The sequence below is a fragment of the Colias eurytheme genome, chromosome 6 (genome assembly GCF_061535395.1).
Source record: "Colias eurytheme isolate Ceu_HAF_F1 chromosome 6, ilColEury1 Martin Lab GWU primary, whole genome shotgun sequence".
Classification (NCBI taxonomy): Eukaryota; Metazoa; Arthropoda; class Insecta; order Lepidoptera; family Pieridae; genus Colias; species Colias eurytheme.
In genome coordinates, this window is record NC_142985.1 from 6,631,472 (window position 1) to 6,692,419 (window position 60,948).

General features: G+C 33.4%; 4 protein-coding genes, 1 long non-coding RNA gene and 1 other non-coding gene across 8 annotated transcripts; 3 read left to right on the plus strand and 3 right to left on the minus strand.

Annotated features, from left to right (window-relative positions):
* Nucleotides 1–6,639: 6,639 nt before the first annotated feature.
* LOC149907723 (uncharacterized) lies at nucleotides 6,640–7,600 on the minus strand. The gene is made up of 3 exons (XR_016456845.1): nucleotides 7,089–7,600; nucleotides 6,901–6,962; nucleotides 6,640–6,826 (listed from the first exon to the last, which is right to left on the minus strand). It is a non-coding gene; the product is annotated as an uncharacterized LOC149907723 (long non-coding RNA).
* An 11,217-nt stretch (nucleotides 7,601–18,817) lies between these two features.
* Nucleotides 18,818–18,899, plus strand: TRNAS-GCU (transfer RNA serine (anticodon GCU)). Its single transcript has one exon. It is a non-coding gene; the product is annotated as a tRNA-Ser (tRNA).
* Nucleotides 18,900–19,711: 812 nt separating this feature from the next.
* On the plus strand, nucleotides 19,712–26,983 carry LOC149907725 (uncharacterized). Its single transcript, XM_090102770.1, has 13 exons — nucleotides 19,712–19,868; nucleotides 20,853–21,099; nucleotides 21,199–21,376; nucleotides 21,517–21,677; nucleotides 21,788–22,086; nucleotides 22,167–22,423; nucleotides 22,851–23,049; nucleotides 23,131–23,400; nucleotides 24,193–24,387; nucleotides 24,474–24,629; nucleotides 24,956–25,184; nucleotides 25,602–25,789; nucleotides 26,186–26,983. The coding sequence occupies exons 2-13, from the start codon at nucleotides 20,864–20,866 to the stop codon at nucleotides 26,326–26,328; spliced, it is 2,511 nt and encodes an 836-aa protein (XP_089958896.1). The 5' UTR covers nucleotides 19,712–19,868; nucleotides 20,853–20,863; the 3' UTR covers nucleotides 26,329–26,983.
* A 543-nt stretch (nucleotides 26,984–27,526) lies between these two features.
* On the plus strand, nucleotides 27,527–60,640 carry Roc2 (Regulator of cullins 2). Its single transcript, XM_090102776.1, has 2 exons — nucleotides 27,527–27,780; nucleotides 60,394–60,640. The coding sequence occupies exons 1-2, from the start codon at nucleotides 27,627–27,629 to the stop codon at nucleotides 60,573–60,575; spliced, it is 336 nt and encodes a 111-aa protein (XP_089958902.1). The 5' UTR covers nucleotides 27,527–27,626; the 3' UTR covers nucleotides 60,576–60,640.
* On the minus strand, nucleotides 29,006–35,148 carry Tret1-2 (Trehalose transporter 1-2). 2 transcript variants are annotated; one of them, XM_090102772.1, is made up of 3 exons: nucleotides 35,084–35,148; nucleotides 30,592–30,711; nucleotides 29,006–30,503 (listed from the first exon to the last, which is right to left on the minus strand). In XM_090102772.1, the coding sequence occupies exons 2-3, from the start codon at nucleotides 30,676–30,678 to the stop codon at nucleotides 29,241–29,243; spliced, it is 1,350 nt and encodes a 449-aa protein (XP_089958898.1). In that variant the 5' UTR covers nucleotides 30,679–30,711; nucleotides 35,084–35,148; the 3' UTR covers nucleotides 29,006–29,240. The 2 variants fall into 2 exon arrangements, with proteins under 2 accessions (XP_089958898.1, XP_089958897.1); XM_090102771.1 differs by lacking the exon at nucleotides 35,084–35,148 and adding an exon at nucleotides 33,327–33,502.
* LOC149907728 (facilitated trehalose transporter Tret1-like) lies at nucleotides 37,240–44,982 on the minus strand. 2 transcript variants are annotated; one of them, XM_090102774.1, is made up of 4 exons: nucleotides 44,490–44,982; nucleotides 41,215–41,670; nucleotides 39,389–39,502; nucleotides 37,240–39,122 (listed from the first exon to the last, which is right to left on the minus strand). In XM_090102774.1, exons 1-4 carry the CDS (start codon nucleotides 44,562–44,564, stop codon nucleotides 37,869–37,871), a joined length of 1,899 nt encoding a protein of 632 aa, XP_089958900.1. In that variant the 5' UTR covers nucleotides 44,565–44,982; the 3' UTR covers nucleotides 37,240–37,868. The 2 variants fall into 2 exon arrangements, with proteins under 2 accessions (XP_089958900.1, XP_089958901.1); XM_090102775.1 differs by lacking the exon at nucleotides 44,490–44,982 and adding an exon at nucleotides 41,750–41,854.
* Nucleotides 60,641–60,948: the final 308 nt, after the last annotated feature.

Consider the following 60,948-nt stretch of genomic DNA (forward strand, 5'->3'; position numbering starts at 1 on the left):
CGTCGTAAATCTAGAGAATCAAGCCGATCGGTAAGTGCTTGTTTGCCAATAATTCTGACGGCTCTTCGTTGCACGCTATCAAGTGGCAGGAGCTGATATTGTGGTGCCCCGGCCCAGAGATGGGAGCAGTATTCCATATGAGGCCGTATTTGCGCTTTGTAAAGTAGTAATAGATGTTCAGGCCTGAAATACTGCTTCGCTCTATTTAGGACACCCAATTTTTTGGAAGCTAGTGTAGCTTTGCCTTCCAAATGATAGCGGAACTGAACATCATCAGAAATATTGACACCAAGAATTCCGATACTGGACTTGATACTAAGGGGGGTGCTCTCAAATAGGGGCGCCGTGAGAAATGGTGCTTTTTTAGCTGAAAAAAGACATACTTGTGTCTTGCCAGGGTTAAAACGGACAAGATTTTGTCGACCCCACTCTGAGACTTCTCCAAGGAGAGTCTCAATTTTGGACACAAGTATGTTACGGTACTCTTGGACGTGTACCAGAGACATATTAGTGCGGCCGGTATATATAGCATCACCAGTACTGTCATCTGCATAACAATGAATGTTACTAATTTGTAACATGTCATTGATATGCAGAAGGAACAGTGTGGGTGAGAGTACGCAGCCTTGGGGGACGCCAGCGTTCACAGGTAATAAGTCAGAGCTTGATCCATCGACCAAGACTCGAATACTGCGCGCTGTAAGAAAACTGGCAATCCACTTGCATAATTTCTCTGGAAGTCCATAGGCTGTAACTTTCGAGAGGAGCGCCTGATGCCACACCCGATCGAAGGCTTTTGCAACGTCCAGACCAACCGCTAAAGCTTCCCCCTTGCTCTCAACAGCACTTGCCCATCGGTGAGTTAGGAAGATTAGAAGATCACCAGCCGACCGTCCATGACGAAAACCATACTGTTGGTCACTGATCAGCTGGTTCTCTTCAAGATAACCCAATAGCTGGCTGTTAATGATGTTTTCCATCACTTTGGAGAGCAGGGAGGTAATAGCGATTGGTCTGTAGTTGGATGGATCCGATTGATCGCCTTTTTTAGGGATCGGGTGCACTGAGGCAGTCTTCCATGAGGCAGGTACAATGCCGGTGTTATAAGAGTACCGAAACAGCTCTGTAAGAACCGGTGCCAGTTCAGGAGCACATCTTTTCAGCACAATGGCGGGGACACCGTCGGGCCCACTCGACTTATGTGTATCAAGAGAGAAGAGAGCTTTTCGCACAGCATTCAGTCTGAAATGCACATTCGGCATGGAGCTCTTGCACCGCAAGATAGTAGGCGGTACATTTCCTCTGTCATCTAACGTTGAGTTGGATGCAAATAGAGCACCCAGAAGATCGGCTTTCTCTTTGGATGAGTGGGCTAAAGTATCATCCTCCCGGCGCAAAGGTGGAAACGAGGGCTTGCAGAAGTTTCCTTGGACAGCTTTGGCGAGTGACCAAAAAGCACGGCTCCCAGAAGGGTAGCGTAAAAGTTTCTCGCCTATGCTGCCAATAAATTCCGACTTTGCTGCTATAAATTTATTCACATTATAATGAAGCCACATTGTAATAATATCTATAAATCAAAATCATATCCATATTTTATGCATAATGGACTTGAATGTGGTGATACTATAAGTTAAGTTAATTGTGGAAAGAGATAGAATATGGAGTCGCATTATGATTTAACATTAATACTTATATTTTTATAATATGTTTTTTCAAGCGATTGCTGCTTCGTGCCTACCTAAGTTTATCGGACAGGCTTTTATACACGCTTTGTGTTTATACAAACGAAATTAATATCGTGGCACTCAGTTGCGCTAAATACTGCGTGTCACACGCAAATCACTTTTTCTTACTAACCTATTTCAGTCTTACTATAAAATTTCAAACATTCAAATCATGAACACAATGTATAGAATAATATGTTGTTACAAAGTGGATTTAAATTACATAACGATTACGTATAGTACGGTAGTAGGTTTATCCTCACAAATCCTATGTGTCACAATTTGTAGAGACCACGAATACCTTCAGTTTGCTTAGTTTTGTTTGAAGTATTAAACCTGCAGTATTCATTCATCTTAGCGTGATACACAAAGAAGCAGAACTAGGAATAAATTAAAGGATGGAAAATATAAATCAAGTCATAATCCCGCAGCCCAGACAATGCAGATCTATGTTCGTTACAAATTTAAAGAACTTTTAATCTGCATTTCTAATTTTTATCTTAGCTGTTATAGAGGTTGTAAATTTCAACTTAGCTATGCTAATAGCTTTATCTACATTTTACACTCATGCAGCTTACTAATCTTTTTTTTTTATAATACGTCTATAAACTTTTAACAGTGTCTATCCATAGTCCATACCTAAGGTCCATACCGACATTTCTTTCGTAGAAGGTTAAGATTTTTTGCTATACCTATATATTTTAATTTCAATGTTGCTATACTTAGGTATACTATTATGTCGTCTGAATATCGAATCACCAATAAAGCTTATTTTCAGTATTGTCCGCTATTTCTTCATAGCGGATGTATCCATCGTAGACTACGAGACGGCGCGGCGGGAGAAAGGGGTTCTCCCGTCTCGACCATGCTTCAGCATTATATTTTCCGCTAAATTCAACCGCCATGGCGCTCGACAATCTCTCATTTTAATTTGAATTTTCATTTCAGTAAATTATTTTGTGTTGTAAGTGTCCTCGCAGGCCGCAGCACTGCGCTCGTAGCATTGGAATAAATTACTAGAGACGGAGCGGAGGTGAAAGCGGGCAAACAAATGACTTGATAAAAGAAACATCTATTTGGTGGTTTCATCGTATTGATATTATAAATGCGAAACTGGGTTTGCTGGTTGCTTCTTTTATCGTGATTTAGATAAAGTATTTCATTTATTTCAGGGATAAGTTAAACAAACCTATTGGCACGTAAAGTATTATAATTATTAGATATGATTCCTGTCTTCGTACTGCAAGTCTGTAAGAGCGATGCTTTCGGCTGATTATATTTTGTTATGAATTACTGCTTTTCAATAGGATGTGATATAGGTAAAAAAATTCTTCCTTCTTTCATTGCCCGAGAAAAAAAATCAATTTGTTTATCAAATGTGCCAGTTATTTGATAAACAATCTTCGCCGTATGCATAAAATAAGTTCCTAGATGTATATATATTTTTTATGTAAAAATGATGTGTATATGTATTTTTTATGTAAAAATGGCTGGCTCATTATGGCGTCTGGCTGGAATACGTGTAAATTATGTGAAAACGAAGTGGAAAACAGTAAAACGTTGGCAACGATTCGTACCATTCAAGTATATTAATAGCACTTGTAAGGAAATCCCTGGAGAAAGTTTTAGAATTCTCAGTATTGTAGGAAGTACGTAAGTACTTTTAATTTGGTTGAAATAAACATTTTCACGCGAACCTTTGTGACGATAGATGCACGAATGTACGTTTGTATTTCACCTAAAAACGGCTATAATAGGTTATTTGTCATCCTATGCAAGTACAACGCAAATAATTTTTTATACAAAATACTTATACAAATGTATCTGATGATTAATCATAAGTCGTTATGTCAGGGAAATTATTTTCATTGTTTTAAGATAAGTAAGAAACTCCAAAATGACTACTTATTCGTTTTAAAATACGGAAACATGAAAACTGGAAAACATACGTATATTTATTACCTACTAGCAGTCCGCCCCGGCTTCGCCCGTGGTACATATTTACGTTTTCTCTACGTAAGAACCATCCTCGTACTTCAAGGAATATAATAAAAAAAGAATTAACGAAATCGGTTCAGCCGTTCTCAAGTTATGCGCTTACCAACACATTTTGGGATTCATTTTTATATTATAGAACTAGCGGTCCGCCCCGGCTTCGCCCGTGGTACATAATATTTACGTTTTCTCTACATAAGAACCATCCTCGTACTCCAAGGAATATAATAAAAAAAAATTATCGAAATCAGTTCAGCCGTTCTCGAGTTAAGCGCTTACCAACACATTTTGCGATTCATTTTTATATATAAGAAGATGTAACTTTATTCCCTTTCCGCTTTAATGAGAAAACATACAGTTACAAACCGTGAATAAATTATAGCAGATGTAAATAATGAATATGTCTTACATTAAAACTTTTCCCACTTGTAAACTCATTTGCAAGATGTTCACATTCATAATAATATTTCATCCAAGTTTTGAGCCAGACGTGGAAAATTGGAAAGTGCATCGCCTAACTTAATAATGTAGATTGTAGAGATACTCCGGCATAAAATCATGTAAACCCCGCATTTTATATTGACTTACGTAGATATTGCCTGTAATTCAGACTTTAGAGAGGAATTTGCATTCGTATCTACAATTGCGAAGTTTAAGTAAAAGGAGCAGCAGAAATAGCGAGCACAACGTGTAATTGGCAGAAGAGTAGTAGTTGGGGCGGAAATAAATCTACAACCGCCCGTGAGCTGTAATTAAGTTAAGCCATTCAATTAATTTACGTGTAAATCAATAAACACGACATGAAACTTTCGTATTCAAATTGAGAGAATGTTTCCTGTTCGTGCTGTATATTATAAAATTATGTTGTATGGTATATCGTTAAAAATGAAACGACATTTTTGAGATTAAACAATTTATTATCTTACTTGATTTTTTATTTCGTTTTTCATGCTGTATTTAAAAATATTTGCAATGATTCAATGAAGCGGAAATCGCAATTTAAAATTACCTCATGTTTGCAATTATACTAATGCATCAATCTGAAATACTGAAACAGCGTTTCTATCAAAATAATATTGTAAAAGACATGGACGTATAAAAAAAGACGGACGCCGTATTACGAACAAACAACGTGAAGCCACCATAGTAAGCTAGCGATCGTGTAAAGACAATAAACACGCACACACTCTCACCATAGTAAGCTAGTCGGCCGCCATTACGTCGTGAACTACCGACTGATTAACTGCGTCACTGTTTCACAAAAAATATTTAAAATGCCATCTTGCGTGGTTGAATGGTGTCGCAACAGTACAATTTTAAATAACAAAACACAAGGGATTACATTCCACAGGGAAGCAAGTTATTTATTTTATGTTTTAATGACAAAATTATTACGGCAAAATTTATAAAAAAAAATACAGCCGCCATTGTCATCAGGACAGCTGTTGCCATGGCAACATGGCACACACACATGGATGTTTCGCCGCCATTACTAGGCTTCACTCAATGTTTAGGCGATATACCGTCCGTCTTTTTTTATACGTCCATGGTAAAAGATTTAAGTTTTCAATTTTGTTTCTGTTAAAATCATTAACATTTTTTATCTTCTGTCATGACATTGAGTATCTAATAAACGAAAGAACATTCTTCTTTATTGATGTAATGATTAATTATTTAAGACGATACACAAAAAAAAATCTACTGCTTGGCGGGCGGAGTCTAATAGCTCGCTATCGCGAACGCGGGTGCGCGCGAAGTCATTCTTGCAAACTCGCCGCGCTGCCGCTGGCCGACTCGGGACAAACATGTATGGAGTCGTCATACAGTTATAATATTCTTATACATATATATTTAATTGTTGATTTATTGGTTTTATATTATTATATAATCTTCTTTTTAACAACTACTTAGACATTATTAATAATTATTATTATTTCGTAATGTTTACTTTATTACAAAATAATACAGGTTATAAATAATCTTTAAAATAACAAAAAATATTGTTACTCTGAAAAAATGAAATGGTACTCAATAACGCGGACTACTGAATGGATTTATGCTGACGTAGATATTACGTCATGCCCAGAAATGAAAGGTAATATTTCTGAAAGAAGTTATAAACCCTAATTCTTCTCAGTCAAAGTCAAGAGTGGAAGATATCACTAATACAGTAAAACTGATGCGAAACTTTGGATGTTAATTTGTATATTTTTTTGTTAGTTGTTACTTAATCACGTCAAGACTACATTACCAATTTTGATAAAATATAGCTAATTGCCTGGATTTACACATAGGATACTTTTTATCCGAACTGAACACTTCTGTGGGATAAGACAGGATTCACGATATAATCTAATTCCACGCGGGCAAAGCCGCGGTCGGAATGATATTTTTTTAAATAAAAAAATTGTTTAAAAAAAACACAAAATATATTGACGCATGTATTTATTTTTTGCACTCTATTATAATTGTAATTATTCATTACAAATAATCAAAATAAAATAGCCAGAACAAATTTAGGCCCTGGTAGGGTAGGTAGGCAGGTACAGCAATGTGAGACGAACACTGGCTTATTTATACTAATAATAATGTATTATAAACATTAAATTAAGTTTACTTTCTAACAACAAAAATACATAATATTAGCTAATGTGAAAGCGAATCAACCAATCATCCCACAAAAATGAAATGTGCACACAAATATTCATCCAAATCGGTTCATGTCATTAGGAGGAGTGACTGCAGCGCCATCTTCCGGGCCCAATTGTGTTTCCAGATCACCCAGGAACTCAATTTAATATACTTACACAAAATTTTTCGAAATGAAAACTTACATTACTATGTAAATATGAATATAAACTTGTTTTATTACTAAGCAATTTCCCGCACAGGTGTAGTAAGTATAAATGAAATAAATATCAACATCAAATTCTTTATATGTACAACATACTTATCTACCACCTACTAAGAAATGTAATTCTTGAAATTTTTTCGTATTTTTTTTAAATATAATACTACTCCAATGAGCTCCTGTTCCATATTATGTCCACCATACTTCCAGTAAGTTCACCATGATTTTTTATTTCTTTGCACTTTGTTGCTTTTTGCTAAAAATGGAATCATGCGATAAAACCAGTAGAGCGTTGATAACATACATTTTTGACTGAATAAAGGTACTTACGAAGGAGTGGGTTCACATTGTGAACAATCAGTGGGTTTATTTTCCTTCTGGATTCCGGATTTCTGAAAAGATTATCTATGCTATAAATGAAAAAATCTTACACATTCGTTATGTACTTAAAACAGGGGTACATATCAAACATCGTCTATAATACAATTATCATCAAATTTAAAATAAAACCAACTTACTTCATTAATTTGTTCCAATTGTAAGCATTCTTTTTCCTCCAACCTTTATGTTTCTTCTTCTTATTTTCTTTATTGTCCCCATTTGTCTCATTTTGTCTTATCGTGTTGTCACCCTTTTTTACGATTGCGCGAGCGACACAAGTTCCCCGTGTGACAGCCGTAGCGGGAATGACTCGTGCAGCGATCGGGGTAGGAAGGTACAGGGCGGCTCTCGCTATATTGGCTGGTCGCGCGCTAATTTCAAGTATTTCTTGTTTATTTCAAAACCATCGCATATTTCAAAATTCTAACACGGTAGACGTATAGGTTGTATATTTTATAGTTAATATCCAAAAAGTCGTAACTTTACGTTTGTTATTTTGAAGATGCCAGAGATTAAAAAAAAATAACAATGATAACTTTGTATTTTTTTTCTATCGAGAAAATATCATGGAATCATGTTTCTAAAACGGTAGACGTATTGTGTTACTATTGAACTTTCTTGTCAAGAATTTTCATCACGACAACTTTAATAATATAAAAATTACGAAGGTTTGAAAAGGGCCGTAAATGTTAGAAAAATTAATTCATCACCTTAACCACAAAATATATTTATTATTGTCATAATATAATTTCCTTAGATAATTTCTATAATATAATATCATTCTATATTTGATTTAAATAACTTTCTTTATTAAATTCCGTGTCAGTGACTTAAGTCTAAGTCGCAAACCAGTGAACAGTATTTAATTCAATATATCAAGCAAGTCAATCGTATAACCTAGATTGGCTTTATCGTATAAATTTTTAAGAATTAAGTTTAATAGACGGCTGAAAGTGGCTATTTTAAAGATTTTCGTTCAATTATTTCAAATAAAAAATATGAAGTGCGATTGTGTACGTAACTGTAAGCTGTTACAACTTACAACATAATAGTTATAGTTGTATACGTAGTATATTATTATTAGTCTGTGGTTATAGTGATATATTCTTTACTAACTTTCCGCCCGCGGCTTCGCCCGCATTTTCAAAGAAAAACCCGTTCCCGTAGGATTTCCGGGATAAAACCTATCCTATGTCCTTTCTCGGGTATCAAAATATCTATATACCAAATTTCATGCAAATTGGTTCAGTAGTTAAGGTGTGATTGAGTAACAGACAGACAGACAGAGTTACTTTCGCATTTAAAATATTAGTATGGATTGCACACTATTTTTAATTTTACAATACAAGTATATCAGAAGCAATTGGCGGCTTTATTGCTAAATAGCAATTTCTTCCACGCAACCAGTAAGCATGAAGTTTATAGTTGCGGGAAGATAGTGTACACATAAAATAATAATAAATCATGAGAATAATATTTGAATACTAAATAAATCCGATTTATATGAGTTTCTTATGAGTAAATTGGCTTGCGAATCAAATATCTCGACCACCGCACATTTCCGCCCTTCAGACAATTTTTCCTCCATCCATATTGAACGATGTAGTGGCTTCATATGAATTCATTGTAAGCTCCATAGTAAGTGCTTGAATCCAAGAAGGGAAATGGACAATTTTCTTTTATTGAAACGTACACCGGTGCCAGGGTTGATAATGATATTACAGACATCTTTTTATCAATAGGCGCTTTAGCGTATACGCTGGATATAATATTCATACCTATATGGACGACATAATATTATATATAAATTAAATACATGTATAATCTGTAGATTTACTTCTTATATGTATAAGTTATCACTCTTAAGTGATAAGGCCGCCTTCTGTGCTGTTTTTCTTTTAGAATAAGTTTTGATTGTATTTTATGTATTTTGGCAGCACAATAACGAGTATAAATAAATAAATAAATAGATAAGTTGCAAAAGTATGTATTATTATTGGAATTGATTTTGAAATGAGAGTACAACTCATGTTAGGAAGCTCGTGGAAGGACCACACCCCCAGAGAAAATTGGCTTGAAATCGTATACTTACCTACTGTTTTTCGTAAGATGAGTGGGATTGTGACATAGATACGTTTCCTTTTTTCTCTGTTACATTTATTCCCTTCGTTAAAAATTTCATTCGTAAAAGCGTATAAACCATCAAAAAATTATAGTTATGTCAGTTCTACATATTAGTAAATTATGTAGTCCTCTATCATTTATATAAAACTAGCTTTCCACCCCTGGCATCGCCCGCGCAGTCAAAGAAAAACCCGCATAGTTCCCGTTCCCGTAGGATTTCCGGGATAAAAACTATCCTATGTCCTTTCTCGGGTGTCAGAATATCTCTATACCAAATTTCATGCAAATTGGTTCAGTAGTTAAGGCGTGATTGAGTAACAGACAGACAGAAAGACAGAGTTACTTTCGCATTTATAATATTAGTATGGATTAAATATCTACTTTTTATCATAAATAATTAATATCTAAGATTTTAAATATGAACAAAATTAAACGTAATTCAATTCGTAAATGAAGAATTTTCTTAAATTACTTTTCTTGAAATTCTCCATACCTTCTATGTACAAAAGTTTCGCAAGAAATTGAATTGTTTGAAACAAGAGATGGTTCGTAATCCTGTAAAATTTTCCGAGTATGAAGACCTTCGATGTCTTGCTTGCGAATCCCAGGGTTTACATGCTAAGTCCTTGCATTTTTAAGTCTTCGCGTTCTCTCATATAATTTTGTCCTTTTGTACGTTAATATTCATAAACCTCTACCCAACCTTCAGATGCCCGAACCGTTTGAATCGATTATATTGTATTTCTTAAACATAGAAATGACTCAAAATATTTATTGTATAAGTAATCAGACTATAGAGTCGAGTAGTTTGTAAATTTTTTATATCTATACTAATATTATAAAGCTGAAGAGTTTGTTTGTTTGTTTGTTTGTTTGTTTGTTTGAACGCGCTAATCTCGGGAACTACTGGTCCGATTTGAAAAATTCTTTCGGTGTAAGATAGCCCAATTATCGAGGAAGGTTATAGGCTATAATATATCATCACGCTACGGCCAACTGGAGAGGAGCCACGGGGGTGAAACCGCGCGGAGCAGCTAGTAATTAGATAAAATTTAAACGTGTGTATTTACCTGTTATATTTAAGATGCCTTGAAATTAACACATAAATCGAGAGAGACAAGCTACGATCATTCTTTTTATTTATTTTTATTTATTCTGAGAATAAATGTGGTTCGTTGGATTGCTGGATGGATATGATTGACCATAATTTATATCAGAGTGGTTGGGACTGGGGTACATTGGGACTTTGATAATTATCCATTTTCAAACGAGTGTATTTTAAAGATTTTTTCAATTACTGTAAGTAATTGAAAATTAGCTCGCACACTGAAAAATGGAACGCATATAACAAAAATAAGTAGTATGCTGTATTATTATATTTTAAATGTTACAAAAGTAAAAACTAAGATATTATAAAAAAGTAAGATCGAGAGAACAACTCGACGCCCCCCGCGAATAATCCGGTAATCGTAAAAGTAAAAATGTTCAGGAAAAATAAAAAACCATTTTTCCTTAATAACTCCATTAAACAACAAGTATCAGAGACTTTTAATATCGCATATGGAAGCTAATTTTTTCAGCTATCTGGTTATTTCAACAAAATTTAAGTAGTCCCAAGGGCTTCGTTATAATTTAGCTGGATGCATTTTACTATACTAGTGTAGGTCAAGCTCTGGTCAGTAATGTCACTTACGATATTGTTCGTGTAAATTTATATTTTCGACGGCAACAGTAATATCTTGTTGCGCTAATATTCGTGTTATTTGTTTTGTATACTGAACATTTGTAAAAATCTATTATTTGGTTATTCGATTGTTTAACAGTAACGTACATTTTATTGTTATAACTATTACTGTTTATTCGAATAGTTTACTTAAGTATTATTTGATGATTATTATAGTATATTTTATGAAATACAGGACATTTTAGTAAATGAAACAACTTTGGATTGTTTCACAAAACACGATAGTTATTATTATTATAAAAAATAGACACTGCACTGAAGACACGACTATTACACATGATTACATAATCATGAAAATTATACTATGGTCCTATAACAGTTAAAAATTTAATCAGAATCCTCATCAGAACCTCACAGAATGCGAATCCGTGACCAGTCAGTACTTGTATGGTGTGGTGTGTGATGTCTTTTTCCCGACTACCTTCTATGCAGTAGCAGCGCTTGGGAAAAAGAGCTTCGTGACTCCGGCCGTTCCTCCTACATCGTATCTCCTATCCCATTCGCTGATCGTAGCCTGTCTCAAAATACGCTTGACGAATGAAACAGAACACAGATCGTAATCCGGTTTCCTTCTCAACCCCAGAGCGGCCTCCTTGGCTAACTCGTCTGCCCGTTCGTTCCCCGCCCTGCGTGCGCCTTAATCCAAAACAGGGAGACCTCCCGCCTCTGCAATGCAGCTTTTCGGAGGGCCGCCCGTGTTTGCACAGCCAGGGGATGACGGGAACTCAGGGTAACCGCCTGGAGCGCCGATCTGGAGTCAATAAGGACACCGACCTTTGCCGCTCCACTCTTGCAGGCTATGTCTACTGCTCTTTTGAGCGCTAGGAGCTCAGCCTGATAGACGGGGTACAATACGGTGGCAACGCAAGCTTAATGGCCTTTGTCTCGGCATCACCTTTCCATACGGAAAAGGCGGCTCCGACTCGATCCTCAATCTTGCTGCCGTCCGTATAGACCCTGTGGACGTGGCTGTTAACCACGTCAGCATAGGTGTCCTCATTTATCAAGCCGAGCCCCAGCTCTACCTGCTCTGCCGAATGTGGGTCCTCAATCGCAAGAGCCATTCGTTCCACTTCCCTGTCCCTCAACACCGCCGGGTGCGACACACCCCTCTTGATCTCATAAAGCCTCGAAGCTTCGAGTATCCTGAGGTCAAGAGGGAGAATCCCAGCCAACAGCATCGCAGAGTTCAGGGAGACAGTCCGATATGCTCTGCAGATCTTCTGGGCAAAACCCCGTTGAACGGTGTTAAGCCTCTTTTGAACCCCCATCTTTTCCGTAGTGGGTGCCCACGCTGCTGATGCATACAAGATAGTCGGTTCTATAACTGCGATATATATAGTCTAACTACTTGGGGGTTAAGCCCCCAATTTACTCTAGCTGCTCTTGCTAATAGCTTATAACGGGCGATTGCCTTTTTGCAAACGCTCCCGACGTTTCGGTCAATGTCAGGCCGCCATCAATAGTAAGGCCCAGTATCTTAATACTTTCGAAATATTGGATGTCCACACTCCCCATTACAAGTCGTGGCATGTCAAATTTTAATTTTCGTGTCGAGAGCAGGGCACATGTCTTGTGTGGTGCGAATTTTTGTTTATTTCTGACACCCCATTCGTCAATTTTCCTCAATGTGCAGTTTGTCTTCGTCTCTACTTCTAAAGCAGTATCTCCATCAAACACTAGCACAATGTCGTCGGCAAAAGCCTGACAAAACACATCCATCTCCTCTAACATCCACAGCAGAGGATCCAGCAAGAGGTCCCACAGGAGCGGCCCACCTATGGAACCCTGCACGGACCCCTTGTTGGTATCTCTACTCACTTCACACCCGCAGGTATGCGGGGGACAAGAGGTGTGAAAGTTAGGTAACTTTCACACCTCTTCCACTCAGGTATCTGCTGATCACCCGCCTTACGTTACCCGGACACCCAACTTCGGCCAACCGCACCTTTATGACTGGCCACCAGGCGCTGTCGAAGGCTCCCTTTATGTCCAGAAATACCACAACAGAAATCTTCTTCTCCTCCCTCTTATTTCTGATGTGGCCCACCAGTCTATAAAGGGCGTCCTCGGTGCTCCTCTGTGGCATGAAGCCATACTGATGGGGGCTTATAATTGTGGGCAGCAGGTAGAACCTGAGTCGGACGACCAGCATCTAATGAAGATGAAGATGAAGGTTTCGATGTGGTCTATTCTGATGCCTGCCTCGTTTATCTATCAAACTTTCATCTCTTTTAATTTTTCTAAGGCCGTGTAAATCATTTGCTCAGTAATAGAAAGTGTTTAAAAAAATACCTTGCATACTTGCACTCCATAATGAATGTATCTGGAAATCGATTTCTTAATAAAACCCCGAATAAGCCTGTACTAGCACTTACTTAAATAATGTAGAAAACTATTTACCTGAATAATATCGTAACAATGTTTACTGTCGAAGCATATTGATATTATTTTTCGTAAAGATCTAAAACCATATTATTCGTTTAAAATACATTTTAATGTTATTTTATGGAATATACGCGTAATTTTTCATATCTTCGTAAATAAAGATAGAAAAATTCTGAAAAAAATTTACATGGTGTATTTTAACTCCTAGATGCCGAAAAACGCATAACATGAAAAACCCCGTAATAGGTCATTACCGGATTATTCGCGGGGGGCGTCGAACTATCTTTTATCGCAATCTATAAGGTTGCTGAATGAGCATCCTACGTTTAAACTTTAAATGTAGAGTGCAGTACAAGTTAAAAGATCCGGTGATAGTCCATTGAATAAAAAGTTCTAGAGTGCGTGAGTTAGTAACGTAAGATGTTTCTTCGGAAACATGTCAAGAGTCTCTAGGTAATAAACATACTAAAACCCCGGGACACTAGGAGGAGCCCCAGAGTGGGGGGAGGGGGGAATGGGTCCATTTTTTCATTTTTCACTTAAATCTCAAAAACGGTACATGTTAGGGAAAAACTTTCAAGGAAAAGTTGAAAAGCCATAAAATTATCTACAAGTTGTACCTAAATCATTTTTTCCTATATCCTACCGTTTCTGAGTTATACGCAGTAAAAAATGATTTTGGCTCAAACAATTTCCCCATACCGATCAAAAAATATTTCTTTCTTCCAAAAAACTCAAGTGTGCAACTTGTGACCGGTACTGATAGATTGCTCTTAAATAGGTCTATAATTGGTAAAATAAACACATTCCTCCATGGAAGCCTTTAGGAGGAATCGATTGTCAAAATATTATATTAGGGCAGTTTGAGTTACTGAACTTGATCTTTTTATTTTTTTCTTCCAAAAAACTCAAAAGTGCAACTTGTGACTGGTACAGATAGATTGCTCATAATTAGGTCTATCATTGATAAAAATACCAGATTCCACCACGGAGGCGTTTACGGGGAATTGAATTTTATTAGGGTAGTTACGATACTTGAACTTTTTTTTTTTTTTCTTCCAAAAAACTCAAAAGTGCAACTTGTGACCGGTACTGATAGATTGCTCTTAATTAGGTCTATAATTGGTAAAATAAACACATTCCTCCATGGAAGCCTTTAGGAGGAATCGATTGTCAAAATATTATATCAGAGTAGTTTGAGTTACTGAACTTGATCTTTTTATTTTTTTCTTCCAAAAAACTCAAAAGTGCAACTTGTGACCGGTACTGATAGATTGCTCTTAATTAGGTCTATAATTGGTAAAATAAACACATTCCTCCATGGAAGCCTTTAGGAGGAATCGATTGTCAAAATATTATATTAGAGTAGTTTGAGTTACTGAACTTGATCTTTTTATTTTTTTCTTCCAAAAAACTCAAAAGTGCAACTTGTGACCGGTACAGATAGATTGCTCATAATTAGGTCTATCATTGATAAAAATACTAGATTCCACCACGGAGGCGTTTACGGGGAATTGAATTTTATTAGGGTAGTTACGATACTTGAACTTTTTATTTTTTTTCTTCCAAAAAACTCAAAAGTGCAACTTGTGACCGGTACCGATAGATTGCTCATAATTAGGTCTATCATTGATTAAAAAATCAGATTCAATCAATCAAAAACAAATCATCTGATTTTTTAATCAATGATAGACCTAATTATGAGCAATCTATCTGTACCGGTCACAAGTTGCACTTTTGAGTTTTTTGGAAGAAAAAAAATAAAAAGATCAAGTTCAGTAACTCTAACTACCCTAATATAATATTTTGACAATCGATTCCTCCTAAAGGCTTCCATGGAGGAATGTGTTTATTTTACCAATTATAGACCTTATTAAGAGCAATCTATCAGTACCGGTCACAAGTTGCACTTTTGAGTTTTTTGGAAGAAAAAAATAAAAAGATCAAGTTCAGTAACTCAAACTGCCCTAATATAATATTTTGACAATCGATTCCTCCTAAAAGCTTCCATGGAGGAATGTGTTTATTTTACCAATGATAGACCTAATTATGAGCAATCTATCTGTACCGGTCACATGTTGCACTTTTGAGTTTTTTGGAAGAAAAAAAATAAAAAGTTCAAGTATCATAATTACCCTGATAAAATTCAATTCCCCGTAAACGCCTCCGTGGTGGAATCTGGTATTTTTATCAATGATAGACCTAATTATGAGCAATCTATCTGTACCGGTCACAAGTTGCACTTTTGAGTTTTTTGGAAGAAAAAAATAAAAAGATCAAGTTCAGTAACTCTAACTACCCTAATATAATATTTTGACAATCGATTCCTCCTAAAGGCTTCCATGGAGGAATGTGTTTATTTTACCAATTATAGAACTAATTAAGAGCAATCTATCAGTACTGGTCACAAGTTGCACATTTGAGTTTTTCGGAAGAAAGAAATATTTTTTGATCGATTGATGTGGAAATTGTTTGAGCCAAAATCATTTTTTACTGCGTATAACTCAGAAACGGTAGGATATAGGAAAAAATGATTTAGGTACAACTTGTAGATAATTTTATGGCTTTTCAACTTTTCCTTGAAAGTTTTTCTCTAACATGTACCGTTTTTGAGATTTAAGCGAAAAATGAAAAAATGGACCCATTCCCCCCCTCCCTCCACTCCGTGGCTCCTCCTAGTGTCCCGGGGTTTTAGTATGTTTATTACCTAGGGACTCTTGACATGTTTCCGAAGAAACATCTTACGTTACTAACTCACGCACTCTAGACCCCCCTTGGAGGGACTCATTCAATGGACTATGACCTTTTAACATTTTTCGTTAAAAGTGAATATTTAAGTAAAATCCATCCTTTTTGAATGATGGTTTAATTAGATAACATGTATAGCCCTGTATATTTAGGAAAAATTTTATAGATAACTCACTGCTAACCTAGGTATTCCACCCGGGAAGAAGGTGTAAACGGTATTTCTATGTTTTAATTCAGTTTATATACGACGAAGTCCCTCGTGTAAGTACATATTCACCTTAAGTATTCACTGAGAAGATCCATATTTTAAAGTAAGTAAGTATTACATTTATAGACAATTCGATATCCCCTTTTTTGGATGGAGATTGGAGCAGCTCTACTTAAATACAAGAAGCAGAAGAAAATAATTCTACAAGTAAAAGTTCCTTGCCAGACTTTCACACTGAGGATTGAACCCGGACTATACTATACATATGCGATTGTACACAATAGTTAACTGCTGCGCCAATGAGGCAACATGCGTGAATCCATACTAATATTATAAATGCGAAAGTAACTCTGTCTGTCTGTCTGTTACTCAATCACGCCTAAACTACTGAACCAATTTTCATGAAATTTGTTATGGAGATATTTTGTTACCCGAGAAAGGACATAGGCTACTTTTTATCCCGGGAAAATGACGCAATCCCGGAAATCCCACGGGAACGGGAACTATGCGGGTTTTTCTTTGACGGCGCGGGCGAAGCCGCGGGCGGAAACCTAGTATGTAATAAATATTTGATGACATTGATGAAATATTTGACGTTTACCAACAAACTGACTGTTTACTACTTAACTAACTTAACTCGGAATGTTTACTAGAATTATTAGGTACTTTGTTCATAATTACATAAGACCGTTGATCCTTATTTTTTTCTATCGTTCAAAATAATAATTGAATACAGCGCCATCTAGATACTTGTCGCGGAAGAGTAATTTAACGTTCTATAAATTCAAAAGATGGCGCTCCTTTTAACATGTAATTTAATTTATAAAACGCACTAAGCATACAAATCTTTATAATTACTGTTTACTTGTATTCCGTATAAACTAATGTGTAAGATGTCATGATTTCGAGACTACAAATTCATTATTTAAGCCATGGACGAATATAATTATATTTGTCTATGTTTAAGCTTCGCAGTATTTTTTGTAATACTGCCATCTGAACATAGGAACAAAAAGTTCATTCAACAACCATTTCAGTTCAACACAATTATTATACGTGTGAAACGTAGGTATGTCATAATTTGGAGACTTTATTACGAGATGTCACTAACAAAATATTATTTGTTAAATTCTGTGGTTGAATTACAATTATTATATTAAGTTTATTAGTTTTTTAAAAAGACGAAAATACGTTCAATTTATTTTGCTAATTCTTATATTATTTCACTGTTTAGGAAAATTGTAAAATTTAATTATAAAACAATTATTATTGTGAAAGATTTTTTTGTAAGTCATCTAAATTCAAATAAAATAATTATCAATTAAACTGTTTATATAATTTTTTTTATAAACGATGGGTCTATCTTAAAGGTTCTTAGTAGGGATGTAACGATACCGATACCGATACCGATATATCGGCCGATATATCGGCAAGCCGATATATCGGTATCGCCGATAATAAATCAACCGATACCGATATTTTTTTATTAAATTCTTTCTTTTTGACGTGACAACGTCTTAAATTAGGTTGCGACTGGGAGTCACTTATGAAAAAGTGTAACGCTCGGTAACGTTACGATGAGTCACCGAACGAGAGAGAGGCCCACCGAATGCCTTGCGTCTCTCTCCCACTCAACTATGATCGAGAAAAAGACGTTGTCACGTAAAATCTTCGCCCGTAAAACCGACTTTACAGGCAACCATTTTTTTCTTTTATGTTTTTGCATTGTATTCATTCATATTGTTTTATTTCTGTTTCTGTAATAGTGTTAAGGAAGAGCGGAACCTCCTGACACAAGCATTTTATTTGCTTACTAGGAGTGTTCCAACATTTGTTTATATGTAAAGGAAAGAAAGAAATAATTTTGAATTTTTTTAATTTTTAACGTGATAACGTTTTTAAAATCATTTTAGTCGGGCGACATGTTCATAAACTTGTGTCACACCAAAACCTCACGAGCGCGATCGCAGGTATAACGAGAGAGAGACGGACCGATCTCCCGTTTCATCTCGAGCGCTGCCACTGCATTATGTTATCACGTAAACATCTCGATCGTAAACCTACTTTACAAACAACCAATTTTTTTGATATCAAATAATTCAAAAACCCGCGCCCAATGAACGATGCGGGAGGCCGCCCGCGCGTGCGCACTTTGTTTTCTGAAAAAACTCTACCAATAGTAAACTTTTATTAGGTACTGATTGTATGACGTGTATTACTTAAAGTTTAACTGACTTCGTAAAATAATAATACTAAAATAAAATGGTTTTGTTGTTTTTTGATTTGGCATTTTTATTTAAAAGAATACGATTAACAGTTGTCTCTGTTAAATGTTGGTAACTTTTTATGCATAATTCACTATTTATTTTTCTACCAAGCCATCGGTATCGGTATCGGTATCGGTATCGCCGATACATTACTACAAATATCGGTATCGGTATCGTATCGGCAAAATCATGTATCGTTACATCTCTAGTTCTTAGGTTATTTAAAATAATAACATCAGAGTTTTATCACAATATATCGTGACAAAAGAATAAATTTTTAACTCGAATTCTACCTCAATAAAAATGTTTTGTTTGTAGAATACATACAATATGAAATAATTAATAATCAAAAGAATATGATCACTAAATTCGCACGCCATTTCATGTGACGAGGTGGCCGAGTGGTTAAGGCGTTGGACTGCTAATCCAATGTGCTCTGCACGCGTGGGTTCGAATCCCATCCTCGTCGATATTTTTGCTGTCTTCATAAAATTGTATTTTTAATTTTCAATCTAAAAACATACTAAATCCGGTTTACATATTTTTTAGAAATTTATAATTTTTTACCAGTCAGCATCTTCATTGAGAATGTATTTTATAGAATGTTATCCTAAAAAGTTAAAAACCAAACGTTCAATCGTTCATAGATCAATCTGCAATCTATATTAGACTTAATATTATAAAAATTAAAAATCAATTGCTGTTCGTCAGTCTCGCTAAATCTCGAAAACGGCCAGGTTGATTTAGCTAATTTTGTTTTTGAAATGTTTTTCATAGTTCAGGGAAGGTAAACGGAGAGAAACAAAATATAGGTTAGATCTAGTCATAAATAATAATGAATGACTAAGCGTAACGCGAACGTTACCACAATAATTATGGCATAGTATAGCGTGTTTATAAAATTATAAATCATGAGCATTGAGTACCCGTACTCTATAATTTAAATATCTCATGACCTGTGAAACATTTCTTTACTTTATATGTTCTGAACTACCTATACTCTTAAATAACATAAATCGTCATGAAAAAATCATGTGCAATAATCGTTTAGCAAAGAATGATTGGTCATAAGAATTCAAAGAAAATGGTAAAACAAATAATTTTTCGCCGTTATCGACGTTATCTTTGTAATCGTTGTTGAAAAACAGATATACCTAGATAACGAGTTGCACAGTGTAGCTATCATTCGGAACAAATTTATCTAGACCTGCTTTTATTATCTTATCGGATATTACTGCCCTTTATTTTACGATTTTGAGGTATATGTTAGGTGTGCCCGAGGTGAAATCACGTCGTATTGTGTGCCATTGTAACTGTCATAATGGGATTTTTTCTGTTATAATTATATTTTAGTATATCACATGAGATCAGTGTAAACAATTTATAGTGAAGTGAAACTAGTGGAAAGGATTTTTATATCAAACTTATTTTGCGACAGGTAATACGACCTACATAGGATTATCTATTTATCATTGTGTTACATGCATACGTGAATTTTATGCTTCAAAGCACCGTCAATGTGAAAAAAATATTTAGGAAAGTTCTAGAAAAATTAGACTTGGTCTATCTTTCCAGGTGTGCGTAGGATGAGCAAAAAAGCTATATTAATTAAATTGAGATTTTAACATGAAAGACCATAGATTAACTTTTTAATGTAGAGATAGTAAAGACTGATACACGTCACGTGTAAAGCCACATTTTGTTAGGGTAGAAATAAAAATACAAATAATTTTCACAGAGAACTATTCCTACGAAGTAATGACATTCAGCCTAACAATAGCTCTACAATAGAGCTGGAAGAAGTTTATTACTTGTACATTAGATTTCTTAAAAACCATTATAAAAGAGAAAACCGCAGCATTATTTTTACGATTCTATTCTTTGACATTGACCTACTACTTCGAGATAAAAAATGATTAAACATTTAACTTTAGGACTCATCTGCTTAACCTCGATGTTGTGTATAGTAAACAAAATAGTACAAATAATGAATTACTGTTCGTTCATTACGTTTTTAAACATACATAATGCTTTTAAAATTTTAACAATAGTTCGTATAAAGTAGATATTACAGAATAGGAGATCATACATTATATTCATTTGTAGAGATGATATTCTTAATCCAATTTTTCCGAACCACTCCCAATATTTACTGATAAAATACCATTTCATATATTCACAGATTGTTTCATACTTACATTAATTCATTATAGATAGCTTATCGTACGTCCCCATTTGAACGTTATAATAAAGCAAGCCATAATCTAAAACATAATAGATACCTACTATGATGGACTATTTTCATTTATTTAAATTGGGACCAAATTTAATAATAAATATAAATGCATTTAAGCTATTTCTTTTATATCCTCATATATACGTAACAACATCGTCATTAAATTAAACGTTTATCTAATTTCAGAACTAAACAATATGATTTGGTTGGCAATAACGCTATTTATTGCCACAAGATGTGTGGATGCTCAAATAACAGCGCAGTCCAGTGTAGCGCCAGAGCTACGGGAATGCTATACAAATCCACAATTCCTTGACAGGAATAACTTACCACCCACAACCTTACCTGTTTTAATAGACATCATTCAGCAAATTGAAGATAATCCTAATGTAAATATGGACTTAAGACAATTAGCTGTACAGGTGTTGCATACGTAAGTTTGTTTAAATATTATGATTGCAATTCGTCTATTTGTTTATTAACCACACTATAAATATACATATTATATTTATTATTCATTATACGTTCACAGGTTTAGACAAGATGGTATTGAATTTCATCAATCCGATTCAAGTTCAGTATTATCTTCTAATGTGCTTCCATATGCACCAACTTTCCACTCCTTCCATAGACATAGGCTATTATTAACAAAAATAATACCAGGATATTCACAAGCTTTACCAAATAACACAATCAGCTCTGCACTCAAGGTATTTATTATTTGCTATTTTATTTTAAATAAAAACCAACGACGATACCTTCAAAAACGTAATTTTTATAAATTACGTTTATTAAAAAACGTAATTTTTTATTGTTTATACAATAAAAAATTGTTAATTTATTTCTACAGTGTGCTCTTCATCATATGCTTTCAACAACTGTCGATGCTCGAGTTAGAGGAAATGAGAATAGTTGCAATCAACTATCCCAATATCGCGCGCTAAGAACTGCAAGACATGCACCATCTCAGGTGAATGCGGATGATGTGGAAATATTAGATCTGGACGCACTGTAAGTATGTAGTGTGTACTTTTATAAGGTTTGTTAAGTTAAATCGACTCTTAAATAAACCCAAAAAATAATTGCTTATTAAACTCACCATGTTTTGTTGAATATTTCAGGAAATCAGCAAACACAATGGGAAAGATGCGGCACTATAATCCAAAAAGTGATGTTGAGTTCACGAGTATGGGTGGCTCAAAATCCGAACGTCAATTATTAGGAGATAGCCAATGTCCATTGCTAACAGGCGCAGTATTTACAAGATGGGGAGCTGTATCTGCCGGTCATGTTATTGCTGGGATAGCAGGAGGCGCACAGTTCCAACGTGTGCCTATACAAGAATTAACCAGAGGATCATTGAATGATTACTCTAACGTTCAGCAAACGGTTTCTTCGATATTTACAGCTACGTTATCAGGTACTTAGGGAACTCCTGAAATCATATAATTGGTTTAGTTAATACTTTGTTTCTCTTTATAATTTTCATGTGTGTTGTAGGTGATTTAGCGGAAGTTGTACTCATACAAGGAACCGAACGTGGAAATTCTATAAGCGTCGGTGTTGCTGGTAACTGGAATTCTACCCAAGCTCCTAGATATTATATGTTACACAATCGACTGAATGTTGAAATGACTGATCCAGAGATTCGTGGCGATATTGACGGCTTTGTCCTTGGAACTTTAATAAACTCGAACGTAGATACTTCCGGGACATTGAAATTATCTCAGCTACTTGATATGTATTACAGTCCTAGGGTGAGTTCTGATTATAGATAATATATAAATCGCTCTAACCAAACGATTCCACTGTAATTTTCTTCTAAAAATAAAATGTAGATGACTCAACATTCTCTATTTTATAATATCAGTCTGTTTAATAACAGTAGTCATGCATAATACAACAATGATTTCAACATAAGTACTATCTGAGTGTGTCATAGATGTAAAATGATATGTATCAGCGCCTTTGATGCACTCGATAGATTTTGATTAAAGTAAAATGTTATATTACACTATCTCAAATGCTCTACACACTTACGCCTTATGCAAATTTATTTTTTAAATTGGGTCTCAATAAACCTTTTACAGTTTACATGTTATGTATAAAAACCTAGGAAATTATGTATTTGTAAAATGTTGAAATGTTAAAAGTTGCCAATTAATAAATTTGTTCAATTTTTAGAATGGTGTCTATAATTCTGCTAGAAGAGCCTGTAATCGTAGAGGTCTGAGCCAAGAATTTATAGTCCGGGATACATTAATTGGCGAATCTCAAGCATTTGTTGCAGCTTTGGATACAAGCATGCCCCTTCGTGGAACAATCGTTAGTGGACTTGATCAATTAGTCACCAGTGCAGTGCAGAACTTCCAAACATACACAAGTAAGCCCCATTTATATGGATGTATGCAAAATATGGAAAGCATTTGTATAATAAAAATCTATAACGAAAATATTTTTTCAGCCAACAACTTAAACGATCTAAGCTGTATAAACACTGAAACAACTACAAATGACTACAGATTAAAAACAAACTTAATTATTGTTTTGGACTCTGCTTGGCCATATCAGGCTGTGTATCCTGCTATTTCATTCCTTCTGGACGGCATTGAAGTCGGGAAATTCGGTTCAAGTGTGACACTACTTAGTGCTTTCGACGGAAGCGTCATTGTTAACAAAACGTTTTCATTGGCTGAATTTCACAGCAATTACACTTTGGCAAGGCATCAAGCATGTAAGTCGAATATTAATTAATCTTACAATTAGAACTTCTTATGTTTATTCTTAACAACAGTTCAAAATTTTATCGTCGTGGCCACTTAAGTTTTTATTTTACTGAAATTACAAAATAAAGCCTGAACTTAGCCATATAACTTCTTAAGTACCGTAACGTATTGTGTGGATTGCTTTAGCCAGTCTGAATATGTTATAATTCTAATTTCGACGATCCGATGGTAGCGACTTGTTGAATTGTTGACGATGTTGCGTTGCTCTACATACATTCTCTTAACACAGCTGTGCATGAGGTTGCATTTAGGTTTTCGAATTTAAAAAAAATGTGTGACACTTTCTAATTGGTCTGGGTATTAATTAATGTATATAGGCATTCAATTATTTACAAATAAACACTATAAGAGACAATTTACGATGCTTAGTGTGCATAATTCGTGTGCATAAGTCGAAGTTTAATCAACTTGGAAGTATAAGTATGTATAGTTTGTGGAATTATAATATTATCAAAAGATGTTCATTGTGATGTTTAAATTATTATTTAACTAGCTTTCCACCCGCGGCTTCGCCCTCGTTTTCAAAGAAAAATCCGTTCCCGTAGGATTTCCGGAATAAAACCTATCCTATGTCCTTTCTCGGGTATCAAAATATCTCTATACCAAATTTCATGCAAATTGGTTCAGTAGTTCAGGCGTGATTGAGTAACAGACAGACAGACAGACAGAGTTACTTTCGCATTTATAATATTAGTAGGGATAGTAGGGATTATAAATCTTTCATAAAATTATCTTTACAGTGCTTAATGGAGTAAATCTTGAAAATACTCTCTCAAATATAAGAATTTCTATGCAATCTGAACTGGAGAACGAGAAAACTGCGAATTACGTTGGTGGTAATTCTAGTGTCTTGCTGTTCCTGTTAAATACAGGGAATTTGAATATTAATGAACAAATCATAAATGATGCTCGTCAGTTAAATGAGACAGTTCCAGGTAATTATAATGTATCTGTAGAATTGACCAAATAATTGTAATTTATATAATGCACATGATATAATAATTTACTTTGTCCATTTTAGATCTTAGGGTGTTGTTTGCTACGTCCACGAATCAATTTGATATTTTATGGACTTTGGTTCGTGATATGCATAATGACATCAGAACAATATCCCTGAACAATGAAGGGACAAATGTGGAGATTGCTATGAATCCAATCCTTACGAGAATTGAAACAGGTACATGCGATATTTTAAAATTTCTCTTTGCAGGTTTAGAGGTTAAGTGAAGGAGTTTTTAGTATAGGAAATTCAAAATCTAGAAGAAGTTAGTTTGAGAGCTTTTTATTTATTGTACTTACTACTATTTTATAGGTTTTAATTATAAAGCCTTTTCATTTGCAGATGTTTAATCTTCTAACGTCGCCTCTTATCCAATATTTATGATGCACATGACATAGTTACTTTAGCTCATTTTATGATGTTAATAATTCAGTAGGTAAATAAGTAATATGTTTTTCTGGAATATAAAGTATTCAAAACTGAAACGATATTTGTTTTTTCAGTCGGAAGAAGAATCATTAATCCAAACTGCGGCTCTACATTTTCGCAAGAATGGAGATCAGGAACACGACAATTTGCCGATAATGTGGAACCGGGATATATAAATTTCTACGCCATTAGTCCCAATTATTTCTTTGGTAACAACGAAAACAGTAAAGTACGGATTACACGAACGGGTTCCTCTGTTGGTAGCCTTGTTGTTTGTCAATCACGAACTGTTCCACAACCAAGGTGATTATAACTTATACCACGGATTACTAAATAGTTGCACGCACTATGAACTATAAGAAGGATTTTTATATTTATAATCAAACGGATGTTAATCATGCATAATTATAGTTTCCAACAAGAAGCTTATAGTTTCCAACAACAATCCTAGATCCTATTATAAAAAGTTCCCATCAATATAGTTACGGAACTATTGCAAATTAATTATTAAATATTATTTATTATTAATTTTTGTACACTATGTTATTGAATCTAAAAACGATTTTTATTTATTTTATTGTCATTGTTATTTTACAATTTTTTTTTTCTCATATATTTATGAACAAATTCCAAATTTTTGCTTAAAATGTTTACATACATTACATACAATATTTCATATTGTTTGTAACTAGGTACTTATTTGTATATTTATATGTTCAGGCAAAATGTAACCATGGTCGGGGATGATGTGAATGCCGTTATTTGTCAAACCCTCGCGTCGGGTAATGTTGAGATAATCCTTCGGGGTGCCTGCGATGGCCATTGGACGGTTGGTGCCTGTCCCCCGTTCTATATATCCGTACAATCACAAGTAACCGATACTACAAGTCTAAGCGCTACATGTACAGGTAAGAGTAGTGACAAGTATCAATTTTTTGAAGTGAAACTTCTTTAGGCGCGTTGAGAGTAAAATTCCAAGGTCGCGTCATGGCAGTCCCGTCCATAGAGTAAGGCGACGATTTTGGTATCTTTGAATCTTGACAAAGAAGTTTCACTTCTGACACGTGTGGTGTGGCACACACGCTCTTTTTATTTAAAAATTATGGGTACATGTTTTACATGATTGTACAGGCGGTACCTGTACAATTGCCTCATAAAAGGAAATTTTAAATAATGATTTATTTACTGTGCTCTATATTTCTACGTCCTACATCTTAACGTCTACATCTTTTATGAAAAACATAAACATCGTTCGTGATATTATGGACATATTATGATTAACTGCATTTCCTTGTTTGTTCCAGAACCCGCATGCAGATTCCCGTACAATGTCAGGTATCAAGTTCAAATTGAAGACTTAGGATGTTTCAGTAGCGCCGGAACCGCTGGTCTAAGTTTAATTCTAGGAATTACTATTATTCTGTTTAATTTAGTAAAATTCTTTTAATTGTAAGCATTCTAAATATTTATAAGGTATGTGACATTTTGACAAACATTAGTTCTACGAACCTACGTATTGATACTGCATTTATAATTTATATTATGTGTAATAATAAACTTACCTATGCAAATTCATGCATTTTTCATGTGTGTGTGTCAAATCACGCGTAGATAAACGTCAGTTTTAATAATATGTGGTGGGTTTGGCTGTACTTTTCTATTAAAAGTTCCACCGAATTCAATGGAATATTTATAATATTACCTCTTAATGATTTATTTCTTGAATTGATTATTGATTTTAATAAATCTTCTAAAATCACATTCAAAGGACAACAGCTGTTACCTCATTTAATTTATTACACTACCTACATTGATTACTATTCTTAAGTACACCACTATTGCTCTATCGAAAAGATAAAGCTCACTTTGCTTCACTTTTAATTTGATTATTTTCAGTTTTTAACTTTGTTGACTTTCATGATCCCACCTTTTACATTTTGGTTTGTTATTTAAGTATTGTTAGTGTAAATATTTTAATGGTACCTACTTATAATTTTTTTTATGTAAGTACATATATTTAATTAGTAATTTTTATATTGTATGTTATTTTTAGTTAATTAATGTTATAATAAAGTCGTAATAAATCATATATTATTGTTCAATATTATTGTTTTATTTACATCAAAAACTATTTATACATAATATGTATAATCCCATAATAGGTATTATTATTGCAACGTAGTTGCTACTGGTCAAAAGTGACCAAAAATTAAATTTGCTTGACAAAGAATGAAATCAAACATTAAAAAAAATCATTCAAATCCTTTCACCAGTGAAAAATATTTTCAACCAAAAATTTAAAATTTCCATGCTTTTGTTTTTATTGAAGTGAAACTTCTTTATCGGGGTTGGAAAAAAATTTAGTGTAACATTTTTTCGTTACGCGCCATCTTGTTTTTATCCCTTACACGCACGTGATTGACGTATTTCTGTAAAGTTGCATAATAGTGAATGATTTTTTGAAAAATAAGGTCATAAAGAAGTTTCCATAAAGAAGTTTCACTTCTTCGTACGTGTTACACGCACACATTTTTTTTTAAATATTATATATCCAGCAAGCAAATTTGCTAGTATCCACACCTAAAAAAACTAGTCATCAGCTGTTTTAGACAAACGATTTGTCAAATGTCACCGTCAGGCGTCAATGTCAATTGTCAAATCAAAGTGAAAATTGAAATACCTTGCTTTGTAAATAAAAATAAACAGTTTTTAAATAGAATTTGTGATATTATTGAATTTATAACAATGTCCGGGGAAGATTGTGAAGCGGGTGATCGCGGCGATAATGATTGCCAGAAATCAGACAAAATGTTCACTCTTAAAAAGTGGAATGCTGTGGCAATGTGGAGCTGGGATGTGGAGTGCGATACTTGTGCCATTTGCAGAGTTCAGGTGATGGGTGAGTAAAGCCTCTGTTTCTAAAAAATATATTTTTATGGCCTTGAGATCTAAAGTACTTGTTCAAACCATAATATAACACAAGCTTTCTAAATATACCAAAGTTGTATCAAGCGTTCATCATGTTAAATTTGAATAGAATTTTTTAATATATCTATTAATCCATTCTATTATTTTTGATTCATACAATAGTGCAACAAATTCACAACATAACAAATAGTTTTGCCAGAACAGCAGAATTCTTAAAATGTTTTTGCGATTTCCATCATAACAATAAGTATAGGAGGCCCGTGTCCCAGCAGAGGGAACATATTTGGGCTGATGATGATGATGATGAATAAGTATGTGATGGTATTCACATTTTTATAATTTGGTTTATTTTTATTCTACTGGGAAAGTATCCATGAGAGAGTTGCTATCATTTAAGTCAAGTTTGGTCCTTAACTCGCACTATGAATTTATAAACTTTATAATAAATTGTCATATACTTAGTTGTGAAAATCACTTAAAATTAAAGCTTAGAAATACAATATTATACCTACAATTGATACCCATGTATGTGACTATTAACATGTAAAATATTTATTGCCTGACCTTAAGTTCCCTCTAACACAGAAATATTATGCAAATAACAAATGATCTTTTAAGGAAGTAGCTAAATAATATTATGTATGTCTGCTCTTATAAATGATTAATTGTCCGGCAAATAGGAAGATCCTTCTGTCTTGCTAAATAGTTTTATTAATAACTAAATGATTATCATATTTTTTGCATTTATATAGAATTATTTGAAATACACAAGGCCTCATTTGTTACTCACATTGTCTCAAAGTTAATGTATAAACATTGTGATTGTAATGGTCTTTGTTATTTTAATAATACTGATTGATGACTAAGATGTTTACTACCATTTACAAAATAAATCTTATTTGTTTTTAAGTCCTTGTATAGAAAAAATGTTTTTTTTTTTGTTTTACATTTCTTTTTCTTTCATATTTATTTGTAAATTACTTTGTGTTAGTAAGATGCATCAGCTAATGGATAATGAGTGCTCTTATTATGCATTTAATAGTAAAAACACGGCTGTAGGACTTTGACAAACAAGGAAAAAGTAGGAATTATCACATGACCTTAGTAAAACTCAGTATTGTTAAAATAATTTAATTGAATCAGTTTTAAGTTTTTTTTTTATAATAAATAACAATAAATAAGTACAATAATGTCTCTTAAACAATAAATTATTCTTATCCTTATTTTAAAACTATTATTAACATTAATATCTTAACTTGCCACACATTTAAAGAAGTAACATAAACTAAATATCTCCATACAATTAATCTTACATTGCAATACAACTTAACAATTGCTATTTTTTTTAATAGCATATAATAATTAATTTTATTTATGGTACAGATTCTTTTTGGACCCTTTATTATCACTCAAAACACAACTAAAATCACATCAACACCCGCTCGGCAATGGTTTAATGTTTACGATCGAACTCAATCGGCGCGACCTAGTTTTGCGACCAGTCAACTTATTCTCAATTTGTTCAAGACTTTTACCCCGGGTTTCTGGTACGAAAAATACAACAAAGAATAAACTCACAAAACAAATACAACCAAAGAGCCAAAACGTACCCCACGGTCCTAAGGCAGATTTTATGTCATGGAATGTAGTTGTTACTATGAAACTACACAGCCAATTAAAGGCCGTGCAAATCGATGCAGCAGCTCCTCTTATTTTTGCGGGTAATATCTCACCCATCATCAACCAAGGTATCGGCCCAAAAGCTAATGAAAACGCAAGCAAGTATAACATTAAACATGTTAGTGGTATCCAGAGTACGACTGTCACATCTAAATTGAGCACGTCGCGCACATAGAAAAATGTACCTAATAATATCAATGTGATCGTCATAGATACAGATGAAATGTATAGGAGCATTTTACGACCTGCTCTATCGATTAAAGCTGTCGATATAAACGTCGATATAAAATTGACAACACCAACAATAATTGTTGATAGATATGGATCCACTGAACTACCAGACATTTTAAATATTTCAACAGTGTAAAAAATAATTGCATTGATCCCAGATAGCTGTTGGAACGCCATAAGGCCAAGTGAAATCGAAATTGATTTGAGATATTTTTTATTGAAAAGTTCCTTAACCGAAGAAGCATTTTCAATTTCGGCATCGGATAGAGCTATATCACGCATTTCGTTATCGATTTTGGCATTCTTTCCTCGCAGCCATTGTAACGCTTTTCTAGCTTCCTCAGTCCGTCCACGTGAAATGTACCAACGGGGTGTTTCAGGGATGAGTAACATCAATGCTAGGAACGGAATTGCCAGCGACGCTCCCAAGTAAGCCAGTTGGGACCAATCTAAATATCTACCGGCTATATAAGAAATCAGAATTCCAATGTTTCCTATGGCCGTAGGGAATAGCCCTAAAGTACCTCTGACTTCAGGTTGTATAGTTTCTCCTAGATAAACAGGAAAAGCTAATGATCCGACGCCAACACATAAACCGCAAATAGCTCGGCCGGCTAGTATTAAGTGGACGACGTTTGCAGCGGCGATTAGGATCCATCCAATAAAAAAAGGGAATGCGGTGAACAAAAGTGTTTTTCGACGTCCTATAAGATCCACGAGAGGTCCTCCGATAACACCTCCAGCTAAAGCAGCTAAAGGCATGAGTCCTCCAATCCAACTAGACTGTAAGCAATTAAAAATTAATTAATCGGATTTAGTAAGCATTTTGAGAATATTCATTTTTAACAATATAAAGCCAATCAAACTGTACCTGAGCTTCTGAGACTGTTATGCTTGTATCATTTTGCATTGAAACTAACGCTGTCGATGTATAAGCTGACGAAAACCCGACTATCATTGAACCCAATGATACAGCCACAGCGGCTAAAACCTAAAAAGTTGGTATATAAAACGTTATTTAAAGCTGTTATATATTTTTATGTGTTTTTTATAAAATGAGTTTAATAATTGGGGATGACCCTCATCAGACGGACACCTACATACATATATGTATTTAATAAGTAGGTTCATTTTGATCTTAAAGCTATTTTTATAAACCATCCTACTCAATTATAAAAATCATCAGATTATTATAATTGAGTAGGATGGTTTATAAACTTAAACTACCTAACATTATTACGTCCTACCAAAACTGAAGCGTTTTGTTAAAAAATCAACTACATATAGGATAATCCATACTAATATTATAAATTCGAAAGTAACTCTGTCTGTCTGTCTGTTACTCAATCACGCCTAAACTACTGAACCAATTTGTATGAAATTTGGTATGGAGATATTTTGATACCCGAGAAAGGACATAGGCTACCTTTTATTGCGAAATATGTACCACGGGCGAAGCCGGGGCGGACCACTAGTGTAAAATAAGGCTTGATTACAATTCATAGCAATACGAATGATTAATTTCACACAATCATATTAGGAAGATTCTGAATGTGACATTCTTATTTTATGACCACTCATCTCGGGTACAAGTGTGCGAATTTGGGTGTGATGCTAATTGTTCTAATTTAAATTTAACTATCTGCTATCAAATATTATTAGGTATATTGATTGTAATTTGTAGCGTGAATTGTGTTACAAATAACAACGATACTGAATCAAACAGTGAAAAAGCTTCCTATATGTATTTAAGTACCTTCCTATATAATATTATATTGTAAAATTCTATTTCTATTAATCACCAATGTATTTATGCCTAGTAAAGAATTTAGCGAAATGGTATTTTTAATTTGATTAAAAACAATGGTTCGTTTTCACAGTTAATTAGCCATTCATAATATTTTTTTCATAATTGGAATGAATTGTTATCATTTATAAGACATTTTGAATGAGTTTTTCAAGGCAATTTTGAACATATTTTTTTGTTATTATCAGAAGAATGAATTGAATCTAAGAAAATAATTATCTTCTAGCTACTAGAGCGGGCTCCAAGGAGATGTTCGTTTGCATAAATAGCGGACCTAAATCTGACTTCTGATATATATTGTATAGATCCCAGACATCCTATAGACAGATGTTGCCAACCAGTTTTGTGGTCCCCCTCCCCGCACCCCGGTAATTAAATATGGCATACAAAGAAAAAAATAAACATTTCCAAAACATGCCGCGTGGGGTATCAAATGAAAGAGCTTATTGAGTAGATCACGAATATATAGCATACTATAACATTTCTTACACTTTCTCTAAGATTTTTTAGAAAATTTACGAAAATGCTCCATTTTTGAGTTAACTTTAAACCACTAAAGATTGAAAACTCATGAATATATTTTTAAATTATTATTCTAAATAATTAACAATAGTCCATTGTTTACGATTCAATAGTTCGTACAGTGAAATAGTTGCATGGGGGAGTGGGGGGAGCATTCAAAGATGGCGAGTATATTTTCGAGTTTATGCCAGAAATAAAGGCCTAATACAAAAATATCGGTGTCAGGGCTTAGAATAATTATCTCTGCACTGTCTTTGTGTTTGACTGAATGAAAAATATGGCAGAAAATTCTTGAATCAGCCTCTGTGTGATTAGATTTGGCATAAACTTGAAAATATACTCGCCATCTTTGGATGCTCCCACTCCCCCATGCAACTATTTCACTGTACGAACTATTGAATCGTAAACAATGGACTATTGTTAATTATTTAAAATAATAATTTAAAAAATATATTCATGAGTTTTCAATCTATAGTGGTTTAAAGTTAACTCAAAAATGGACCATTTTCGTAAATTTTCTAAAAAATCTTAGAGAAAGTGTAAGAAATGTTATAGTATGCTATATATTCGTGATCTACTCAATAAGTTCTTTCATTTGATACCCCACGCGGCATGTTTTGGAAATGTTTATTTTTTTCTTTGTATGCCATATTTAATTACCGGGGTGCGGGGAAGGGGACCACAAAACTGGTTGGCAACATCTGTCTATAGGATGTCTGGGATCTATACAATATATATCAGAAGTCAGATTTAGGTCCGCTATTTATGCAAACGAACATCTCCTTGGAGCCTGCTCTATACGCTTGTGTTTAATAGTTGCCGTTGTTATTTAAAGTTTATGCCAACGAAGCGCAAGCAAAACGCCTGTGGTCAATTTAAGCAATCATCGACTATGATTGTATCCACTTAGTCGCGAAGTAAATTACAGTATGTAAACTGTGTAATATATTATACATAATTTTATATGAAAGCTTGGATTTCGGTAGCAATTCTGCATATTCTCTGCGTTTAAAATGTCTAGTGTAGACTGTAGTGTATGTAGTGGTTGTCTACTTTAATATTTCCGGATCCAAAATGAATATTATAATAGTTACATTTAGTAAATGTAAACGAATAGAATAAATTGAGGAAATACACAATAAACTAATCTTCCTTTGGTAAAATTCAAATACCAGGCAAAGTAAAATTTAACTTAAAATATCAATTAAAATATTACTTATTTAATATTTTATTACGTAAATACACAAGGAATAACATTTCAATTAAATGTAACAGACCTGAGAGAATGTATATTTGGCCTTTTCATAATCATTTCCATTCACTGTGATACTATAATGAGTATCGGCTCGCATTAAAATCTTCATTTTTGCTAATATCAAATCCGCAGTTCATATAAAGCACAACACTATGTTTCGTCACTTGTACACTAATAACTGACGCTGTGTGGGTGAAGCCTGAACGACTGAAGAAATGAGCTTGTCTCAGAGCGGTCGTCGGGATTTATATGAACGCAAATTGATTGACAAAACTGATTGGCTTTCGAGGTTGTGGAATCAAAACATCGTTTCTCGTACTTATTTGTTATTCAAAATTTTAGCTTAGGTCTCCTTGTAGATTTATTAGTATTAATTAAGATCTATAATTTAGACCGAATCGAGACGAGTCTATCAGCTGTTCTTGCAGTTACCGTTCAATTTGTACAGAACATATTTAATAAACACCTGCAAATTAGGTGTTAGCTCTTAAATACTATTATATCATCCAATTTAACTTATACGGCTACCTAGACATAGAAGGAATCAATGGGTGCGTTGACATCGACATCGATATAGTACTTACAATAATGTTGGATAGCAAGAAGGAGTTTCAAATTGAGTAATTATAAAAAATAAACCGCATGCAGCAGGAAAACAATCATTGAAAAGTGATAAGTGATAACTGATAACCTTATATATTTGAAATATAGTTTCATACTATGTAATTTGTATATTTATATAGATATACACATAAAAGAAAATAATGTATAGATTTGGCCCTAGTAAAATGAAATGGACATTCATCATCACAGTTTACGTCATCAGACCTACATTTAACCTTTTATATTCTTTTCGTAAATCTACTAGCTATAGGTAATAATTGCGTGAATAGCATTGATAGATGATAGTTTAAAGAAAACCTTATTTGAAATATTATTGTGCTCCTCTTTCATTGAAGAGATAATATGAAAATTTAAGCGGAACATTCTCAAATAAAGCATAAATACGTAGATACGAAAATTTTTAATAGATCCTTTTGTTCACAGTACTGACAAGACAAACGATGTCTAATAAATAATTATTAATGCCTAATTTATTTGTATCTAGTTTAAATAAACTGTTATGTTAGTATTACGCACGCATATTATTATGCCTATTATATTTCAGACAACAACTGAATCGCGTAACGAGCAATTCGGACCGGTAAATCTGTGTACAAAATATTAATTTTCCTGTTAATATGCGATCCTTAAGTATATATAAATTTAATATAATATGGTTAACATACGAATAAATTTCCGTAAAATATATTGGAGCGCATCTGGAATAAGGAATTTGAGTAATTTTTGGTTTAATAATCTAATTACTCAAAGCTGCACTAAACTTTAGGTTTGTATAATGTAAACGTTTGTACCTATTGGCAATATATTCCAGAATAAAGTCGAAAATAAATTCAATGGAAGTATTTATTCTAATTGTTCCATTCCTAGGAAAAAATATTATGACAATATTATAAACATTTGGACCTTAGTTAGATTTGGACTCTACACTATCGATTACATAAATTCAAAGTTAGTTTTATGACATATTCGATAGATGGCGTGATAGGTTTAATGATATCGATATCGGTACGTTTTAAACAAATGTTATTGTTAATCTTTGAGAAAATTATTTTTCATTCAATACATAAATTTAAATTGTGTTAAATTGCAATTCCTTCGAATTATAATTTAAAAGATCAAAATTTAATAATTAATAGGTACATTGATAATAATCACCACCAGAAGAAAATTTAAATCCTTTGTTATTTTTATTGAGAACGTTTATGTACAATGAATTTACGCAGTTAGGTATATAGACTTCGATTAGAAAACATGTGCTGTTAGCAATCGGTAAATATACTTCTCGTAAACAAAGGTTTATGGATGCAATCGTAGGTCTACTGTCATGGAACTTTTCATATCGTACTTCCAAATAATTAATACTCGCAAGCGGTTGTACCTCAGTATTTACGAAATATTGTTATACTGTGGTTGTACTTATATTTTCTTGAAATAATAATTATACTTTATACGGGGAGTCTCCCTACTTGATTCTATTGACACTCAACTTTACTGTGACTACCGAATAGTGAATACACCAACACTTTTTTTTATATGTATTAAGAAAAAATAGACAATGAAAAATACAAAGCCGAACCGTAACAGGAAATAGACATTAAAGTGATATCTTCAATGTAATGCATAAATTTAGTTTTTAATTAAATAAAACATGGGATATTTCATTGAAGCATTCAAATGACTTAATTAGGTATAAAAATTCATGATACCAAAGATATTTTATACGAAAAACAGACAATTTGTTATAATTGTCTATTTAGAGGCTACAATCTACATGTTTATTTGCAAATCAATTTCGAGGATATTTATAAGTAATATGTGCATACTGAATGATAAAAACAATATAGATATACTGCGTAGTGCGTACTAATAGACGAATTATATTTTAGTATGGTTAATTATAGGTCTACCAGAATCTGATGGCATATTTATATTTTAAAAATAAAAGATTTTCATGTGGCAACTTTATTTGACAACTATCAAATTGGTTGTCAAATTATTGTGTTGATGATTAATTTTTAGGATTTTGTCTTGAAAATCTTCGAAATGTCGATAAAACCGCTGCGATCACAAGCAAGAGGTGTTGTTTACAATGTGTATAGAAAAACATTCGATGAAGAAGGGTCAAACACATCACAATTTTCAATTTTATAGCGCGTGAAAGATTTTATTGCTAAGTTGGACTTACCCGTTTTGATACTTTAAATTAATAATGTTGTTTGTTGATTAAAATATAATTTTATGAAAACTTATTACAGGAGTTTCCATTCTTGGCTATTTGTCAAGTCCAAGGTGTACAAGTCAATTTTATAATGTGTTAATACTTACGAAAATAAACATGATTTCATTTTATTATTGTTTTATTTTATAAAAAATTATAAACAATCGTTAATTAATATTAATATAGTAAATAAGTTTTGATCTGCATTATCATTACATCCATATTTTCACATGCCATAATGATATACATAATATATTCAAATATAGGTATGTGTAAATACATAATATTATTATGAATATACATATTACCTTTAGAAAAGTAATATGTATATTATACATGTAATAAGTACCTACATAATATTACGTGGATATCTCATTATTAAATACAGTATTATCCACTTGTTTAATGTGACTAATGATATTGAGGACAAAATAAAAAATACGCAGTATCAAAATCGTTCAGTCCATTTTCCCTAGGGTTGCACACTCAAAATTTTGATTTCCCTAATTGCCATCAGATTCTGGTTTACCTATACACGTTTATGTGACAAATCATATTCTTATTGTAATATCCTGTTTTCAAATGAGTTCCTTAAATAAATTTCAATTGCCTACACATTTTTACCGGCTTGGTGCTGGCTTTTTTATATATTATCTATTTTTTATCAATGTAAATTGTACATTTTCTGACCATCTTGCTGAATGACGACTTTACTTTTTTGGTATAAATAGGTACTTAAAATATATTTTCTATTCTTAATGTTTCATTTCTATTACATTATTTTAATTTCAGCAACAATTAAATATACAAGGTAACCTTAAATGCTATTTTCATTTTATTATAATTTATAATATGTATTGCTTATTAATTTTCAGTATTAAATGTACAAAAATTAAAATTGTCTGGCTGGCTGGCTGGTAATACATATTGGGACATATATTCTAGTAACTATTACATGAAAAAACTAAGATAGCCATTTTTCGAAAAGAGCTTTGCGCTCTTTTCTGGATTATTATTTTCCTAATTATATAATAACGTTCATATTGTATTGATTAGTGTAGGGATTGTTTCATAGAAAATAAAACAAAATACATTTATATCAAATATTTTTTTTAATAAAAATAACAAATAAATATTGCCTCTGTAATATACGGAGTCATTATAATATGTATAAGATTATTTCTATCGTTCTACGAAGGAACCATAGAGTGCAAACTAAACTACAATTAATTAATATTTATATTTTATACATAAGTAATTTGGTTAAAAATCTAATTTGTCATGATTAGAGTAATGCTTTTATTACAGATCTTTATTAATCTAGAGATTAACTTAATATTTCGTTATACAATATTGTTATTTTGTACCTTATGAAATGTACTGGGCTAATTTATTTATATTGAATTCACTTACACACTTAATTCTTGAGATGAGAAAACCAAATTTTCGTTAGCTAGATCATTAAATATAAAGGAACTATTTAACTACTATAGCTAATGTTGACTATATTTACACACTAAATGATTCTTTAAATACAATCCAAATCAGTCTTCATACACATCGGCAAACACATTGAGTAATGTTACTCCTGAGCATTTTGCAGATTCCCCTCCCGATTATACCTACATAACACAGCATTCACATCATTTCACAAGAATACAGTGCCGGAATGGCCTGGAATGTGTTTAACTCCACAATTACGTTGCTAAATCTCCCTTGCATTTACGCGTGCTGCATCTGTTTATTACCATTAATATTACGAACTCGCCTTGAACCCCCGGTTAATTTCTTTTCAATTTCTTCTAAACTTTTACCCCTCGTCTCGGGTACGAAAAATATAACAAAGAATAGCCCAACTATACACAAAACAGCAAATAACCAAACGGTACCATACATGTTTATAACTGCAATAATATTGTGGAATGTTTTTGTGACAATGAATGTACACGTCCAGTTGAAACCTGTCGCCATCGATGCGGCGGTACCACGGATTTTTGATGGTAAAATTTCACCCAACATTAGCCAAGGAATAGGTCCAAAGCCGATCGAGAATCCTAGAACATATATTACAAGACAAGCCAGTGGTAACCATCCGTATGCGCTGACGTCAGTTCCTACGTCTCTTACATAAAAGTATGCTCCAAGAGCTACCAAAGTAAAGATCATTGCTACTGACGAAATATATAACAACATTTTCCTTCCTAAACGATCAATGATAGCGGTTGCAATAAAAGTGGATACAAAGTTTACAACCCCAATAATAATACTACATACATTTTCATCCACTGTGCTTCCAGCCATTTTAAATATTGTGGAAGCATAGAATATAACAGCATTGATACCGCTTAATTGTTGGAACAACATAAGACCCAAAGAAATAAGAACCGCTGGCATATATTTTCTTGTGAACAACTGGCCGAAAGCATTTCCTCCTTTGCGGTCTGATTCTACTTGTGATAGTGTGAGGTCTCTTAATTCTTTATCAATGTTAGTGTTTTTTCCGCGTAGCCATTGCAAAGCTTTCTTAGCATCTTCAGCTCGTCCTTTTGATAAATACCAGCGAGGAGTTTCAGGTGTAGCAATCATAAGTAAAAAGAATGGCACCGGTAGGGCCGCTCCAAAGAATGCTAGATGAGACCAGTTGAAGTATGTGCCGACGAAGAAAGCAAGTAGGATACCCGTATTACCAAATGCAGTTGGCAGTAGTCCGAGAGTGCCTCTTACTTCAGGTTGTACTGTTTCTCCGAGGTATACTGGAAACGCAAGACTTCCGACACCAACGCATATGCCACAAAATGCGCGGCCAGCAAAGACCATCATTACATTTGCTGCATTAGCAATTAACATCCATCCTATGAAGAAAGGAATTGCAGTGCAGATGATTGTCCGTTTTCTTCCTAGATATTCTATTAACGGGCCGCCCAATATACCGCCAAGTAATGCTGCTAAAGGCATCAAGCCTCCCACCCAGCTGTTCTGTAACAATAAAAAATGTTATATTAGCTATGAACTTCATTTTTTTAGCTTTATTACACTTTCAGAGCGAGCGCGCACGAGCAACTTTGTCTCCGCAACTATTTTGTCTCCGCAACTATTTTGTCTCTTCACTCATGGGCTAGTATGAAAGTGCGCGCACGTAGCGACGCAACTCTCTATACAAATTGATGGGAGAGACAAAATAGTTGCGGAGACAAAGTTGCTCGTGCGCGCTCGCTCTTAAAGTTATTCAATTTCATATTTACCTCTTCATTAGTCATATGAAGAGTTTGGTTCATGCTCGGCAAAGCGGGAGAGGTATAACCGGATGAAAAACCAACAATCAAGGATCCCATTGAAACAGCCAATGCAGCAAATAACTGTAAATAAAATAAAGTATGTTAGCATTTATATCACTTGGATGATATACACTTATATAGAATTAACCTGAAATTTGATATGCATATTCGTAAGAATTTAAAATTTCTAAAAAGCGTCAACTCTTCATCCTTGCTTGAAAAATTCTGAGCTTTCGTGGGCGTTGCACAGTTTTTATCTATGTTTGTCTATGTAATATCGTGAGCTTTTCTGAAGTTCATGAGTATTTTATGGTTTGCCTTTCAGTAAACAAATATACTTAGCGTCGGGCTACTTTCTAGCTTTATTGCAAAGTAAAGTAACTGAGGGGCTGACGTCATAAAAATATTCCTTCAATTCGAAGAAATAGTACAGTAGCACCTCTATAAGTCGAATATCAAGGGAGACGCCAAAAAATTCGAGTTATAGAGTTTTCAACTTATGGAGGATTTCGACTTAGGCGGATTTTGATTCGACATAAAGAGTTTGAGGTTTATTCTTATGCGACAAACATGTTTTTATTTATTAATCAACAATTAATCAACATTATTTCAAATCATTTTAAAATAAAAAATATGGCATTAAAAAAGTCAGTAATTATTTTGCTTTAGATATTTTGGTTGTTCTCTAGCATTGTCTAATCTATAAAGAACAGAAAATTCTTCTTCTTCAGAGATACTGGTTTGCTCTATAAAATTTCGTAAGGTATTCAATGCGGTTCTTGCCTCTTTGATGGAAACGCATGGAGCGCATGTACTATTCACGTCTTCTATGTTATCTTAATCATTAGTATCGGTTTTCTGAGCTAGTGAATCGATAATTTCGTCATCAGATACCTACTTAATGCAAACACGTGTTTACGTGAGTCATAAATTTATTATCGCATACTCCTAAAATGTTTTCTAAGAAACAATTATAGTGTACTGCACTGTCGGCAAGTTGTTAAAGTCCAAATGATCAAATTATAAATATTGTAAAATAAAATGTTGCCATGTTCGAGATACAGAGGTCAAATTTAATTTTTCGAGTTATAGAGTGAAAATATGTACCAAAATGGCTTGGAGGGACTCGGTGATTATTTCGACTAACAGAGGGCCAAAATTTCAAGTTACGGAGGTTTTCGGGTTTGAAGGGAAGGGAACAAGACATTTTTTCGAGATTTGGAGGTTTTTGACTTATCGAGGTTCGACTTAACGAGGTGCTACTGTAATTCTAGTAAATTTTAATTAGGCCATTTAATCAGATAAACGAAAAAGCGATAGAGTTAGATTTAAAATAACACTTATTGTCGTCAACAATTGCTACTGAAAAAATACTGTATAAAAAACTATATATTTTTTTTATTCGGAAGAGGTTACTTAGTATATTGTTTATTATGTGTTTATGTTTTTTACTTGCCTGATATATTATATTTACTTACTACGCGTTTGTACAAATAAAAATGGTATTTCGATGAACACAATTTCATTGTCGAGAATGAAATAGAACTTCGAAAGAATTGTTTGTAACTGATTAAAAAATTAGTCGCACACAATATGCACAATTTTTATTGCGTTTTTATCGTCTGTGCTTAATTAATAGTTGAAATTTACAACGGAACAGAGCTTCGAGAAACAAGTGTAAAATATTTTTAACTTATTATATACCTGACTTTTTCTATGGCCAACCATGAACAACTTATATGTACACCTGACTTTTTCTATGAACAACAATGAGTATTGGAAAAGTTACAAACCTGTGTCCAAAGATACAGGCGTTGAGTAGCTGCTCCAAACTGTGGTCCGTCTCCATTTATTGCATAATCAGTAACTTTATTCCCATCCGTGCTTAGCTGTTTCACATATGGCACTGAATTGCGCAAATTTTCTTCCTTTGCACTTTTAATTTCCATTTCCATTTTGTACTTAAATTCGTTGCCTAAACTTATTTGACGAAGCTGTTGAAAATGGCGACGAGTTTTTTCAAACGAATCTTGCTCGTCTTCGCTGCTGCTCTCCGTCGAAACGTTTTCTGGGATGGCAGCGTAGTTAGGAGCAAGGGTTCCCTGGGATCCGCAAGATGTGGCCAGTGATGTACAGGTTGTAGATGCTGATAGCGTGGGTTTTGATGGAACTCGAGCGTACTTTGGTCCACGTGTACGATATAAGCGCTCCTCGTCGATTTGGCCACGACGGCTCGGCTCGTTTCCACCCTGAAAGGAAATAAAATTAAAACCAACTTTATAAAGGGTTAATTTTATAAATTACGAAGGAATTTACTCTTTTTCCTACCCTTTGTTTAATTTGAATTTCAATTAATATTACAATTGATTGGTTTAACGGGTTTGATGGACAACAAATACTGCCCTCAGTATCCGCAAACACGTCCCATTTATTACAATCACTATCTTATGTACGTAGTCAGCCAAGATGATAAGAGTTTTGAACTTAAGATCTTTGAGGTCAATTCGGGAATATTGCTTATTGACCACTTTAAGTGTTGATACTATGGTCTCAGCATGCAGCTGATAACCTTTCAGTGTATAACGGCCACCCTGACCCTCTTCCTAAGAATTGTATTTTTTTCTGAGACATAATAGAATCACCAGACTTTTGACGAAGACTAAAGAAAAAACGACTTTATCGGTCCTAGAACATGCAAATAATGAACATCGTTTTGTGGTTCCGATTGAATCGATTGTTGATGTTATCGGATTGTTACTGTCAAAACATGTATAATGGTGTTTATAAAATATTTAGTATAAACAACGTCGACACCGGGTGCACAATTTAAAAATATAATTATTTTTTATATTTTTTGAATATAAAAAAGAATATGAACGTGCGATTTCTGTTTTATGTTCATCTCTTATTAATTTTATTCATTTTTAATAATAGGTATGTAATATCTTTCCCTTTATCCCGATATTACCTTAGATTCTTCATTAAGAAATGTATTGTAATTTTTCTCAGCTTTAAATTTCATCCATTTTTGTATAAATAATAAAATGAGAAATCGACGTCAATAAACACAACACGGTTTGTTGACATTGTATCAAATGTCATGTGTTCTTCATCAACATAGTTGCCCTATTTTTTAAGTTTTTTTTACGTTCAAACAGGTTTCTCCACAGGATTTCACCAAAAAATATTTTGTAACCTATATTTTGTCTAAATATTAATTATGTCAAATATTTGGACCTCCTAACACATTGAAATCACGTGGAGGAAACATGTGTAAATAAGACTTATATAAACAAATAATAATACAAGTTAATGACTTCACGGGTCTTCCAGAACTGATATGAATTACAATACAATATACAACAATTATTACTTTTCCGTAAGTTGAAGATGTCAGCAATTAAAAAAAAGTACATTTTATTAGTGTCATATTTCTAAAAGTACCCCTAATTGCACGCCTCATAAGCGAAGCGTTGAGGTGGGTACTACTGTCACTTCGCGCAAAACATCTGATTTTTCAAACTTAAAATGTCTTTATGTATCATACATTGCACTTGTAAGATAATACATACACACACATATTAAGAAAAAACACTATTTTTAACGTTCATGATATTTTTGATGTCATTTTTGTTATTTATACTAGTTAAAAAACAGTTTAAAAAAGTTCTGTCTTGGACGTCCGTGTGTCTGTATGTGCGGATCCTTTTTCTTGTTAACACGATAGCGACCGAAATACTTTACTAATCGAGTCTTTTTTTTTCTCTTACGCTTGAGTATGCTCAGGAATAGAACCCTTTCATTTTTCAGGGTCTGATTCGATGTGGTTCAATTGTTATTAAATAAACAAAAATAATAATTAATAAATATTTATTAAAAAAAAATTATGAGGCGTGCACTTTTGGATTTTCCAAATTATTGTTGAACAAAGTTTGACGATTATACATTTTACTCCTTGACCATAACCGAGTCCCTTACCCTTATCAATGAAATAGTGGCTTATTAATTATTTTTGTTACATCATAGATTCGCATAAATTATGGGTCAAGTTTGTTTACCTATGTTTTTCGTTAATGGTAGGTCAAGGCGATTAAATTTTTGATACTTACATATTAAACGATTGAGCAATAAATACTATGGTATGTCAAATCTTAAATTCAAATGAAATCGTTAATAAATCCAAACCTAATTATTTATTTATATATTTTAAAATGGGTTAGCACGTGTCACTGATTCCTGATTAAAATGTATCCGTTATCAAAATTGATTACCGACCATAATTTTAAAAAATAGTGCCATCTATAGGAATTGTAGCGAAGCACGTTCTCAGTTAAGTGCAAACACTTTCGCTCGTTAATAATTGTTATCGCCCGCGCCGGTCGGCATAAGTTTCCATGCGGTGTAGCGCCACTGATGCAATTTTTTATTCGTGTTTTAGCCAATCGTAAATTGTATGCGGAAATACTCAATGGTTAATAAGGTTTCATTTCGAGATTTACATAAATTTTAATATCGTCCTATCAAATTATCGCTTTCAATGCAGAGTTGCTAAACTAGCTCGTTTTTTTTTTTTTGCATTTCAGTCGCCTTTTGCGTACAACTCGCTGACATTGCAAGGCCGGTCAGGTAGAGCGTGATTGTGCTCTTATGTCATATTTTTCTATCAAGTCAATAAAATTATGCAAATTGTCTGTTTTAGAAACTATTCACATGCACAAACATGATTAATGAAAATTTATTTTTCTTTTACATTTCTTTTTTAGTTTTTACATTTAAATTAGGTCAGTAAATTTTTGAAGACTTGTTGATATTAATTCCCTTAGTTAATTCCTATTTGTTTGTTTGTAAGAGCTTTGAAGCTTCATATATAGCCGTTGCTTAGCAACGGTTCGGAAATCGACCGCTTGTCCGAGCCGGTAGTCTGCGCCGTAAAATAACTTTCCAGAGCTTTCTGAATGAAACAGAATTTTCGCGATCAGATCAGTCCTGAATTTCAAGAATATTTTTAAAGTCCCTACATTATGTGAATGTATAAACCTAAATTAAATATTTGTAAATATTTACTCACCATTTCGGTGGACAGTTGTTTGAGGTACCCCATGATCTTCCCCATGGGGTTAGGATTATTCTTATTGAAGCTCATCTTGTCTTCTCTGAGTAGATTTCAGGAGGTTACTCTTTTCTTCGTCAAGGAACGTCGAAGTGATAATATAGTCTTTGATGAATAACTGTATTTTTATTCAATCTCAATAAGTCTTTAGAATCCAGAATTTCACAAATAAATAATACACATCACTATTACTAGTTTTAAAAAGTTTTAAGGTCGTTTACTTTATCAATGCAAGTCCGTTCGCAAAACGATTACACCTCGAATGACACAGTTATAACTGAAAATAATGTAAGTATACGTGTTTAATTCAATCGTATAAAACGTTCATTCAAGAAAATTTTCTATTTCGCGCCGTAGCCCTGCAAGGGTGCACAACATTCAATTTTTTAAATATGATCAACAAACGAAATGTTGGCAGCGCGTACCGATTTCTTCAGAGTTCAAGTTATCTATTGAAACTTGCAGATGGCAGCGCAGTATTTTATAGGAAGTTGGTAGAGCTCCGCGTCGGCGCCCTCTCCCCTCCCACTCGCCCCCGCGCCCCCCGTGTAAGCGTACTCATCGACTGTACTTGTGAGCGTGCACTTTTTCATGTGTGTCACACACACACGGATTTCCATCAACTCTGCACCTGAATCTAGCTTCGAATGTTTGTATAATGTATTAGATATTCTCTACAATATTTTCAAAAGTCAAGTTACCAGTGAACAGTTTTACAATTTTTCATGTACAAAACTGACATTTTCATCAAATCAAATTTAAGGTAAAATTAATATTTTTTGACATAATATTTGAATAACAAAATTAGAGTCATTGCGTAATGTTAGTAGAAATTAAAATGCGGTGCAGATTTTCCGAATAAAAAAGAAATATTGGTATTTCGTAGAAATTGTTTAGATTCAAATGGTTATTTATGCTTAGTGATTATAAAATTCTTTTAGTTCTTGGTACGGGAAGTTATGATAGGGATTTACCTTAATTTTATGTTAGTCATATTTATCCTTAGTCCTTACAGGGAAAATATGTAAATTATTTTAGGTAATTTAATATTAAAAGTATTTAATATTAAATTACCTACTTTATACGTAACTTATGATAAAGTCGTAAGTGGAACACAAAAATCAAGCATACAACATAGGTATGAACCGAACATATATTCTATGGTACAAATTTATTGTTTGTTAAGTACCTGAAATAATTGTAATAATTCAAAAATAAAATATAATAAAGCTAAGAAATACAATATATTTATTGATTTAAAATAAATTTATAAAATATGCAGGGTAAAAATAAATGTCTTATGTACTTTTTATAATCTTTATTTTTATATTAAAATCGAGACCTTCAACCCGCGTCATTATAATATACCTATTAACCTTGGAGAGCCGTACTAATTTCTTGACGAAATGAAATATGTAGTGTTCTGAAACCTGAAACAGAATAAGAGCTGTACTTAGAAAAATATGTTATAGAAGTTTTATATATCTACACATTACGGATACGGTAACTTCTTATTTTTTATATTAATAATGGTGTTTTTTACATACGGGTTAACTTATATTATTGTTAAGATATAGGTATAATATACCTTTAAAATAAATAAATATGTAACAATTCATTTACGTTAAATGGATATTTAATTATAGGCATTTCATTTAGTTATTTAATTAATTAAAAGAGTCTAGAGAATTCTAAAAAGGGATAAAGGTTAGGTACACATTATTTATTAGGTACATTATTATGTGATGTCTTTTAATTCTTCAATTTTTTTTAATAAAGCAGTTAAGTATTAATTAGTTTTGTGTTCATGAAATAATTTGCCTTTTTCGTCGTTTACCTTGAGTTACACGTTAGTTAATTACAGTTTCACCGCCAGTTACCAATATAAGATTTAAGTTTTGGAAGTAAACGTTACAACTTACAAAAATTTTTTTTTGTTAAACATTTCTCTTGTATTTATGCGCAACATTATAAAGATACTAGATTTCCGCCCGCGGCTTCGCCCGCGTTTGCAAAGGAAAACCCGCATAGTTCCCGTTCCCGTGGGATTTCCGGGATAAAAACTATCCTATGTGTTAATCCAAGTTACCCTCTATATGTGTGCTAAATTTCATTGTAATCGGTTCAGTAGTTTTTACGTGAAAGAGTAACAAACATCCATACATCCATACATCCATACATCCATACATCCATACATCCATACATCCATACATCCATACATCCTTACATCCTTACAAACTTTCGCCTTTATAATATTTATTAGATATTAGATTATCTTATCTAGTAGGTACCTATTACGCCAATTTCCAAACAAATACGTAAAGTAGAAACAATATTTGAATATTCTGCTTTAATTTGCATGAAAATTGAAAAAAAGTGCACATAGTTTACATACTTTCCTCGTTATTTTCCGTCTAATTACATTTCATGAGTAAATTAAAATTTTAAATGGAATGACGATAAAACAAATTGTATATTATTCAAGTAACATTCAATTGTTTCTTTACTAAGAGATTTATTTTGTGCACTTATCTAAATTCATATAAAAAATAAGGTAGTAACATTCGAATGGTCATCATTTACTTGTATCAATTATAATTATGTATTACTAGCTTTCCACCCGCGGCTTCGCCCGCGCAGTCAAAGAAAAACCCGCATAGTTCCAGTTCCCGTGGGTTTTCCGGGATAAAACCTATCCTAAGCCCCGGGGTAAAAAGTAGCCTATGTCCTTTCTCGGGTATCAAAATATCTCTATACCAAATTTCATGCAAATTGGTTCAGTAGTTAAGGCGTGATTGAGTAACAGACAGACAGACAGAGTTACTTTCGCATTTATAATATTAGTATGGATTATATCTACGATCGACGAGACACACCCCTTTTTATTGAGTCATGTTTTACGAAATACGTGACTTGAAGGATATACATATGTGTCTGTTCCTGCTATTGATGATTGTAATAATAATAATATTTGCTTTATTAAATACCCATGCGGTTTTGCGACATTCGTTTGCCATTAAAACGTATTGCAAATACATAATTACTGTGACTGAAAATGTATTCGATGTAACGTGTAAAGTATATGTAACTAATACAAAGTATTTTCTGTTTATCTTTTTTTCGTCTCAATTCAATTTTTAGAAGTGATTTACGATTATATGTATGCGACGTTTCCATGAATATGCCACTTACGAGATCTGCGTTGTTAAACATTATGCGTGCAATACTCAATTGCTTTGATGGAATGATAGGCCGATCTTGTTATGCGCCGCTATTCAGCTGAACAATCAAGAGACACAGACTGAGAGATTAAAAATTAAAATCTTTATGTTTTCTTATTTGGAACAATATATCTCGGTAATATTTAATACGCCTGCAATGGTGTGTGTAGTTTTATTACTTACCATTACGTCATTTTATGGCCTTCAAGGAAAATTTTGGCAACCGCAATTTTTATTAATTTATGTTCGACTAACTTTCCACTCGCGTGTTAGCCGTTAGGTCGTATTGAACTTCAGGATTTTCGAATATCGCGATATACTGTGACTGAAAATACTGCGATAGTGCCCTTCATATTTCTGGGATAAAAAAATATTTTTGGTCTTGTGATTCCATCAGTGTAGTGGAAGTTTAATTAGAATATTATCCTGAATAACATAAGGAGAGATATAGACACACAATAAAATATAAAAGAAATTGTTTATGATCTCATATTATGAAAATACTGTTATTAAATCACCAGTTAAAATCACATGGAAAACCGGTTTGAAGAAAATGTACTGAAAATTGTTCGAAAAGTTTCATAATATTTCAATGAAATGCCCGCTATTTCATGTATTCTGTCGTCGTTCATAAATCATAATGCACATGGGGCTAAAAATACCCAATGCGTGAGCTACGTCACGTGCGCATGTTGAACTTTTAGAATATACCTATTCGTCATAGAGCATAGATGCCGAAAGTTGGCGTGGGCCAGCCCCGCCTCTACACACACAGAGACGTTTCGTCACACGCAATACGTCAGACACGTCCAGAAACCGAAAGGATTTTGAAGGCGCGCGTGACTCGACCAATGTATTTATCTTTATTGCAATTGATGGACACATGCAATATTTCTAAATTGTTTATACATCTTTTATTAAGTGAGTTCAACAATTCATTGTCGGTATTGCACATTTTTATGTTTACGAAGATATGTTTTTATTTTCAATTAATTTTCAAAACGTGTTGACACTTGAATTTGCTTTATTCCATCTTCATAATATGAGATGGTTGAATTGGTAGTAAATAGTAATGGTAGGGACACTTTTTGATTCCGTTCTGGTTGTTCTGCTCTTATGACCTTTCACACAGTAATACAATTGTTAGGTACCTACTTCACAAAATGGGTTTTAGGTAAGTTTTTCAAAATTATAACAATAATATCACTCTGTTATTGGCCAGTAATAAATTAAATATTATTGCTTGTTTATCGTTGAGATCTTATGTATTGGTTTATCGCCTGCCTTGTGTATTGCAATAAATATCAAAGCTTCTTTTACGTGCGTTACATCATTCATCATCCGAACGAGCATCGATCGCCTCTGCTGGTCCTTAACCGTGCCGTACGCTCCGCATTCACACAAAGACGTTTTAACAGACATACATACATTCACAAACACACATGACGTGACGAATTCAAAAAGCCAGTGGAATATTACTAGCGCCATGCGCCAGCAGGGCCAGCTAGCGTTCTCGAACGTTCTTGTATGGAATGCACGGATTGATGGTCGCCGGTCGCCCCTCCTCCGAAGAAAGTCCGCTGCAGTTGATATTAATAAAGAGCTCTTTGTGGTGCATTTGTCGCACGCGTTATTATGTTCACTGATAGGATAATTGGGACAATCTTTTAGTAGATCATACTTACCATTTATGTCAATGATAAGTCAGAATTCTTCTTCCTAACATTATTTGCATCCTTCTGTGCAAATTAGTGGATTGGTTTACCGGTGTCTCATGTTATATTTTGTGTCCTAAAATCAGCAATAAACAAAGTGTCGGACGTTTGTTTAGCATGGTACGTCATTGTCGGTTTATTTCCGAGACGCTTTGATAAAAGACTATATATAACGATAGCACTGTGCGGATACTTATGTGACACATACATGTCTTTCCTAGGCGGGAGTGTCTTATCTTATCAATTAATTTAGATAAAAACTGATTAAAAATTTCCATCAAGGTGAGGGAAAGTTGTGACATTAAACGTTTCATTCAAAAGATGAAGAAATATGAAAATAAATTCCATCAAGTAGTCACCAGCGTGTGTATGGTGCATGAATATGGCAGGTAAAACATATTTCGATATAAAGAAATACTTCACCTTTTTTATATTTAATCACCACTTTTAGCTACAAGCACCAACTCGGAAACACCTTGAATGCATAAGGCGAGAATGTTTTAATGAATGAAATTCATTCCTTTCAATCGGAAAATAGCAATTTAAACTTTTCCATTTGTAAATTATATATTGCAATGTAGAGCAAGTGATGTGTAAGTGAGTTGATTGAAGCCCACCCTTAAGTGGGTTGGGAGGTGTGGCACATGCGAGGAGTGTGCCGGCTGGCACTTGGCAGTAGACGATATCCGTCCTTGTGTCTGGTAGCCCAGTGTTGCGTAAGGACTGACGAAGGTCAGGGAAGCCGAACCCCACTCAACGCGTCGTGCATACACACGTACACAATTATATATTTTACACTTGAAAATATTTTATTGACAATAAAATGTTATTATCGTGAACGCAGCGATAAGATAAACTTAACCGTAACCGTAAATTCTATAGAAATTCACACGTCCTTTAGAAGGGTACCGTGGCGAAAAATTTAACAAATTATTTTTATTGTGGTGGTTCTTCAGTCTGTATAAACATTTTGCAACAAATGTTAGGTTCAGTTTTTCATATAAAAGGTACATCAGTTGCTTGTTGCTACTTATAAAATTTATCAGTTGAATAAACTAACAAATTGTCATGGAAAATAGTGAATGAATGGTTATAATTTTGTACAAAACATGAATGTAAGTAGATTGTAATTTTTCGAGGAATAGGCTTTGTAAGTTTTTATTAGACTTTTTAATTACTATCGGATATTGATAAAATTCCAGAAATGGATATAATCATTAATCAAGATCTATTTTTTAATTTTTTTTTTTTTTTTTTTTTTTTTTTTTTTATTTATTGGTCTACAAAACTGGTTACAAATGTTTGTGATTTATTCTATTAATTATGTACTATCATGCAGTTGATTTATAACCTTCTGGATGTAGACACAGCATGCAAATTTACAAATTTCAATTGGATACCTTATCTATGTATAACAATAATTATAATAACTATTTATTTGATGAAATTTAATAATTTATTCCTAATTGAGACCAGAGAACCACTAAATATGTCTATTTCTGATCGGATACTATTTGCATAGGTACACATTCGAAACAAAGGTGCATGTTGACCAAGATTAGTTTTACTTGAAGCTGGCAGAAAACATAATCTGTTATGTAAACGAGTAGTGATACGCGGAACTGAAAGACAAATGCGCTCCAATACATCAGGACAATCTGCTTCCCCATGTAGAACCTTATAAAGAAATAAGATATCTGCTACTTTCCTGCGTGTATGTAAACCACTCAAGTTAAAGTACGATAGACGCTGGTCATAGGAAGTTAAAACCCTACATTTATGTTCTGAGTAACTAAGATAATACAAAAAACGTTTCTGGACTCTTTCAATTCTATCGGAATGGACTTGGTAACTAGGGCTCCAGACAGCTGAACAATACTCTAGTATTCCACGAACGAGGGTGCTATAAATTAAAATGGTAAGTTGAGGTTGTTTCAGGAATCTCATTTGTCTCGTGACGAAGCCGGATAATTGTGAAGCTTTTTTAACAATATGATCGTAATGGTTTCTGAAACTTAAAGAACTATCCATGATCACGCCTAGGTCACGAATAAAGCTCACTTCCGTGAGTGGTAAATTATTGATAAGGTAAGTTACGGGTGTTCGAATTTTCTTTCTAGAGAATGTAATGTGATGGCATTTATTAATATTTAAGCACATCTGATTATTTGTACACCATTTTTGTATATTATTTAAGTCTGATTGAAGTATATTAACATCTGTTTTATCCTTAATCGTTCTATAAACTTTTAAATCATCAGCGTACATTCTATAGTTTGATTGTATTACACGGGGGAGGTCGTTGATAAATATTAAAAAGAAGAGGGGACCGAGATGGGAGCCCTGCGGTATTCCCGATGGAATAGTATAGGGGGTAGATTTAAAACCTCGGATTGAGACAAGCTGGGAGCGGTTGCGTAAATATGACTCGCACCATCTTAATAAGGATCCGTGTATCCCCATATTTGAGAGCTTATGTAATAGAAGATCATGATTTACTAAGTCGAACGCCTTTCTGAAATCGGTGTACACGGCATGCACTTCGAGATTCTTATCAAGTGCTTCAGCTATATCAGATACATAACCTACTAGATTTGTATTTGTTGATTTACGGGGCAGAAACCCGTGCTGGTTTTGATCAATTTTACATTTAATGTGGGCCAAAAGTTTAGTATTTACTATGTCTTCTAGAACTTTTCCAGGTGTACTTAGAATTGAGATAGGTCGGTACTGGGTAATCTCGTTTAATGAGCCTGCTTTGTGAATCGGAGTTAAGTGTGCGAGTTTCCAAGTAGATGGGAAGACGCTGATTTTTAATGATTCGTTAAAGATTAGAGTAAGTGGTACATATAGGCTTTTGGCACAATTTTTATAGAATATTGGTGGTATTGCATCGGGTCCTGGGCCTTTATTGGCATCTAAAAGTTTTAAGCGATTTAACACTTCTTTTTCAGATATCACCAACGTGCTAAAAGGGGCGACACCACTGTCTGTATCTGCATCATGCATATTTTTGGATAGTGTCGTTGAATTCGAAGAATAAAAATATACTGATTGGAAAAAATCAGAGAAAGCATTACATATTTCTTGACCACCTTTAACAACCGTATTATTAAAAACCATTTCATGTGGTAAATTTGTGCAGTTGCTCATTTTATCTTTAAAGAATTTCCAAAAATGCTTAGGACGATGACGTAAATGATCAGCCGCGTGATTTTTAAACTCTGAGTAGCAGTGGTCTAGCATGTCCTTACATCGCCTTCGAAGTAAATCAAACTGGAGCTTGTCTCTGAGATTCCCATATTTTAGGTATTTTGAATGAAACTTAGCTTTTTCTTTAAGAGATTTTATTAAGGGGCGACTAAACCATGTGGGATATTTTTCATTGCGTAGTTTGCGTACTGGAGTATTACTTTTAATAATATTTAATACAGTGTCATAGAAAGTTGTGACCAATTTCAGTGCATATGGAATTACCCATAAAAATAGGTTTATGTGTTACAATAAAATTACTGTAAGTACTTATGTTACGTAAGTACTGAATATTTTATAGCATCAGCTGAAACAAAAACAAAACCCATTACTCATTCCTCATCCATAATAAATAATACCGGTACACTTTCATTTAAATAAGTCATTCTATTTTATTTATAGTATCAACGGAATGCATTACTAAAGTACATACATATTTTCTTTATGCTCCGTAATTTTCTCTACGTTGCTCTTTTTGCTTACGCGTCTATAGAACTCCTTGAGGTCATGTTATACGAGTTTTGCCATTGTTAATTTAAACTGAACTAAGAATCACTATTGATTTAGAACAGGCTATTTATAATAATTGAATTTTAAATATTGCAGATAATATGTTTTTACATAAAATACACTTTAATTTAATATTGTAATGACTTAATCGTAAGATAAACGGAAATTTGCTATCGAATATAAAAGTTACTCATACATTTAAATGTGTACAAAATATGAATTTATAAGCTCTCCCAACTCGTGTAAAATTAACGCTATAATAAGTTCGTGTGATAGTTTTAGTAGATTTTTCAATATGTAAGTACTTGTAATAAAAATATTCAAGAGTCCTAACTCTGTATACATAGTTAAAAAAGCAAATAATCTGCACTATCAGCTCAAACGTTCCTTGTTATCCCTAGTTCTAACTTCTATACCTGTGCAATATATCGTGATTCAGCAGTTCAGCACGTTAGGTTTGTTCGTAAAAACTGTGCCTCAGACAGGTTCTTGCACGTTGCACTAAATATGGATCCCCGACATAAACGCTGATGCTATTTCTGGTTTATGCTCTCATACATTTTAAAAATATACGAGATATGGAGAGGTTTAAGACCTGTGTCAAACCCCTGGGAACTGGAAATCTAACAATAATAATTTAGGAAGTTACGTTTAATATCGAAGTGATATTTACTGTACAATATATTGGAAAATGTTTAAGTAACTGATTCTTTGCATGTCAAAGTGTTTATGTAAAACATATTTACGAAACCGAGACAAAGGCAAGCGCCGCTCATTCCAGTTAACGTTCAATGTAAATTTTGGTGAACTCTTATTATGAATAATATGTTAATAGCTTGTAAGTGGGGACAGAGTTTCGACGTAGGTTCACGTGCTTGTGAAAATTAGCAAGTAACTTGTTTAATTCAAATCACGTCATTGTCAGATTTGTGTATGATGTTATTGTTTTTCAATATCCTGAACTGTTTAGTATTTATTTGCGCTGTGGCGCTGAACAATTTTTTTTCAATATTAGATTTGTATCAATATCTTTAAATTTTGCACTGTTTTTACGATTGCTTTTGTAAAACGAACGAAACGTTTTTTATGAAATACAACATAATATGTTTACACATTTTTATACCATTTACGATAACGAATATAAATAAATTCTATATTGTCTGCATAATAATATATCTAAAAGTCAACGTATTTGAAAAAAACGGATTATTTTTAAAGAAAATCTTTATAGTCAATACAGATTAATTGTGCATGCAACACTTTAATCAACCAATACGGGCTGCAGTTTGCTTGCATGTTTTCTCTAATATGTTCGTATGCAACGTGCATAACATACACATTCTTTGTACTTTTTGTTAAAAGATCTGCGTTTTATCTTGTTAGTTTATCCTCGACTCTGTTATGCACAATCTCTTTTTTTCCATTTAAAAATTTAGCACTGATCAAATAAAAAAAATGAAGTAATGTCTCGGTTATAAAAAATTACATAAAAATGTAAATATTGAACCAAAAATCCAAGAGACTTATAAAATATAGAGCGGTAGTAACAGGTATGTAGTTCATATACCTATACATTTTTATCCAATGCTTTATTATGCTGAAAAAATATATTCTCCTTCAGTTTCCTTCAAATGCTTTTCAATTATTTCCGTATATTTGTAACTTTTACATTTTATTTAAACGGCTCTACCTTAGCTTAAAATCTTTATAAATACTTTTTCAGACTTCTTGTAGCAGTTAACGCAAGATAATATGAGATTTCTATAATAACTCCGTTTTTTTATTCATTCTTAGGGCGTTTGTCCACTACAAGGAATTTTACGGTCCGGCATTCCGATTTTTTACGGTCCGGTATGGCACGCCATTAATCTATATACTAGCTTGTGCACTATACGTAATTTTACTGTCCGACATTTTACTTTTCCCTATTCCGGATGGTTTTTTGTGTCTACGAGTCGCTGTAGGTATAATTGTTTTCGAATGCCCACTTGCTTGGATTTTACTGTTTTTACTGCATATGCCAATTAAAAGCAAGCTCTTGTTTTACTTTCTTTTAGTTGGCAATGAGATTTGAGAAGTCGGTATTGTTATTTTATATACATTGACCAAGCATTGACCTATAATTATTATCTAAGTAAGTGTTGGTAAGTTAAAGTTCAAGTGGGAATAGCTTAATTAGCTCCTCGTCACCGATTAAAATAAATAAGTGAAACACGCATTTTAAATCTCTTACGGAACTTTACTTTTTATTATAATGAAGTAATATAATATTTCACCTTCTATATTTTTTACTCGTTTCTTGTAAAATACAAAAACAATCATTTATGATAGCATTATACCGCCAAACTTCCTTGAACTGTACCGCACTGATCCGAGTAAAGACGGACAGGTGCACAAGCAATTCATCGGTTTTTTCATGCCAAACCGGACCGTAAAAAATCGGAATGCCGGACAGTAAAATTCCTTGTAGTGCACAAGCGCCCTTATATGACACACCTCAAAATAATGAAGTGTATTGTATATTTTTTGTCAAATCAGGGGAGAACCATTTTGTAGACCGCATGCATTTTTTATTTTGAATTCAAATCCTTCCTTATTTATAAAAATACACAATGTCAGGTGATTTATATTTTATATAGTATTTATATAATGTGAAAATATTTCCTATATTTATAAATTGTACAAAATAGATACGATGGAAAAATACCTGAAAGAGACGTAGGTGCGTCTTGTAACAAATTATTATTGTTATTGAAACAAATCAGACGTAGCAAACCATTGATAGTGAATAATTATTAATGAACAGTAAGTATATTGTACACAAAACTAATAAATAAGGATGTTACATAAGGCAAGTAGGCCTTTTTTACACCATGAAATTTTTCTCTAATTTATAAAAAAGGCTTAAATTTTTTTTAATCGCTCTAAACCATCAAAAATTACAGTCCCACTTATGAAAAACCACGGATTTTCCATTTAAAAAAAATTCCACTACGCCTTATACCATTATGCTGAAAATCTAAAGCGAATATTGATTATGACGTATACGTGGGTAAAACATTGTCCTCGTATGAATCATAATCGTATAACGACCTTGTATATATTTTCAGCAAAGGTTCAGCACAACTGGGGAACTTAACAAATACAAATGTAGTACGGGTACACAATCATTACACACGCACACAATCATTTATACAGTAATACAACACATTCAAACATCGTATTTATACGAATGCGATATTGTTGTGTTAACTGTTAATCAATACTCGGTACTCTTAATTATTTATTCGGGCTTTTGTAGTGTGCGTACAAGTGCACTAATGGTACCTATATTGTAAATATTGGTTTGTTTAAAAATGTTTTGTGCATATTTATCTAATAAAACACTTCAAATATTGTGTGACGGCTAATACTTGTAGAGGTTTTATTAACGTCACCACCTACTTTGAATATTTATATCACTTCAGTCACTATCACATACTTTATATTCATAGATCTAAAAGCTTAATTACGTGTTCTCTGGAAAGGTGGTATCATTATGGCAATCCTGGCGCCTGAGATCATGATCAAACGTACAAATTGGCCGCAAAGCCTTCCAGGTGCATATCTTAGTATCGCCGGCGCCGATGTCGCCGACGGTGGTGGGTCGTGAATCGTGATACACGCTCATCCGATCTCATATTAGTAGTCCAGTAGCTCGAAGAAATTATATGCGTCTTAAAGGCGAACTTGTAACTATTTAGTAATCTTTGTTTTTTCCGGGTAATTCTATGACGTAGGTAATATCAGTTTTTCTGAAAAAAATTAGATGCCTAGAAATTTCCCTAAAAAGCTGGTTATTGTAACGTAACAATGGAGTATTTCCATTTGTCTTTTCACTAACACTTAACACAGATTGCTATGTTTGCTTATAGTAACCATACTTTCTAAATATCCTTGAATCAATATACGCTCGGGTACATTATTTTGTACGGGTTTTTTCCTATTTCCATCACATTTTAGGGTGAATATACAAACTGCTCTATTATTTACTGTTAATGTTTAATAATTATACCCCCATTGGATTTTTACCAACATTAATTTTTTGTTCTTCTGTATGAATGCATCAGAAAATTGATATCTAGGTACATATATGATTTTAGGTAACTGAAAAAAGGGTTTTATCTTGGATAAAAATGAATAATTATAAATATGTATTATTTAAATTAAACATCCTTTTCAGTACTCTAACTCGTACTGTCTCTGTTTTTTTTTTAATATGAAGCAAAGCGAGGACATATGTCATTCTAAGTGGTTATAGTTATCCCATAAATATACGTCAGAAGATCAATCACCTCGTACGCTTTTGGATAATATATCTAGGGCACAACTCCAGCCAAGGAACAGTCTAGATGCAAATCGACCTGAATTTCGGCTCATTTATTTACGATGCTGTAATATTCCGTCATGAAAATGTATTGTTTATTTTATACTAAAACCATAAACTCTTCTTTCTTTTTATTAATGCATATAGGAACATTTTGAAGTGAAACTTCTTTATGCGCCTTGAGAGTAAAATTTCAAGTTCGCGTCAGGGCAATAAGGTCACGTCATGGAACAAGGCGATCATTTTGGTATCTTTGAACCTTGCCAAAGAAGTTTCACTTCTGACACGTGTGCTCGGAACACACGTTCTTTTTTATCTCACACTAAATCTTTAATTATTAAATAAGTACAATCTTTTAAACGCATGATCAACAAAAGTGATGTTCGAAAACTAAAGTACATGAGTTCCCACACGGATATTTACATATTATGGTATGATATATATTTACAAAACTTATTAAGCAATATGTAATATTTGCACACTGTAATAAATACATAAAATAAGACAATTTAAACAAGTGACAAAAGCTGTCCAATTTACTGTTTACAAAATATATGAGGAAAAGAAAAACACTTGAACTACCAAACCTGACTGATTTTGAAGTTTTTCTCTCGTCATATAAATTTCATATACATGTGCATGTGGTATATGGTATATGGTTGGATGCAGTATATTTGCTTGGTATTTACATAGTAAATGTTGTGTTGGAAGGAATGACGCCATTACTTGGCTTTGTGTATTTGCACAATTATATTATTTGCTATACTGAGTATTTTGCGACAAATTATATCTCGTCTCATATCTAGGAAGCGTGAAGGCCAAGGCTTTAATTCTGCTTGTCGTTAAATAGTGGTAAAAGACGTATAACATGCACGCCCGTAAAGTTAGGTCAGCTCCAAAAATTACGTGATGTACTTATGTAAATTTTGAATTCGTGGTTTGAATTAAATAATCCTCATTATGATTCACCATCATCATCATCAGCCCATATATGTTCCCACTAAAAGAACATGGACCTCCAATGAGAGAAATTATATGACAACATCCTATCCTACTAGTCCTATCCTACTAATATTATAAATATAATACCATAACTTATTTTTTGCTTATGCAGTCTATTAGCGAAGTAAATTTAGTTAACAACACAACTAAATATATCACAATTTAAGAGGGTAAACTTTAAATTGTTATCGGAATGAGTAAAGAGTTTATTTTCTGGAAATATTCTAAGAATCTAAGGTTCTTAGAATATGCTTAACAGCATAAGCAGTTCAAGTTATGATGGGGTATATTTTACTTAAACATTTTATGGTAAATAATATTTTAATATTTCCACTTTTTGATAAACTAATTCAAGAGACTAACATAACTATAAGTTGTTATCGAATTCGTCGCGATTCGGCGCATTTCCGACTAGAATCTGGTTCACTCTATTTTCAGCGGCAATCAACTAATTCTAGGCATTTTCCATACTAATTTTGAAACCATCGTTAATTTTTTATAGTTTCCGATTCGCCGTATCGCCGTAGCGACAGTTGCAGTTTTTCAGGAATTATAAGAAGTTTAAAAATATTTTTTTTATACTATTAATCAACAAAAAATATACCGATATTATGCATAATATGTTCCGCATAAATTATAATCTGATATTGATTACAAAGCGTTCAGTATTATGGCTAGTTATTTTCAAATGTTAATTTAAATGTTTAGTTCAATCATATGTTAAATAAAAAATAGCGAAATGCCCCAGGCGTGAATTGGTACCGACTTGGTAGGTCACGGCGGCGGCGTGACAAGCATCCGGCAATGTCACATTAATATTCACATTTCATAGAATATGTTTTTAAACTTTTCTAACTCCCAACTTGTTTAATTGAAGGAGGTTGATCATGAAATAGAAAGCGACGACGGCTTGTTTAACATTCGTCAATTAGTTAAAAGTGATATGTAAGAGCAATGCAAATATTCTCATAACCGTAGAATGTGTTGACTCAATAGTTATTCATTTAAACGCTCTTCTTATAAAAGGTAATGATACCCACATAACAAAAACACCTTACCTCGTAATGTTTAGCAAATTGCTAAGGCTTCGAAGGCCATCACCCTTATTGATTTAGCTGCTCTGGGTCAAGTTTATCATTAGCCATAAACAGAATATTTTCTTCAATTACCTACAATGATATGTGAGACATAATTCTAGATAAATCCAAGACGAAATACTGTGTAAATAACATAACTTAAATTATACCACATAACTTGCTGTTAACTAGCGTTAAATGGACAATTATTGAAGTAATTTATTGTATAGGTATACTTATTGTATTATTCATTAGCTCTATTACACAACAAAAACAACGCAGATAATTATGAAAATAATAATGTTTAAAAATGAAATTATAATTTAATGGCGCTTTTATGAAATAAACAACATTATTGCTATTACAGCAACTTTAAGAATGCTGCGTAGTGGCGTCGTACCATGATTAGCAATGATAATTTTACTCCCCTCATTATGTCAGCAATGATTCCATGTTTTCTAATTTGATTGGATGTTAAATGATGTGCTAATGCGATCATAAAATGTTATCATTACCACACGCCACCATTACTTAGGATATGGAAACTTTACGAACGGAAACGTTTAATCACCTTTCATACGTGACTTTCTTGATTGATCTCCCATAGTTATATTATCAAAATATTTGTAATAAAATCATTATAATATTTTCCACAGTGGTTGACGGGGGAAATTTACGAAAGATTGATACCTTTATAAATTTATTTGTTTTTTGTTCCAGATGCTTGTTTGCGTTGTCAAGGAGAGAGCAAGAAGGACTCATACGGGAAGCAGGACTGTGTTGTAGTGTGGGGGGAGTGCAACCACAGCTTCCATTTTTGCTGCATGTCTCTGTGGGTGAAACAGAACAACCGTTGCCCTCTGTGTCAACAGGAATGGTCCATACAGAGAATGGGCAAATAGGCATTTACACTTCATACAAATTCCATATCACACCTTGCGATTTTCAAATAAATTCATGGTATTCACGTTTTCGTTTTTAATTTTTATATCTTATTCAAATCTCTAGTAGGTAAGCTATCTTTTCTATAACATATATTCACAACTCTAAAATCTAAAACAAATAGGTTACCCATAGTGCTAACACAAGCACACGATGACCCTTCGCTGTATCCAGGTTCTATTTATAAATGAGTACAGTTCGTTCCACGCATTTACCTGGCTTTAATGAGTTAACAGTTTAATGCACGAAGACGACCAGCGATGCCTAATGATTCTAGCCAGTCTAGACTTTAGATAAAGAATGTGGTTATGTGAGCCTAAAATAGCTAGGTGC

Excerpts from the sequence above, each read along its gene's own strand:
- Tret1-2 (XM_090102771.1), bottom strand. The coding sequence starts at position 33,413 with ATGAAGATTTTAATGCGAGCCGATACTCATTATAGTATCACAGTGAAT. Across the intron at positions 30,712-33,326 it reads CCAAATATACATTCTCTCAG|GTTTTAGCCGCTGTGGCTGT; the intron begins GTCTGTTACATT and ends CCAACTTTTTAG. Across the intron at positions 30,504-30,591 it reads TAACAGTCTCAGAAGCTCAG|TCTAGTTGGATTGGAGGACT; the intron begins GTACAGTTTGAT and ends AATTGCTTACAG.
- LOC149907725 (XM_090102770.1), top strand. The coding sequence starts at position 20,864 with ATGATTTGGTTGGCAATAACGCTATTTATTGCCACAAGATGTGTGGAT. Across the intron at positions 21,377-21,516 it reads CAATCAGCTCTGCACTCAAG|TGTGCTCTTCATCATATGCT; the intron begins GTATTTATTATT and ends TTATTTCTACAG. Across the intron at positions 25,185-25,601 it reads CGAACTGTTCCACAACCAAG|GCAAAATGTAACCATGGTCG; the intron begins GTGATTATAACT and ends TTATATGTTCAG.
- Roc2 (XM_090102776.1), top strand. The coding sequence starts at position 27,627 with ATGTCCGGGGAAGATTGTGAAGCGGGTGATCGCGGCGATAATGATTGC. Across the intron at positions 27,781-60,393 it reads TTGCAGAGTTCAGGTGATGG|ATGCTTGTTTGCGTTGTCAA; the intron begins GTGAGTAAAGCC and ends TTTTTGTTCCAG.
- LOC149907728 (XM_090102774.1), bottom strand. The coding sequence starts at position 44,564 with ATGAGCTTCAATAAGAATAATCCTAACCCCATGGGGAAGATCATGGGG. Across the intron at positions 41,671-44,489 it reads AACAACTGTCCACCGAAATG|GGTGGAAACGAGCCGAGCCG; the intron begins GTGAGTAAATAT and ends ATTTCCTTTCAG. Across the intron at positions 39,123-39,388 it reads TTCATATGACTAATGAAGAG|AACAGCTGGGTGGGAGGCTT; the intron begins GTAAATATGAAA and ends TTATTGTTACAG.